General features: G+C 37.2%; 2 pseudogenes; both read right to left on the reverse strand.

Moving 5' to 3' along the window:
- Positions 1 to 16006: 16006 nt before the first annotated feature.
- On the reverse strand, positions 16007 to 17567 carry LOC106007924 (endogenous retrovirus group K member 10 Gag polyprotein-like; annotated as a pseudogene).
- A 7061-nt stretch (positions 17568 to 24628) lies between these two features.
- On the reverse strand, positions 24629 to 29153 carry LOC101713686 (polyribonucleotide nucleotidyltransferase 1, mitochondrial-like; annotated as a pseudogene).
- Between the last annotated feature and the right edge of the window lie 42936 nt (positions 29154 to 72089).

A 72089-nucleotide genomic window follows, 5' to 3' on the forward strand; every position in this document is an offset into this window, starting at 1 on the left:
TACATAGCACATTGGGTATTATTTGACATAATTACCTTGGGTGTATATAATTTGACAGCATTTTTAGGTTTACGACATGAGGCATGTCCCCAATACATGATGGAAATTTACATCAACATTTAGATAGAATTCAGACAAATTAAGCGAGTTTGCCAATTGAATCCATACATTTTTTGTGTGATCTAGTCCTCTTGGGGGCAATACTGCCAGTGTCCCAGAGAATATTATCATGAAGACGAAACATCTCCAACCCGCTCCAATCTTAGCTTTTAGTCACCTAGTTGGCTGATAACCTTCCATTTGTCCTTTTTGACGTCCACGGGAGGTCCTGCTTTCAGATGGTTGCAATGTATCCAGGCAGAATGTCCAGCCACCTTTACCGCCAAGGGAGTTGACAGGACAGCAGGAACTGGTCCCTTCCAATGAGGTTCCAGGGTCTTGGAATCAAACCTGCGAATAAAAACCAAATCTCCCAGCCTATACGGTAAAGGTTGTAGAGGTTTTTCATTTGGACTAGTCATTTTCTTTTGTAATGTCTCATGTAGCTCTGACTGAAGCTGATGAACTGCTTTTAAGGATTTAAGGAGGTGAAGGTGGGAAAACTTTTCCTTTAATTCTACATCTATTAATGGAATGATTGGGGGAGATCACCCATAAACAATCTGGAAGGGGGACAAATTGAGGGGAGGCTTGGGAGTGCACCTCGTTCGGAGGAGGGCAAAAGGGAGAAGCTCTACCCAACCTAGTTCAGTCTCCAAGCATAATTTAGTCAGAATCTCCTTTAAAGTTCGATTTGTTCTTTCTACCTGTCTTGAACTTTGAGGCCTATAGGCGCTGTGTAGATTCCACTTTATTCCAAGGATATTACTAATTAATTTAGATATCTTAGCCGTAAAGGCTGGACCATTGTCAGACCCCAGAGCTAAGGGCAAACCAAAACAGGGAACTATTTCTGTCAGGAGCTTTTTAACTGTTACTTCAGCTGTCTCCCTCTGAGTGGGGTATGCTTCTACCCATCCTGAAAATGTATCCACAAAAACTAGCAGGTATTTGTACCCATACATGCCAGGCTTCATTTCACTAAAGTCCAATTCCCAATGTTCTCCTGGAGTTAGTCCTCTGTGTCGGACCCCAGGGGGCCCGGTTACCCGATTTGCATTTACCTTGAGGCAGGTGGGGCATCATCTCACCATGTCCTGGGCCTTTTGGGCTAATCCCTCGCTGAGGAAATGAGGTTGCAGGGCAGCCATCATCCTTTTCTCGCCTAAGTGGGTGGACTCATGTAGTTCTTGCAGCAACATATCTGCTACAGCGGCTGGGAGCACCACCTTTCCATCCTTAGTCATCCACCATCCATGTTTTTCTCGAGTCCAGCCTCTCCTGTTCATTTCCACTACTTCTTTATCTGTGTATTCAGGTTTTTCTGGGAGTACCAGCGTGGGAAGCAGAACCATTTGTTTCCCCACTGATTTTTGGGCAGCTTGTTTTGCTGCCTGGTCAGCAGCATTATTACCAATCATCTCGGGGCTAAGCCCCTTCTGGCACCCACGGCAATGGATGATGGCGACCTCTCGAGGCAACCAGATGGCTTGTAGCAGGGCCAATATCTCAGTCTTATTTTTGATTTCCTTCCTTCAGAGGTCAACAGTCCTCTATTTTGATAAATTTCCCCATGTTCATGGGTGGTGGCAAAAGCATAATGGCTATCAGTGAATATATTTATCCTTTTTCCTTTTCCCAATTCCAGAGCCTTGGTCAAGGCAATCAGCTCAGCTCTCTGAGCTGAGGTCCCTTGAGGTAGCCCCTGCTCCCATTTCACCTGTTGGTCCTGGTTGGCCACTGCTGCTCCAGCATGCCATACACCATCTCGAACGAAACTGCACCCATCAGTATAGAAAGTTATCTCTGCGTGGGGGAGAGCCTGGTCTGTCAAGTCCGGACGTCCTCCCCTCAAGTTTTCAAGAGTCTCGAGACAATCATGGATGGGCATTTGTTCATCAGATTCTGGGAGTAGAGTAGCCGGATTGAGGGTAGCGGTGGTGGCAAAACTTAATGCATGGCTGTTCTAATAGGAGTCCTTGATACTGTAACAGTCTGGCATTAGACAGCCATTTGCTAGGTGAGCTATTCAACAAGGGCTCATTGGCATGGGGAATAATCAAAGTCAAATCCTGTCCAAAGGTCAATTTGTCAGCCTCTTGGGTTAAAGCAGCTGCTGCTGCTACTGTCCTCAAACAAGTAGGCCACCCTCAGGCCACTGGGTCGAGCTTCTTTGAGAGGTATGCCACAGGCCGCTTCCATGGCCCAAAAGCTGAGTAATCACTCCTTTAGCTACCCCATTTTTCTCGCCACATACAGGGTAAAGGGCTTGTTTAAGTCTGGCAGTGCCAGAGCTGGTGCCGATGCAAGTGCAGTCTTAAGCAATTGAAATGCCTGCTGGCAAGCCTCAGTCCATTCGAGGGGTGTATTTCCTCCCACAGTGGCCTCGTGCAGGGGTTTGGCAATCTCAGCAAAGCCAGGAATCCAAATCCTGCAATAACCAACTGGCCCTAGAAACTCTCGCACCTGTTTCTTTGAGCCTGGCTTTGGAATCTGGAGAATTGCAGATACTCTTGATTCTGCCAGCCTCCTCTTTCCCTTTTCAAGAATATAGCCCAAGTAGGTTACCTTGGTCCAGCAGAACTGAGCTTTCTTCCAAGACACCTGATATCCCAGGTCTTGGAGGGCTTTCAGGAGGCCCTCAGTGGCTGCAATGCATTCTTTATTGGTTGAAGTTGCCACCAGGAGGTCATTGACACACTGAAGAATAGTCGCCTGGGGAAACACTTTTCTTACCTCTTGTAAATCTCTGCTGAGAGCTTCCCCAAACAGAGTGGGGGAGTTTTTGAATCCCTGCGGCAGCCGGATCCATGTCAGCTGTCTGGTAGTCCCGGTGTCTGGGTCAGTCCATTCGAAGGCAAAGAGGTGCTGGCTTGCAGGTGCTAGAGGCAGGCTGAAAAATGCATCTTTGAGGTCTAATACTGAGTACCACACATGAGCAGGAGGGATGAGACTCAACAGAGTATAGGGGTTTGGTACTGTTGGGTGAACGGTTTCCACCCTGCTGTTTACTTCCTGCAAATCCTGTACCGGTCTGAAGTCTGAGGTGCTGGGCTTCCTTACAGGAAGCAGGAGTGTATTCCAGGCTGACTGGCAAGGGATCAAGATGCCGGCTTCCTGTAGTCGGTGGATGTGTTTGGAGATCCCCACTTCGGCCTCATCGATCTTTTTTATCTATTGGAAGAACTCCATCTCTTTCTTTCTTAGTCTCCGTCTCTCTCTTTCTTTTCAACTTCTCACAATCCCTTTTATAATGGCCCTTCTCTTTGCAATATGCACATTGATCCTTCTCTAACAAGGGCCGTACTTTACTTTTACCCTCTTTTTAATTTTTTTTTTCTTTCCTTTTGGACAAAACCTCCATCTGTCAAGGCAGCAATGTTTGCTTTTTCTATTTTTTTTAGCCATTCTGTCATCAAAAGGAACCCTGTTATTAAACACCTTCATTGCCACGCTCATCAATTTTTCCCTATTTTCTCCCTCAAATCCCTCCATCCGCTGCAATTTCTTCCTAATATCTGGGGCCGGCTGAGTGACAAAAGCCAAATTAATTGCCTGTCAGTTTGCAGGGGCATCTTCCAACAGACACTCCAGAAAGGCAGAAGGGGATTCCTCAGGTCCTTGAAGGACCTCACTTACCCTGCTCAAATTGGTAGGCTTTTGAGTGGCTCCCCTCAAGCCGGCTAGGAGATGCTTACGGTAGTTGTGGAGAGCTTCTCTCCAGCCTGAGGAATTAGCTTGCCACGGGGGATGGGTGGATGGAAGTTGCGCCTCAATACGGGCCTGCTGTTGTTCATCGAGTGGGCCCTCCGTTCCTCCTAACACCAACTTTATGGCTTGCCCTCAGATCCTTTCTCTTTCCTCGGAGGTAAAAAGGGCTTGGAGAAGTTGTTGACAATCATCCCAGGTTGGGTCATGGGTATGAAAAACAGATTCTAGGAGGGAGATCAAAGCCTGGGGTTTTTCTGAAAAAGGGGGATTTTGATGTTTCCAATTATACAAATCACTGGTAGAGAAAGGGATATAGACATAATGACCCTGTTCTATTTCCCTAAGAGGCAGAAGAGGAACTGAACTAGTCCCTTCAGTGGGAGCCCCGCTGGGACCATAAGCGGCCCCTGTTTGCGTGTGGGAAGGGGAGGTTACAGAATCTGGAGATTTTTCTTCTTCGGGAAGAGGAGGGTAGAAAGGGTTTTGAGATCGGGGGCCGGTTTTATCAGAGGAGGAGGATGGGTCCACACAGGGTGGAGGTCTTACAAAGGGGTCTAAGGGATCAGGATCTTGTGAGAGCACTGGCTTGGGAGCCTTGGCTTTGACCTCTCAGGGTTCCCTTGGGGCCATAACCAAAATGCGAGAGTTTGTTCACAAGGAACAATGCTGCAACCAAGCCGGAGGCTCTTGACAAGCCTGAACCCAGATATTTATATATGAAAACTGATCAGGATGGCTAGGGTGCCTGGTGACCCTTTTCCGTACTGCCCGGCAGAGGCTTGGGTCAAAAGAGCCCTCAGCTGGCCATTCAACTCCAAAGGCCAGCCATTCCAGTTGACACAGGGCGCGAAGTTTTCTATGAGAAAATTTAACCTCATATTCGTCCTCCTATTCGGGGGAAAAAGCCAATTTAAAATTAGTGAGGAAACAGTCCAACGGGGTAGTCCTTGGAGCAGGATCCTCCCATCTCTGTCCTTGATGGTTTGGAAAGAAATTTAAAATTAAACACACAAGGGATGGAAAGAAATTCAAAATTAAACACACAAAGGATGGAAAGAAATTCAAAATTAAACACACAACGGATGGAAAGAAATTCAAAATTAAACACACAACGGATAGGACACTAACATATAAATGACAAGACGAACAGGCGCCACAACAAAAGCAAAACTAAATCTTCCCTTGTTCCTCGTCAGGAACCTTGGGGTCAGGGGAGGCTTACCGGCCCATCAGCCACCTCACTCCTGACAACAAACGGTTGCAACCGGCCAAAAACTACCTCCGGAGGTTTTCTGAGGTCTGTGCCTGAGAGTCTCCTGCTGGATCCCACCAGAGTCTTGGCTGAACCGGGGTTCCTGCCCAGGGATCTTGCTGGGGCCTCCAAAATGTAAGACCGAGGGCCTTTCCAAATGCTCCGAGGAGCTGACTGCAGTGAAGCACACCTGGGGATCCCAGTGGTGCCTCCAAGATGTAAGACCAAGGGCCTTACCAAATGCTCTGAGGAGCTGACTGCAGAGAAGAACACCCGGGAAGGAACACACCGGACAAGTTGGAAAGTAAAACAGACCTTAGTCTAGCCAGACGGCACTCCCAAAGCAAAGTAGCTTAGAGAGGCAATCAGTCCAGAGTCCGAGGCTCTTTTTATAGGGGGTTGCAGGGAAGTTAACAGGCGAAATTTACAGAAGAGGGAACAAAGGTTAGTGGTCTTACATTTGTATGTTAATTAGCCTGACAGGTACTGATGGTCAGCAGATGTTTTATAGATTGTTCTATAGATAGAGGTGTCTGGAACATCAGTTTTCGAACAAAGAGCTGAATAATTATGGCTGATACAGATCTTATCTAGTGTCCTGGAACTAACAAGCATCTTTATCCATTTACTCACATTCAATCACAGTTGGGGCTAGGGAAGTTTTATGATTACAGAGTTATGCAGTCCTACATTGGCAGAAACACTGAGCTAAATCCCTGGTCCCATGTCTTTATTTTTAAAGTAGATTTCTTACAGACAACTTGTTGTTAGGTCCTTTCTTATCTAGTGCATATTTTAATTGATGTGTTTGGACCCCGTGGCATTTAAAGTGACTATTGATAACATTGGATTAGTATCTAACATTTGTTGCTCTCCAATTTATTTCCCTTTTCCTTTGTTCATATTTATCAATTATATTTTTTAACCCTTTGTAATGGCTGCCTTGGAGCTTCAATGTACAACTATTACAAGTTCACTCAAGTAATATTGTACCACTTTATGGGCCAAGTACCTTACATTAACAAAATATTTCTAATTATTTCCTCTTGTCCCTTACTGCTCATTCATTTCACTTATACAAAAACTACAATCATCAAATACATTGTGATTTTTTTTTGAACAAACTGCCAACTGTGTGATTAATTACAATAAGCTTAAGTTTTTGTTTACCTTCACTTATTCCTTCTCTGACGCTTGTCCTGTATGTAGATATGAGTTTTTATTCTCTGTGAGCTTATTTATTTATTTATTTATTTATTTTGGTACCAGGGATCGAACCTGCGTCCTTGTGCTTGCACAGCAGGCGGCAAACCCACTGAGCTAAATCCCCAGCCCTCTGTGAGCTTATTTTAACATTTCTTTTATGTCAGGGCTACCAGCAACAAATTCTGTCAATTTTTATCTGAGAAAGTTTTGAACACTAATTCTTTAGGGCATATATTTGTAGGTTAGTATTTTTTTCTTCTGCACACTAATTTCACCCTGCTTTTTTCTTGCTGCATGTTTTCTGAGAAGTCAGATATGATTGTTACCTTTGCTTCTCTGTGAATAATGTGCCCTCTACTGTTTTTTTTCTGTTATCTTCAGTCTTCTGAAATTGAATATGCTATATACCTAGATATAGTTTTTATTGGCATTTAAATTGCTTGGGGTTCTCTCAGCTTCCTAGATTTGTAGTTTGGTGTCTGATGTTAATTTGGGGGCATTTCATTATTATGGCTTCGAATACTGCTTCTGTTCCTTTATTTCTCCTCTTTCTAGTTTTTCTTTTTTTTTTTTTTTGGTACTGGGGATCGAACTCAGGTCCTTGCACTTGCACAGCAGGCGCCAGAACCACTGAGCTAAATCCCCGGCCTCTTTCTAGTTTTTCCATTACATGTATGTTATAATCTTTATGGCTGTTAAAACATTTCCTTAGTTTTCTGTTCTGTTTTTGTGTGTGTGTGTGTGTGTGTGTGTGTTAGCTGGTTTTGTTGATACACTATATCCTCAAGTTTAGAGATTGTTTCCTCAGCTTACTGAGTTCATCAAAGGCATTCTTTTTTTTTTAGTGTTTTTGATTATTAGTATTTCTCTTAGATTCCTTAGAATTTCCATCTGTTTGCTTTCATTACATGTGTTTTTTACATGTTGTCTTTTTTTTGTTAGAGCATGTAGAATGTTAAACAGTTACTATAATTTTTAGTTCAAGTCCCAGGGTGTGGCTCAGTTGTAGAGCATCATCAGCTCTGTAAAACAAAGATCTCAGTCTGATACTTCCAACCCTTCAAACTGTATCTTTTGTCTTTTAAAATTCCTTGCAATTTCTCTTTTTTGATATTCAGGCATGATGTAATGAGTAAGGGGAACTTTTACTAAATAGCCCTTTAGTAATGTGTAGTAAGTAGTAAGGTGTGTGGAGAGGGAGGAAGTGTCCTATATTCCTCTGATTGGTTCTCAGTCTTTTAGTAATCTGGTGCTGATTACTGATTGCTACTGAGCTGTGAACTTCACAATTGTTTCTTAAGCCACTCCCCTCCCCTCCAGTGGGATATGATGGTTTAAAGGGGCTGATTTGGTTATTTCCCTTATCCCATGGGCAAAGACAGTGCAGGCTGGAGTTTCGTACTGTACTTCCTTTCCTCCTGTCCTGTAGTCTCTAATAACTAGTTCATTTTGAGTGGAGGCCTTAAGAGCAGAATGCTCTGATGTATTCCAAAATGGTTACTTTTCATATACAGTATTTTAAAATGGTTACATGTGCTTCCTCTGCCTGAAGCATGTGGGATTCCCCCCCCCCCCGACCGCCCCATACTGTGAGAATCTGGTAGTGATTCTGGAAGTAACAGTCATAAAAATTTGGGGGCTCTCCCTGTCATTGCCCTCCTCTGGAGTTTATAATTCCCAATTTGTCCACCTCAAGCCTTGAGCAGCTAGGTATTCATTAATCACAGTTCAGCTTTTCCTGTACCAGTACTTACTCCCATAGAACTTTCTGTTTGTGATTTTCTGCAGTAATAAAGTCATTTTATTCACCTGTATCTCTAGCTTTTGGTAGTGGTTTATATACCAGCCTCACATTTTGAGAATCTAAGAATTGTTGATATTTTAGTTTGTTTAGGTTTTACATGTTTTAGGAAGGAGTGACATCTTCCAAGCTCTGTATATCAGAAGTCCTATGTAAATTTTTGGTGGAGCTAATTAATTTCTACATAATTACTGTTAGTTTATTGGGATGACAGAATCTGTAGGTCAGTTTGAGGAATATAAAATACTATTTACATTTAAGTGTTTACAGTATTTTCAGCATATGAAAGCTGAATATATTTTATTAGTTTATATTAAGTTTTTCAGGGGCCGGGGATTTAGCTCAGTGGTTCTGCTGCCTGCCTCGAAAGCCCAAGGTCCTGAGTTCAATTCACAGTGCCAAAAAAAAAAGTTTTTCACATTTTTGCTGATACTAAAAACGAGACTTTCTAAAATTTTAATTTATAGTGGTTTGTTTGCTAGCATATGTTAACACATTGATTTTTTATATATATTAATGGGCTTCCTTTGGCAGATTTGTACATACACATAACATACTTTGATTGTTTTCACCCTCAGTGAACACTCTTTCCTTTCTTCTCCCCCAATTTCCCATATTTTTGAGGGGAGTCAATGTGTATCTTTTGCTTGTATTGTCCCCTCATTACCCACACTTTCACCCCCCTCCCTCCTTCTTATTCTTCCTGTACATAATAGTCTCCCTTTACTTTCTTTCTTTGGTTTGTTTTTAGTTTTTATTAGTATGTGTTTGTAGTACATAATGATTACAATCATTGTAGGAAGTTGGTATATGTGCATAACACATGTAATTTTTTCCCTTCTTCTGTACCTCCATTTAAAATTAAAAAAAAAAATTTTATTCTGTTGGCCAGCATCAAATGTATTTACTTTATGAGTATTTATCAAGTTAATTATCATAAATACAGATTAACAGACTAACTGGCCAAAAGACATGTAAAACACATAAGACAATTAAACTAAATCAAGGTACACTTTTAGATACATTGGCCATGCTGGATTACAATAACTTTTTCTCTCTATTTTTTCCCATTGTCTGACTTTTATTTTGCACTTTATTTATATATTGGCTGTCTCATATGAGAAAAACCATATGATAGTTAAGCTTGTGTGTCTGATTTACTTATCATTAAGATCTTAAGGTACGCTCACTTTCCTATGACTCTTAATTTATCCTTTATGGCATAGTAATATTCCATTGTGTATAATGCCACATTTCATTTATCCATTTATTTGTTGATGGACATATAGGCTGCTTCAAGATTTAGCTATTATGAATTGTGCTGTTATAAACATGAGTATGCATGTACTGCTGTAATATGACATCTTTAATTCTTTCAGGAAAACACCTAGAAGGGGAATAACTGGGTCAAATGGAATTTCTATTTTTAGTTTTTTGAGGATTCTCCATATTGATATCCACAGTGGTTGTACCAGTTTGCACTCCTACTCACAATGAAGGGTTGTCACCCCCATCTCCAACATTTGTTACTGTTTGATTTCTTGATCGTGGCCATTCTCTCTGGAGTGGGTGAATCTTAGTGTTGTTTTATTTGCCTTTCTTGAATGGCCAGTGATGTTGAACATTTTTTTTTGTATCTCTTGGCTGTTTGTGCCTTTTCACCTCAGAAGAATCTATTCATTTCAGATGCCCATTTTTAAAATTTAGTGTTTAAATTGGGGGTCCAATTTTTTGAGTTATTTATATATTCTAGATATTAATCCCTCGTCTGAGAAATAGCGGGCAATTTTTTTTTTAAATTTTGTAGGTTGTCTCTTCACATTGTTGGTGGTTTCATTTGCTGTGCTGAAGCTTTTTAATTTGATATGATCCCCTTTGTTGATTCTTGGCATCATTTCTGGTGCAAATTTGTTCAGAAAGTCTTTGGCATTGCATATGTCTTTAAGAGTTTTATCTATTTTGTCTTCCAGAAGATTGTTTCTGGTTCAATATTTAGATTTTTGACCATTTTTATTTTAGTTTGGTGCATGGTGAGAGATATAGATCTAGGTTCAATCTTTGGCATATGGCTAGCACCATTTGTTAAAGAGGCTGTCTTTTTTTTTTTTTTTTTTTGTACTGGGTATTGAACTCAGGACCTTGTGCTTGTGAGGCAAGTGGCAGCACCACTGAGCTAAATCCCCAGCTGAGGCTGTCTTTCTTTCAGTGAAAGTATTTGGCCCCCTTTTCAAAGATAAGGTAGCTGAGAGTACCTAGAGTTGTTTCTGCATCCTCTATTTTGTTCCATATATCCACAAGTCTTTATTTTTTTTTCCACAAATATCATCCTGTTTTTATCATTGTAGCTTTGTAGTGTAACTTGAGGTCCAGGAATGTGATGCCCCATGCTTTGCCCTTGTTTCCCAGAATCACTTTTACTATTCTAGGTCTTTTCTGGTTCCATATGAATTTTAGGATTATGATGGAGCCAGCCATCACTAGACGAACAGTACCTGAGGAGAGGGGTGAGGATTAAGAAAGAAAAACACCAATTTGAGAGAAAAGAAAAGGAGAGGAGAGGAGAGCCCTCTCCTTCCCACTTTATTGACCCTTTTATATCCTTCCTCCTCACCCACAGCCTCCCTCCCTTCCTCCCCTCATGATCTGGTGACTAATTATTTTTACAGAGAAAAGGTCAAGTGTATCTTTACAATTCCGGGAATGTTACTTCTTTGTCTAGCAGACATTCAGATTCTTTCTATATTTATTGCTCTCTTTAAAAGTCAACATCCTTGTTTTTGTGCCCGTTTCATATCCTGGTTCATTATGTTCTCATCTGACTCAAGAGGCTCAGGAGTCTTTCCAGGGTTGTTTCAACCCTTCACTCTCCACAACTCCCCCTTTTTTATTTATTAGACGACCGTGCCTGTCTTAGGTGAGATCTCAGGACAAAATCCCACCTTACCTGTCATTGGGAAGAGAACCTTCCCTGCCTTAGGTTGGTAAGAGATTCTCCTGGTCTCAAACCCATCATTGACTAACTGGCCTCTTACCTAGGGTGATCAATTTTTGATGATGTAATTGAACAGCCATTGTTGAGAACATGGATTGAACACACTGACTGAATATGACAAAAAAAGAAACATAAACAGAAATCCGCCTGCCAGTAGCTCAAGGCCTGTCACTATCTGTTTGGCAAAAATTGAGGAAGGCACCAATGTTTTCAAATGATCATAAAGGGACTGTGCCACCTGTGTAGGTGACAGGCTTGTTCTTCCTGTTTGTTGAATGCTCAATATCTGCTGATGGAGCTTTAATAGGTCAGAGGTTTCATTGCCATGTGACCATGCCCCTTTTAGATGGTCCTGGACCATCTGCCAGTTATAATCTGTCATATTATAAGCTAGTGAAGTGACACAGATCCAACGATATTCTGCATGGCACTGTAAATGGTTTCTATGTTTGAGAGCCTCAAGGGAGCGTCCCAAATATATCACCGTGTCAAAAAGAGCATTTAACTTCTCTTCCATTTTTACATCAATGTCTTCTTGCAACTCTAAGGCTTGTGATACATTCATTGAAAGATTATCTACCAAAGCTGCTGTTTGCACAGACTGAGACAAAGCAACCGTGGCAGTAGATAAGCTAATCAAAAATGCTATAAAGGTAACAATTCCGGCTACAATCACGCCGGACACCCTTTTTTCTCTTTTTAACAAACCATTTAGACTCTCCAATATTTGAAGTCCCTTTTCTGCATACCATGGTTCTGAAAGATTAACTGGCAACATTACAAAAGAGGGCTGATGAATTATTAAAACATTTTGATACCCGAATTTCACACAATTTGACAATGTACAATTATCACATGTTACATTAAATTGATGAGTTCCATTTTCATAATCTCAAAACCTTCCAATAACAGTAAGTAGGGCTGGGGCACACAAGCCGTGATGTTTCCCTCCAACCCGGACTCTGGTCCCACACCAACCCTTTTTATTCCCCCCATGGCAACCATAAGTTTCCATATCATGGGCTGAAAAGGGCCGGAAGGCACTCGCCAAAGTCCCACAGTCAACTGGTGTTCTGTGTTCGCTCCACCTTGACAATTGTCCAATTGGGCACTCCAATCCTGTAGCACTTCTTGTTGATCGGTGAAGTTATAGATGGCCGGCTGGTCCACTCTACATCTGGCCCATGGTATGGTCCTGTTATTGGTGAGTGTCTTATTCATACATTGGGGGTAGTCTTGGGGAGGATCATCTATCTCTAGAGAGCCTCCACAACCTGGCCATGGCATTCGAATATTGTGTCTCTTGTTGCCATACAGAGACCCTCCATTGAAAGCATCCCATGTAAAATTTAAACAACCCTTTATGGTACCATTTTGTGAAAAACATATAGGGATTCCCCATCCTTTCCCTGAATAATTAAAACCTTTTATCTCTTTTATATGACTGAGAGAGGGGGGGCAGCTATTGCAGTATTATTCACATATACTGAAACTGGTGAATCTTCCCAGGTGACGGGATGCAAAAAAGGGGGGTCAGGGACATAGGCCCAAAACATCTCACACCTAATCATTGTGACCATCACCGTGAGGAGGAGGAGAATCTGCTGAAGAGACATCCACCTGATGCACGAGCCGCTCTGGTAACCACCGCACATTATCTTCATTCTGTGGGAAAACACAGACATGCCCTCGTCCCCAGATTAGTACAGGGTCAGGACCATTCCATCGGCCCGTAAGGGGGTCTTTCCATTTTACTTGTGCATAGGATGTTTTTGTATTTGGATGCCATAATCGATCAGCAGGTGTTAATTTTTGTGCATACAAGGTAAGAAAATTTAAAATGAAAAGGGTATGGTTTAGAAGATTCTGAGGAGACAAGGGGTATAACTCCCCCTTTTTTATTTTCTGAAGCTGATGTTTAAGGGTATTATGAGCTCGTTTAACAATCCCCTGTCCCTGGAGATTACAGGGTATGCCAGTTTTATGCGAAATTTGTAGACGCATGTAGAATTGAGAAAACTGTTTACTGGCATATCCAGAGCCATTATCTGTTTTAATGATTTGGGGTAGACCGATCATGGAAAAACAATGTAAACAGTGGGAGATAACATGTCTTGTAGCTTCACCTATGAGAGCGGTAGACATAATGAAGCCTGAAAAAGTATCAGTGCTGACATGAACATATTTCTGTTTTCCAAACTGAGAAATATGAGTGACGTCCATCTGCCATAATTGATTAGGTTTAAGACCTTGGGGATTAACTCCATAATGGGGGATGGTAGTAAGAAGTGGACATTGAGCACATTGTTTAACAATTTGCCTAGCAGCCTCATGCGTAAGGCCGAATTGGTAGCGCAAGCTATGACTATTTTGATGATGAATAGCATGGTGCTGTTGTGCCAATTGCAGTTGTGCAGGGGCGACAATTTTGGTGGCCTGATCTGCAAGACAATTTCCCACTGATATAGCACCAGGGAGATTAGAATGAGCACGTACATGACCGATATAGCATGGCTCCGTACGAGAATGCAAAGACTGTTGAATCTGTGCAAAAAGAGATTGGATAGGGGTGGTGGCAGAAGCAATAAAAGATACCGTTTCCAATAAGGGAATGGCCTTTGCAATATATGGGCTATCTGTATACAAATTAAAAGATTTATTATGAAAGAGATCAAAAACTACAGCAACGGCTCGAAGCTCTATCACTTGTGTGGAAGAGGGAGTGAAAGAAAAAGTATGAACATCGTCTCCCACAACATACACTGCACGTCCGTTGGCTGAACCATCAGTGAAAATAGACTTAGCTTGAGGGATGGGAGATTGATGAATAATTTTTGGGAAAACAAACGAATGAATGTTAGCGAATTGAAGTAATTTATGTGGAGGGAGGTGATTACCAGTGGAACCTTTAAAGTGGGCAAAGGCGAGGGCCCAAGAATCAACATTATGAAAAAGCCAATCAATCTGTTGTTGTGTAAAAGGGACCTGTATTAAAGAAGGCTCAACACCAAAATACTTACGTGATTCCTCACGTATGAGCTGTACAAGCTGGGCTACAGATTCATAGTAAGGAGATAAAACATTAGCAGAGGAAACAGGCAAATGTAACCAAAGTAGTGGGCCATCCTGCCAAAGAACAGTAGTAGGCATATGCTGCATGGCCAGAACATAAGCAGCCCAAGGGTGGCTATAATCAAAATAGTGGACAGTCTGGTCTTGAATAGCTGACTCGACCCTATGGAGCGCTTTTCTGGCCTGTTCAGAGAGTTGTCGAGGCGAAGACGGGTCGGGATCCCCTTTTAAAACATCAAAAAGGGGCTTCAAATCTCCCGTGGACAATTGCCGGAGCTACAAACTTTTGACACAAGGTGGGGCTATTGGCCATACCCTGCAGCAAGACCTTCCACTGAAAGCGTTGTATGGGTCTTTTAAAATTTACAGAGGATACACTGAAAGCAAAACGTCTACAATCTTGTGGGGCAAGAGGAATTGTATAAAAGCAATCTTTTAAATCTACAATTATCTTGAAAGTTTGTGCTGGGACAGCTGACAGTATCGGAAGCCCAGGCTGTAGAGCCCCCATGATTTCCATGGTTTTGTTAACCGCCCTCAAATCCTGTAAAAGTCGCCACTTTCCTGATTTTTTCTTAATTACGAAAATAGGAGAATTCCATGGGGAATTAGAAGATTCAATATGTCCAGCGCAGAGCTGTTCCTGCACCAACTGCTCTGCAGCGAGAATTTTTTCTTGGGTTAAGGGCCATTGATCCACCCACACAGGGTCATTAGTTTTCCATGTGATGGGATCTGCGTGGGGCACAGGGAGGTCAACAGCCCCCATCAAAAATATCCTATCCCTGTTCTATCTAATTTTTGTTCAATCTGCAAAGGGGAAGAGGGGCCCTGATTGTGTACTCCAAGTCCTTGATAAGGAAGTAGACCTTGATCAAATAATTGTTGCATAACTTGTGGGTTAGATGAATGTAAATAAACTCCCATATCTTTCATCACATCCCTTCCCCACAAATTTATAGGCAATCCAGGGACGATGAATGGACGGAAATGTCCGTGATGGCCCTCATGATCCTGCCATTGTAAAAGATCACTGCTCTGTTTGGTACTTTTACTTTGCCCAATCCCTTGTAGGTGCGTCATAGTAGCTTGTTTGGGCCATTTAGCGGGCCACTGTTCAGCAGTTAATACTGAAACATCAGCACCAGTATCAAGGAGACCTGAAAAGAGTTTTCCATTGATTTTTAAATGAATCTCAGGTCGATAGGCTCCTATAGGCTGTACCCAGTAGGCATCTGAAGAGCCGAATCCCCTTTTGCCTCTATGAGTGTTTTTAACTTTTCCTTCCTTTTTTACTAAAGGTATCAAAAGTAGCTGAGCTATGCGCTGTCCAGCTGGTATAGTAGATATAGTAGTAGTGGAATGGACCATAATTTTGATTTCTCCTTCATAATCCTGATCTATGACTCCAGGGGCAACGAAAATTCCCTTAAGGGTCGTGCTGCTTTGACCCAGGAGTAAACCTAGGGTGCCTTCAGGTAAGGGCCCATAGACCCCCTTGGGGAGGGCCTGGACCCCCATTTCAGGAGTTAGTACTGTGAAGGCGGTGGAACTGAGGTCCAGTCCTGCGCTGCCTGGGGTGGCTCTAAAGAGGTCTTGAATGGATTGTTTTGTTGAGGAATGAAGGACTGGAGTGCCCCATAACATTGTTTCAGGGCCTGGGGCCAGCCCCGCCTGGAGTTTCCCTGCTCCAGTGCATTACCCAAATGATCCCTTTTTGACTTACATTCATTTGCCCAATGGTTCACTCTTTTACATTTTGGGCATAATCCTGGCTCTCGGGGAGGACGAAGCAGTTTTTGCTGGGGCCTTTCTCTCTGGGCATTGTTTAACTCTATGCCCAATCTTTCCATACCCATAACAGCTTCCTGGGGGCCCAGCAACTCACGTCCGGGACCCTTTACACACTTGTTGAAAAAGAACCTCTCTTACGGTCTTTCCTTGCAAAGCTGCAGCCATGGCCAGCCCTTGAGTATAGGCAGGTCCAATGTCCACACATAACCTTATATAATCACCCAGGTCCCCTTTTTTTCTAAAAGGGCGGATAGCAGCTTGGCAGGGGGAGTTAGCATTTTCATAAGCAAGCTGTTTAACCAGCAGTAATCCGGCATCAGAGTCTTCTCACAGGCGTGAAGCAGTCTGTAAAAGACAGGCAACAAATTCCTGAAAACGCTCGTCAGGACCTTGCCTGATCTTAAGTCCTCAGAAGCTCGTCCCGTCATGGGCAGCTTTTGCCAGGCTTGTTTCACCGCTGTATTAATTTGGGCATATGCTCCCCCAGGAAACAACAATTGATTTGCTATATCAGCATACTGTCCTTCCCCTGCTAACATATCATAAGTAATGTTGTTACCGGTGGCATGGTTGAGTTCAGCCGTTTTTTGGCATTGTTCCGTGAACTCTGTCTTCCACAATAGATAATCTCCACCAGAGAGGCAAGCTCTAGGTATTTGTTTCCAGTCCCCAGGAGGGAGAGCACCCGAGCTTAAAGACTCGAGCATGGCCTGGGTAAAAGGGGCCGTAGGGCCATACTGAGCACAAGCAACTTTTAGCTCCTTAAGTTGTTTAAAAGGAAGAGGTCTATGAACGTGGACCATTTGCCCTTGTTGATCTGGTTCCTCAAAAACAGGACAGACCATTTGGAACCCATCCAGATCCTCCCCTCTCTCGGCCGCCTGTAAAGTAGCCTGCAGGGCTAAGAGAGGGCGAGGTGCTGGGGATGAGAGTTGTGGGACAGGAGGGGAATCTAGCTGAAGATCGGGGTGGGCAACCTCAGGAAAAGGGTCGAGCCCTGCCAGGATGCTGGGCCGAAGTGGCCGTTCCTTCAGCAGTGCTTGTTCCTTTTGTTTCCATTTCCAATTAAACCATAACATATCCAAAGGATTTGAGGGATGTGTATTTTCAGATTTATCCTTTTTATCTTTCACTTTCATTTTTTCGGTAAGAGCTATCAGAGAGAAGGGAGGCCATTCCTCATTATTATACTTAGCCGCCTCCTCCTCCAGATCCATGGCATCGGAGGGGTTGAGGGGTTCATCTAAACCTTCCACAAGAGGGGGGGCTGAAGAAGGGCGCTCAGTTTTTCTATCTATGCACGAAATGTCCTCCGGACTAGAGGCAACCGCATCTCTTTGTGAGTTACCCACTGAAGTCCCCTGACAAGGATCCAAGCTCTCCTTGATAAGACCCCAAAGGCTAAACACATCAACAGGAAATTTAGAAGGCCCTTCCTGATTGTAGCGATCTTGTAACTGTTTTCCTACTTTATTCCAAAGTTCCAAATCAATTGATCCCTCTTCGGGGAACCATGGGCAGACTTTCTCTACAAATTCCAAAAAGTGACACAGTTGCTGTTGCCCAACCTTAGCTCCCCGATTACGGAGCATCTTTTTTAATATCTGAGCGAACAGCATCCGACTACTAGTAGTCCCCATATTTTATATCGCTGCTCCGTACTTACTTGTCCAAGCTCACAATCCAGCGGCGTCCTTCACCTTGTCCTCAGTTCTCAGGTCCCTGTTTGGGCGCCACTTGTGACGGGGGCAGCCGTCACTAGACAAACAGTACCTGAGAAGAGGGGTGAGGATTAAGAAAGAAAAACACCAATTCGAGAGAAAAGGAGAGGAGAGCCCTCTCCTTCCCACTTTATTGACCCTTTTACATCCTTCCTCCTCACCCACAGCCTCCCTCCCTTCCTCCCCTCATGATCTGGTGACTAATTATTTTTACAGAGAAAAGGCCAAGTGTATCTTTACAATTCCGGGAATGTTACTTCTTTGTCTAGCAGACATTCAGATTCTTTCTATATTTATTGCTCTCTTTAAAAGTCAACATCCTTGTTTTTGTGCCAGTTTCATATCCTGGTTCATTATGTTCTCATCTGACTCAAGAGGCTCAGGAGCCTTTCAGGGTTGTTTCAACCCTTCGCTCTCCACAGGATTGTTTCTGTAATTCCATGAGGAATGCTGTTGGTATTTTGATTGAGACTGTGCTAAATCTGTGTAATAGTTTTGGAAGTGGGCCGGGGATTTAACTCAGTGGTTTCACCACCTACCTCACAAGGGGAAGGTCCCGAGTTCGATCCCTGGTAGCAAAAAAAAAACAGTTTTGGAAGTATGGCCATTTTGATTATATTAGTTTTGCCTATATAGGAACAGGGGCTATCTTTCCATTTTCTGATGTCCTCTTCTATCATCTTTTTCAGAGTACATCATTGTAAAGGTCTTTCACTTCCTTGGTTTGGTAAATTCCTAAGTATTTCATTTTCCTTGATGCTATTGTGAAAGGTGTTGTTTTCCTAAGTTCTCTCTTGGTTACTTTATTATTTGTGTACAGGAAAGGTATTGATTTTTGACTGTTGACTTTGTATCTTGGTATGCCACTGAATTTGATTATTAATTCTAGGCATCCTTTGGAGTTTTTGTGGCCTTATAAGTAGAAGATCATGTCATCTGCAATAATGATAATTTAAGTTCCTTTTCTATCCACATCCCTTTTATTTCTTTCTCTTATCTAATTGCTCTGGCTAATGTTTCAAGCAGTGTATTCAGCAGTAGTGGTGGTAGTGGCCATCCTTGTCTTGTTCCTGATTTTAGAGGGAAAGCCTTCAGTCTTCTACATTTAATATGCTGTTGGACATTGATTTACCACAAATGGCTTTTATCAGATTTAGATAAAGACCTTCTATACCTATTTTCTTCGGTTTTTTAAAATCATGAATTGCTATTGGATTCTGTAAAATGCATTTTCTGCATCTATTGAGATGATCCTGTGGTTTTTGTCCTTGTGTCTGTTTATGTGGTTTATTACATTAATTGATTTCTGTATGTTGAACCATCCCTGTAATGAATCATTCTTGGTCATGATTTATTATCTTTTTGATGATCTGCTGCATTCTGCTTGCCAGAATCTTATTGAGGACTTTTGCATCTATGTTCATTAAACTGTTAATGAGTTCATTACGGAGTAGTTCTGTCTTTTGGTTGTGTAATTTTCTGGTTTTGGAATCAGAATAATGCTTTCTTCCAGGAATGACTTTGGAAGTACTGTTTTGTCCTTGGTCTCTCTTGAGGGAGACCTGGAACCCCGGAAAGCACCGACTTTTAAAGAAAGAAAAGGAGACAGCCTGGGGGACGAACAGCAGTTTAATTCCTCTGGCACTATTCGACAATCACAAAGGAAAGAAGCAAGGCTTTTATACGTGTAGGAAAGCAGCTTAGTTATTCTGGCTATTGTTTTTCTGATTTTCACCTCTGATGATAACTAGTGACTTTAAGTGACTCATAAAAGCTACAGGAGAATTCACAAGTCCCGTTTCCATTCACCAATCCCATACATCAAAGAGCACACCACAACCCTCTTCTTATCAGATAGTATCAAGAGAGCAGGAGGACTTTAGCCAAAAATCAAGCCCACCGGCCCACCATAAACAGCACAGATTTGCATAGTGAGGCGTATCTCTCTTACCACCCATAGAGTCATTGGGTCACGGTCCTCTGATCCCGGAAAATGGTAAATAAGAAAACTAGGAAAACCTGTTTTTCTCCTGTGAGACTTATACAAGGTCTCAAAATTTTCTGGCATTCTTTTAACAAACAGACTTGTGGTATTTCCCAGAAATGACTTAATTCTCTTAGTTAACAAACTTCTTGTGATCTATTCTTACAACTAGATAGCTGAATTCTACCATTTCCCACACTTTCCCTTTTGATTTCATTAAAGAGTTTGAGGAATATTGGCATTAGATCTTCTTTAAAGGTCTTATAGAATTTTACAGTGAATCTGTGGGGACATGGGCTTTTCTTTTTTTTTTTTGGTACTGGGGATCAAACTCAGGACTTTGTGCTTTCAAGGCACACAGCGGAACCACTGAGCCAAATCCCTGGCCCATATGGGCTTTTCTTAGTTGATTTTTTTTTTTATTTCATCTTCATTTTCACTGACTATTGGATTATTCAGGATTTTTTTTTTTTTTTTTTGGTACAGGGACCCAACTCAGGTCCTTGGGCTTGTGAGGTAGACGGCAGAACCATTGAGCTAAATCCCTGGCCCTAGGATTTTTATATCTTCTCTCAGCTGTGATAGTTTGTAAGTATCTAGGAGTCTATTCATGTTTTTGGGATTTTTATTTTTACTAGAGTACAGGTTCTCAAAGTGATTACCAATGATCCTCTGGATTTTGCCAGAATCCATAGTGATTTCACCTGTTTCACTTCTAATTGCATGGATTTGGGTCTTCCTTTTGGTAAGATGAGTGTCTTAGTTACTTTTCTTTTGTTGCTGAGACAAAATACCCAACAACCGAGGTTACAGGAGTAAGGTTTATTTAGCTCACAGTTTGTACAGATTTCAGTCCATAATCAACTGGATCCAAGGCGGAGTGGCACATGGCAGAGGAACAACAGTTCATGATGACAGAAGACAGCAAAAGCAACAAGGAGCCTTAACAGCGTCTTTCTGCCCCTTTCTTCTCATCCAGAGTACCTGAATTGGGGTGGTGCCATACCAATCACTCATGTGGTTTAGTCATCATGCTCCCTTAATCCCAGCATCACATACTCTAGATTCAGCCAGCTCAGAAAAAGCATGAGGCTTTGGGGCGACACCTAAACACAAGCCATAACATTCCACACCAGGCTCCCCAAAGACTCATGCATATCCCTATATGTAAAAAACCATTTAGTTCATCTCCAAGCATTGCCAAAGTTGCAACAGTTTCAGCATTGCTGAAAAGTCCAAGTCTAAAATCTCCTCTGTGATTTAAGGAAAACTCTTAGCTGCAAGCCTCTGTACAAATGAAGAGAAGGTTAAACACTTCCAACATTCAGTCGTACAAGATAAACATTTCCATTCCAAAAGTTACAAATGGGGATACAAATGGACTTGCTTTGGTCCTATTCAAAATCCAGCGGGCAAACGTTAAATCCCACAGTTCCACTTCCAGCATCCTCAGCAATCTGTACCAAGTGGTGAACTCCAAAAAGCTTGTGAGGCTCCGCCCCTATGGCACTGTAGGTGGTTGTAGCTCCCACAGCTTCTCTCTTGGGCCAGTTCTGCCTACTCCTTGCAGCTCTCCTCAGAAGATCCACACTCCTGGCTTCTCCAAACTTCTGGTGTCTCCACTGCATCTTTGGCTTCACATTCATAGCTTCACACATTGCCGCCCCCTCTGGGGCACACTGCCTGATCCCACAACTCTTAAAACAAGCACCACGTGCATGATGATACCACAGTCTGCAGCCAGCTGTAGCAGTAGCCAGGCTTCCCTCTCTCTTGGCTGTAGGGGTTGAGTGCCTGGATTGCTGAGCACTCTGAATCCAATTCTGAGGAACAAATTTTCTAGGCTACTGCCATTCTGGAACATGGTGCTCTGGGGGCTCTCTTCTCAAAGCAGTCTTTCACTTTTGCAATTTTCAGGCTACAAAAGGTGGAATCCTGCTGCTTGTTGTGATAACCTCAGGCCATCTTTCCTATTCTCTGGTTCCTTCTCAGCAATCAAGATCTCCTCTGCTCTATCTTTGCAGGCCACAACTACTGGAGGTTCCTCTCTGGCCAAATTAAAAATGTATTTAATCATCCTGTTGTGATCTTTGCTCTTGATTTGACATAAATCTGGCTAAAAGCCCCCAACAGTAGCTGTGCCACCACCTCAATGTTAGACTGCCTTGAAATTTCTTCTGCCAGACCATTTAGTCTGCCATCCTTAATCTAAGTCTCAGGTGAAGCCTCTGGACATGAGCAAAATGCAGACAAACTTCCTGCCAAGATATAACACACATTGTCTGGAGTCCAACAGCCTGGTCCTCACCGACTTTCTGAGCTCTGACCAGAATCTCCCATACAGAACAGCCTAAGGCATTCCAGCTCTATTTCTTCTTCTCCTCTTCCTCCTCCTCCTCTTTCTCTTCCTCCTCCTCCTCCCCCACCCCTCCTTGCCTTGCATGCCAGGCAAGCGTGGCACCACTGAGCTACATCCCCAGCCCCCAGCTCTATTTCTTCTGCCAGCATCTCTGAAACTTAACTTCCCCTTCCCACAAGCCAATTCCAAAAGCTCTTGAGTCATATGGCCAGGTAATGTCATAAAAACAACCCCACTTCTCTGGTACCAAATTTCTGTGTTAGTTACTTTTCACTTGTTGCTGAGATAAATAATACTTAACACCCCTTAAGGGGAGATGGTTCATTTAGCTTACAGTTCATAGAGGTTTCAGTCCATAATTGGATGGCTCCAAGACAGGTTTAGTAGGTGGCAATAGTTCATGGAGATGGAAGACAGCGAAAGAAGCAAGGGGCCTTAACGTCTTTCTGCCCCTTTTATCCAGACTACCTGGATTAGGGCGGTGCCAAACCCAATCACTCAAGTGGTTAGTCATCATGCGCCCTTAATCTCAGCATCACACACTGTAGATTCAGCCACCTCAGAAAAAGCATGAAGCTTTGGGGGGACACCTAAACACAAGCCATAACAATGAGCTAAGGATTTGTCTTATTTTTATTCGTCATAGAGCTTACTCTTCATTAATTCATTGTTTTTGGGTACCGGGGATTGAACTCGGGTCCTTGTGCTTGCGAAGCAGGTGGCGAAACCACTGAGCTAAATCCCCGGCCCCAATTCATTGTTTTTTTAGTCTTTCATTAATTTCTGCCCTGATCCTCCTTGTACTAACTTTGGATTTCAATTTTTTTTTTGTTTTCTAAGACATTGAGTTGCATCATTAGGTTATTTATTTGAGTTTACTCTCTATCTGTTGTAGAATTCACCTCTATAAACTTTTCTCTTAGGCTGCTTTTTTGTGTCCCATGGATTCCTGGTGTGTCATACTGGCATTATCATTTGATCATAGGATAATTAATTTCATCTATGACCCATTATTGAAGAGGGTATTATTTAATTTTCATGTATTTGCATAGTTTCTGTGGTATCTTTTGCCATTGACTTCTAGTTTCATTGCACTGTAATTTGATAATATGCAAGGGATATTTTCAGTTCTTTTGCATTTATTTAAGTGTGCTTTATGGTCTAGCACGTGGTCTGTTTTGGAGAAAGTCCCGTGTGCTGCTGAAAAGAATGTATATTCTCTTGTTTTGGGATGGAACACTTTGTAGATAGCTATTAAGTCCATTTTTTTGAAGATTTGCTTCAAATCTGATTTCTTTGGTGGTTGATTTTTATATTTAGTTGATGTATCCATTTCTGACAGTGAAGTATTGGGGTCTGCCATTACAACTGTACTGGTGCTTATCTAATTTTTCATGTCCATTAGGGTTTGTTTTATGAAGTTGTGTATGGTGGCATTTGGTACGTATATGTTTATGATTATTGTTTCTTCCTGTTGGATTGTTCCCTTATTCAATATGTGGTGACCTTCTTTTGTCTCTTCTGATCAGTATTGGCTTGAAATTCATTTTCTCTGAAATTAGAGTAGCTGCTCCTGCTCTTTTCCTGTTTTCTGTTGCATGGAATGTTTTTTTTTTTTTTAATTTCAAACATTTATTAACTGAAAATCATGATTCCTCTAGCTCTTATCCCAGAAATATCCATATGTTGGAAATATACACACTGAAAAAATGATCTAGTTGGGCCGGGGATTTAGCTTAGTGGTTCTGGTGCCTGCCTCCCAAGCACAAGGACCCGAGTTTGATCCCCGGTACCAAAAAAAAAAATGATCTAGTTCTTTTTGATGAGTAAATGATTTTTCTATATCTTTAGGTAAATTCAAAAAATGTAGGACCAGAGCTTTAGCTCAGTGGTGCCGCTGCCTGCCTTGCAAATGCAAGTTTCTGATTTCAATCCCTGGTACCAAAAAAGAAAAGTATTACCTCATTCCACTGAGAATTCCATTTGTAAGACTTACTCTATTGTGTTTATGGTTTTGTAACCAATTAAAGGCATTGTATTATTAAAAATGGGTGAGATTACCTGCCTCAATTTCTTAATATATACTGGTAATTACTCTGTAGATATATACCCTGGCTTTGAAAATGGCAAGTTACAGTATGTAAAATTGTTATAAGCAAGAAAAATTGTTGAGCAAAGAGGTAAGCCATAAATAAGATGACTAAAGGAAAACTATATAAAGAAGAAAAATGAGATGTAGGAAGAGATTTAGTGTATCATATGTAATCTATTCTTTCTTATTTTTTATGTGTGTGATGTTAGGGATTGAATGAACCCAGGCCCTTACATATGCTAGACAGTTTTCTAGACATTTAGTTACATCCCCTGATCTATTATTTTTAAGGTTTTTGGGTGTTTCAGAACCAAAGAAAAAGGTAACCTTTCCTAAGATGTATAAATGGTTTACTTTTAATAAATATTTATTGATTTACAATGTAAATAAGAATAAACAAATATAGATTATTCTTGCAATTTTAAAAATGGCACATGTAAATGAGTACTCTGATACAAATAATTTGAAAATATTTATACTATATATAATTCTCCATCTTAGGATTTTGCTACAGAATATCACCCTAGAATTCTATTTTTCTTTAATCACCCAGAAGAATTAGATGATTGTGAAATAGGTTCTCCCATCATAATACTGTTTCTGTCACTTAGAGTTTTGACAGCATATGTAGCTGGAGACTGAAGCACTTTATGAGAAAGCCTCATTCTTCCATCAGCTGGATCACATACGAAGTATTTCACCTGAATTTCTTGGCCAACTTCTAATCCTAGGGCAGTGGGATGTTTAATCTTTCATTGATCAAGTTGTGTGTTATGAAGTAGTACTGCAGTCATATTTGGGTATAGTTTTACCATTACTCCAGAGTCTCTGATTGCAGTTATTGTGGCAGTATAAACAGCTCCAAATTATAATTGGTGTTCTTGGTCATCTTTATGGATTTCAGTGATGAATTTTCTTGCCTCATGCATTGCACTGGGTGTTGGTGCAAACACAGAATATGTTTCTTCATCCACTTGACTAATAGTTACACCTGTTTCAGCTTGAAGTCTTTTTAAATGATATCCACCTGGTCCAACAAATTTTGCTCATTTTGATAATGGAACCTCAACAGTTTCTACAACAGGCCCATTTTCTTTTCTGGATGCTCAAAGTTTTGAAGTTGTTTTGTTCATAATCTGTAATATTTCCCTTTGCCACTGATGCTTGCTGAATAGTCTCCATTACAATTTTTATTGGTATCCCTGGTAATTTAATATCAGCCTGTAATGCAATTATTTCCTTATTGGTACCAGCTATTTTGAAATCCATGTCACCGTTGTAATCTTCAATTCCCAGAATATCTGTCAGCAAACAATAATCTTCTATTTCACCTTTCTCAGGATTGATTTTGGTAATCAATCCTATTGCTACACCTGCAAGAGCAGATGCCATAGAAGAGGACCCATTTGACTCTAGGACTTCAGATGTAACTCTTACAGTGAAAGGAAAATCTTTGGGAATAACAGGATACAAAGCTTTCTCTGCAAAAGCACCATACCCAAGTTCTCTCCTATTTATTACAGTGACTTTACTGGTTTCATTAGTTGCATAAGGAGGAAACTCATAGTGCAGCATGAAATTTTTTTCTTTTATCCCATTTATAGCTGTTATAATTTAATCTGATTTTATGCTGAATTCTAATGAATCAAATGTAACAGTACAAAGCACCTGTGTTTGTCCCCTCTGAAATAATGCTGATCCATGAAGAGTTTTAAACATATCTACCTCACAACTTATATTCCTAAGTGAAGTTAAATCATGTCCATCACATCTTTTGTATTCATTCAAAATAATACTTCTAAAAACCTCCTTTGAAACAACTTTGAAGGACTCCATTATTTCATATGGATCAGCCTCTGGAAACTTTTCTTTTAGTTGTTCTTCTGTATCTAGTCTTATCTTGTTAACAGCCTTATCTCTGGAAACTTTATCATGGTCATAATCTGTAAAAACTGTGTAAAGTTTCTCCATGGCAAGGTTATGAGCATGTTTCACAATGTCTGGTAGAGGGGTAAATATCTTCTGAGATGTCCTCTTGGCAACTCCAATTTCTTTTACTAATTGCTGCATCCCTTGAATTATTTGTTGGGTATATTTTACTCCCACTTTGATAGCATGGCAAAAGTCTTGCTGTAAAATATTCTCTGCAGAGGCTTCCAACATGACAATCTGACTTTTAGGGCTCCACTAAATTTAAAGTACTAGAGACATTTCTTTTCTTGTTGGGTTAACAATACCTTCTCCATCAATCATTCCTATTCGTACTGCCCCAACAGGTCCATTCCAAGGAATATCTGATAGTGAGAGGGCTACTGAAGCACCATTAATTGCTAGGACATCAAGTTCATTGATATCGTCTACTGCTAACAGATTACAAAGGACCTGTGTATCATAAAAGTAGCCAACTGGAAAGAGGTCTAATTGATCAATCAGTTATTCGACTTCTAAGAATTTCTCTATCAGAAGAACCAATTTCTCTTCTAAGGTAGTTTCTGGGAATTCTACCTTCTACAGCAGCCTTCTGTCTATAGTCAACCACCAAAGGCATGAACTGTGAAGGTGAAGGTTTTATTTTGCTGACTGCTGTGACCATTTCTGCAGTACCACCTGACTGTACTACAGCAGAGCCATCTGCAAATCTGGCCAGTTTTCCAGAAGATACTTGTAATTTTCTTTAAGTATAGACGCAAAAAGATTGTGCACATCATTTAACTCGTGTTCAACAAAACTGATGTTTCCCTTCCTTTCCTACCCTGGGTTACACTGGCCACACTTTTTTTTGTTGCATGGAATATTGTTTTGCATCTTTTTTATTTTTGTGGGGGCGGTACCAGGGATGGAACTCTGGACCTTGCACTTGCGAGGCAGGCGCGGTGCCACTGAGCTAAATCCCTGGCCTGTGTTTTGCATCTTTTAATTTTTAATCTGTGAATTTCTGCTTGAACTAAATGTATATTCTATATTGTTAGATTTTGTTTCTTTATTCTGCCAATCTGTGTCTTGATTGGAGAATTGAAAGCATTTACATTGGGAATTATTACTGAGAAGTATTGACATTCCTGTCATTGCATTATCTTCCTATTGCTGATTTCCTATATTTTTTCTTTTCCTTAGACTATCATCACTTAGGTGTATTCATTAATTTTCACTTATTGGCATTGTTGACTTCATTGTCTCTCTTCAGGATGTCCTTGAGAATTTTTGTAATGCTGGTTCAGTGGTCATGAATTTCTTAATGTGTTCCTTGTCATGGAAATACTTTATTTCCTGTGTCAATTTTGAAGGAAGTTTTTATAGGATTTTCCACAGTGTTATACTTTTGATACATTTGAGTTTCTCATAGGTGTCCTTGTTCATGTACATCTAAATGCTAAGTAATACTGTGTTTTAAGGTTTTCCTGCAAGAACAAATGGAGTAACTTGAATTGTACTACAAGAAAAAGAAAATAAAAGAAATCAAAAGAAGTTAGTTAAAATATGCCCCATATTAATGGCTTGGAAGACTCATTGTTGGGAAGATGTTAATTTTCCCTCAAGTGATCTGCAGATTCACTGTATTTATAATAAAAATCCTACAATGAATCTTTTGGGTAAAAAACTGCAAGTAACCCCCAAAATTTATATGGAAATAAAAATATTAACACCAAAAACAGTTTTGAAAAAGAAAACCAAAGTTAAGTCACAGACAGAGAGGAGTAGTGGCATTGGTGCAGTGCAGAGCACTGGATGGCAAGGCCACCTCTGTGCATTACCTGCCAAAGGGTCATGGTAGCAGAACCAGGGCATGCATTAGTTCATGCATGGGGTAGCTAGGGTGGCAGTGATAATGGCAGTGGTGGCTGCACAAGAGGACCATGTACCACAAGGTGTAGAAGCTGATGCAGCATGAGTAGTTAGATGCCTGTTTGCCACTCCATTGGCCTAGTGCAATCCCAGTGGCTCCCCACAGGAGTTGGCTGCAGCAGTCACTGGGCCAGGGAACTGCACCTTGAATGTGGCAAGGTGGGCAGTGGTAGCAGTACAGGGTAGCAGATCACCATGGAGGTGGCCCAGAGGTTTCTAAGCAGGCTTTGTGCACCAGGGGGCAGCCCACATAGGTGCAGCACAGGCTTTGCCATGTAGCTGTTGCCCTGGATTCCAGGGTCTGGCAGCCTCAACTGCTAGGGCTGTATGTGAAAGCAGCCAACCCAGAGGTAGTAGCAGCAGGCTAAGGAATGCTGGAAGTGGGGGACAGCGGTATGGAACTTGGCCTCCATGCTATTTTCTACAAGAATGTCAATGAGGCACAGCTGGAACCATTGCCACTGCCACAGCTGGGTGCACATAGATATGCATATGCGGCAGCCTGTACACAGTGGCACACCTGCATACAGCAGCACACCTGCACCCTTTTGAGGGTGGTAGCAGCTCATCGGTGGATGAGTATTCAGAAGAGGATGTGCTCAGGCTGGAGCAGTTCAACAAAGAGTTTAAGCAGTGTTCAAGGTGGACCTCACACTGGCAGAGCTAGAACTGGTGCTGGTGCTGGACAGACTGTAAGGTTAAATAATGTGTTTTTGAAAACCAACATCTGAGGTCCTGTGGCAGAGCTTCAAGAATGTGCAAACTCAAGCCTCTGTTCAACAAGTAGCTGGGAGACAGTCCAGTGGCAGTCCTACCAAGCTGGAAAAGATCACAAGCACAAGAAGTACAAGTATTTAAGTTGAGGTTCAAAGGCATACTCCAGAGCCACTTCTTCAAATGTCTAAAACCTTTGGGACATGAAATACAGGCCTGGCCTCTCCATTAGCAAGGGAAGGAGGTGGTGCAACACTGGCACTATACCACTACCACTATCACACTTTGCCTGGCTCGATGCATTGTCTTTGTGGCCAGGGTCCCCACCGGCACAGGCTGCTGGAGTCTTTTCATTTGGTTGCTTTGGATTTTACCAAAAGCCCAGAAACTTTTGTAGAAAACCAAACACCCAGAGGTCCCTTCCCTAAGAACAGCAAAGACGGATTATATGTTGTGTCACCAAGCCACAGAAGAGAGAGGTGAAGATCTGGAGGTACCAACTTACCTGGGCATCCTACCTGCCCCTTGCTCCCTGCCCCTATCCTTTGTTCCTACCCCCTAGCTGTTTAGCCTCCTGTGCCTTCTTCAAGTTTTTCTTTATTGTTGTGAAATTTTCATCATAGAGGCTTTCAACTCTTGACCTAAATTGATCCTTAAGCTATTTTATTTGAAGTATTTGTGAATGGAATTATTTTCCTGATTTCTTTGTCAGCTAGTCCATTTTTGGTTTATGATAAAGCTGTTGTTTTATAATGTCGATTTTATATCCTGCCATATTGCTGACTTCATTTATCAGGTCTAAAAGTCTTCCCATAGTGTCATTAGGGTCTTGTAACTAGAAGATCATATCATCTGCAAAAAAGGACTTCTTCCTTTCCTATTTGTATCCCTTTCATTTTTTTTTTCTCTCTTGCCTATTGGCTTTAGCTGAAATTTCAAAAACTATATTGAATATGAGTGGAGAAAGTGGACTTTTAATTTTTCTTAGTCAGTTATTTTTCAAAATATTTAATTAAAATGAATTCATTTACCATTTCTGATGATCGTCTTTCCTGTATATAGATTTCCTATTTCAAACTTCTATCAATCATTTCCTTCTGCCTGAAGAATTTTCTTTACTATATCTTGAATCTGGTGGTGATAAAGTATTTCAACTTTTATATGCCTTTATTTCACCTTCACTTTTGAATGATATTTACATTAAGCATAGAATTTTTGCTGGCAGCTGTTTTTTTTTTTGTATTAAATTCTTTTATTGGTACATTGTAGGTATACAACACAATTACATGTCTCATTGGGAATTGTACCTTTACGTAATGCATCTTGGTTCTTATTTTTTCCCCATTCCTAGCCCTCCCTTCACACCCTTCACCCTTCCCTATTTACAAAGACTTTATTTCCATTTTTTCCATTTCTCATCATTTTTCCTTTCCCTTCTTTCCTTTCCCCCACCCTTCCCACTACCCCTACCCCTTTGGACCTTTTCTTCCTATTTTGCTTATCGGTTATTCATTCTAATCATTGGTACATTTTAGGTATACAATATAATGACATTCATCATTGGAAATTTGCACCTTTACATAGTCTCTCTTGGTTCTTATTTTTCACCCTTGCCCAGCCCTCCCTTCAACCCCTCCATTCCTCCCTATTTACAAAGATTTTGTTCCTATTTTTCCATTTTCTCATATTAATCCCATTCCCTTCTATCCTTTCCCCTAGCCCTCCCACTTCCTTCCCCTTTGCCCCTTTTCTTCCTATTTCACATTACCTATTATACATTTAGTCCTTATTTACACTTGTGAATGTTCTTTGTGTCACAGAATATGTATTCTGTTGTTATTGCTTAGGGTGTTCTGTAATTATATCAAGGTGTTCTCTAATGTTGTTCGAGCCTTCTCTACTTGTTCTGATTTTGTTTGTGTTATTAATGTCTGAGAGAGCAGTGTCAAAACTTACTAATTTTGGATTTGCCTACTTGTCATTCATATCTTTTACTGTCTTATGCATTTTCAAAACCTCTTAAGTGCATATACATATAACATTTTGTCTTGGGGAAATCACGCCATTATCTTTTCATAAGGTTCCTTTTATCCTGATAGCTATTTTGATTCAATTAATACAAAGTTTCAGTCTTTTGCTTTGATTAGTAGTTTATATTGTCTTTCTCTATGCCTATACTATTAATCTTTGAACGTGTGTGTGTGTGTGTGTGTGTGTTATTTCACAATAAGTAGGTAGGTGGTTGGGTTTAAATAGGGTAAGTAGACAGATGGATTGATTTGTGCATTATCTCATATAATGATGTCCCTTTTTATTGATTAGACTATTAAAAATTTTTTAGTTTTTTATTAGTACATGTTTGCAGTCCATAATGAATATATTTATTCTGGGGAGTTGGTACATATACACAGTATATCCTAGTCCCTTTTATCTCCCCCTCCCTTCCCCTCTTTCCTTTTATCCCTTTCCCATCTACCTCCCTGTTTCCTATCATCTATTAGACCATTATAATTTTATTCAGGTAGTATTTATGTATTATATAATTTACTCATTTGAAATATACAATTCTTACAAAATTTAATGAGTTCTGTAATGTTATAATCTAGATTTATGCAATTTTCATCATTCCAGTAACATTCCTTGTACTGCTTTAGTTTTAAACTCTGTTCCCATCTTAAGTCCTATGCAGTCATTAGTGTACTTTTGTCCTTTTTTTCTGCCTTTTGATATAATTAGAATCACATTCATTTATTTTTATTTGTGAATAATATTCAGTTGCATCAATATGTCGTTTTCTTTCTGAAACACTTGATGGGAATTTGGGTTGTTTTTGGTTAGACTTTTGGGGTGTTTTTTTTTTGTAGCCCAGGCTGGCCTCAAACTCGCAGTGATCCTCTTGCTTCAGCCTCCTGAGTGCTAGGATTACAGGCCTGTGCTACCATGCATGGCTTTGGTTAGTCTTTCATGAATTACGATTCTGTGAATATTCAAGTGCAAATCTGTGAATATTCAAGTACAAATCTTTTGTGTGGACCTGCTTTCATTCTTCTTAGAAATTCCCCATGTACTTTTCTACATTCTGGTAGAAGTAAAATTGTTTCTCATTGTGTTTTTTGTTTTTTTACTTAGATTCTTTTATTGGTACGTTTTAGGTATATAATATATTTATATTTATCTTTGGGTGCTTGTACCTGTACATGATGTATCTTGGTTCTTATTATTTCCCCATTACCTGTGCGCTCTTCACCCCTCCACCCTTCCCTGTTTACATACTTCATTTCCTTTTTTTTTTCTTTTCTCATAATTTTTCCTTTCCATTCTTTCCTTTCCCCATCCCCTCCTACCATCCCTACCCCTTTGGACCTTTTCCTATTTCAAAGTTTCATAAAATTCTTACTTGTGGCCAGGGATGTAGCTCAGTGGCACAGTGCCTGCCTGGCAAGCGTGAGAACCTGAGTTTGATTCCTGATACAAAAAACAAATTCTTATTTGCATTCTTGTATTTTCTTTGATAAAATGTCTATTTAAATCTTTTGCCCAATTTTTTAAATGGAGTGTTGACCTTATTACTAGGTTAAAAATTCTTGTTATGTATGTCCTGAATAATACAGTAGTTTCTTGACAGATATGTGATTTACAGATATTCTCTTCTAGTACATGTCTTGTTTTTCATTTTCTAAATATTTCCTTATAAAGCAAAATGTTTTGACTTTTTTTATTAAATGTAATTTTCAGTTCTTTTAGGGTTCATCTTTTTAGTAACATTTAGCCAACCTTTCCCTTAAGGATTTATTCTCTGCCTTCCTTTCTTCCCCCTACCTTCTTTCTCTTCTTTCTTTCATAAAAATATCTTGGGCCGGGGATTTAGATTAGTGGTTCTGCCACCTGCCTTGCAAGCACAAGTTCCCAAGTTTGATCCCCAGTACAAAAAAAAAAAATTCTTGTTCCTTATCAAAACATCCTCCTGGATTTAGAATCATTCATTACTCTTTGTCTGGCACATTCTTTACCATAGTTACTTTGGAAGTCTAGTACTCCCTCCAGATTTACTAGTTAGATCTCATCATAATACTGTAAGCACAAAGCCTCCACTCTCCATGATTTATTTACTTGTTATCACGAAGAACTAAAATCCCTGGCTTTTTGCAATGGTTTCTTATTAATTATTTTTTTATTCAATATTCTAGAATTGGTCAGTGGAAGCCACTTCACACTGTTTCTTATAACTTTGTGATATCCTTCCAGCATTTGAGTACTTTCATACTTTCTGTCATAAGACGTTACACACCTCATTTTAATAATTCTCCTTTTTCACTAAAATATCTATTTCATTTAGTGGGGGAGTTGTATTTATAAATCAAGATTCTATTTGTAGAAGCTTTTTGTTCTGGTACTGGGGATTGAACTCAGGACCTTGTGCTTGTGAGGCAGGCAGCAGAACCACTGAGCTAAATCCCGGGGAAGACTGTGTTTGTAAATTAAGTTGCTCATTGCTCCTAGGAAATCTTTCTTGGACTATTCAATGTATTGAACCAAGAATGCATTTATATATAGAGGTACACAAATATATATGTACACAGACTTTTTTTGGTACCGGGGATCGAACTTGGGTCCTTGTGCTTGCAAGGCAGGTGGCGGAACCACTGAGCTAATCCCTGGCCCTACATATACATATTTTTAAAAAGTAGGCAGTTAATACTATATCTCTGGGTCCAAGCCATCTTTACAATATTGTTTCTTTTCCTCATTCTATAATTCTGTGTCCCTTCTAAGTGATACAGGGGGGATAGGTGTAACTCTCAAACTTGCTAGATATCTGAAATGCAAGTTCTGTAAAATCAAAGAATGAATTTTGGGAACAACAGAGGTTAAGAGAAGGAAAAATTTACTGAGAGAAAAATACCTTCTGTCTACAAGAGACAGAAGGGGGACCAGAAAATAGGTTGCCCAGGTACACTGTTTTGCAGGGGATTTTTACAGAGCAAAGCCACGAGGTGATGCGGGTATAAAGTGGGACAAAACTATAGTCAACTACAAGATTACAAGTACAGTTGCTTAGGTAATATTGGTCCAATGGGAAACCTCAAAGTGGGACAAAACTATGATCAACCAATAAGATTATGACAGATATAGTCACTTAGGTAATATTGACTAAATGGGGATCAAACAGGGAAGCAAGTCACATAGCAAGCATACAGGGAATGAGCAAGGATTTTTCATAAGGGATTGGTCAGGGACAGGGATCTTCCTGGGAAGATCTTGGTCCCCCCACCCTGGTGTTGATATCTATTTAGAATATCAGTCACTGGTATTCATCCCTAGGGGAAGCCCACTGGTTTAGTAGTTTCTCTTCATTTACAATGCTGGCCTTCAGTGAATGTGTCTCTTTTGTCCTCCTCCATGTTGGCTCCTCAGGGCCCGCCCTGTCTTACTGTCTACAAGATAGCTAATTAAATAACCTATCTACATTATAAGTACCTTGAGGAAACTGGCTCCCAACATCTAAAAACCTTTACTCAAAAAAAGTTTACACCATAGTGCAATCTTATTTTACATCTAAAATAGTTTCAAAATCCCTTTACCAAAGAAGCAATAAATCTATTCAAAATAACTGAAGAGGCCCCCAGCACCGAGGATGCAAACTGCCCCCAGAATGGAGGAGGTGAGCTGCACAGGCGCCAACAGCACACCCCAATGCCCCCCCTCGAAATGAGAAGACACATAAACAAGTATCAAAACCAAACTTCCAGATCACCTAAAGCAACCCCAAAGGGAAGTGAGATGGAACAATCTGATACTCAACCACCTGGACCTCCTAAACTGGCAACAAAAGAGGATCTGGAAAAAATGAAATCAGAAATAATTTCTCACAAAACAGCAAAGATTGTGCCCATAGTGCAAGACATGGTTAATAAATCTAGAGGAGACACAGATAAAAAATAGAGGAGCTGAGTAACATGATGGAATCCCAACATAGGAAACAAATGACATCCATAAAACAGATACAAACATTTCCAGGAGATTAAAAACTCCATTGAAAGTGTATGTAGCAGAATGAGCCAATGTGAGGACAGAATTTTAGATATAGAAGATAAGATTGCAATTAGTGACCAGAAAAAGAAAAAATGCTTTAAATTGTAAGGGATCATGAGAAATCAATCCAGCAGCTGCTAGACAATGCAAAGAAGAATAACATATGACTGAGTGGAGTCAATGAAGAAACAGGAGAGAGTGCAGACAACATAAAAAAACTGTTCACAGAAGTAATGGCAGAAAACTTGGCAAGCAGAGGAAAAGAACTTGACATACAGATAAGTGAGGCATATAGGACTCCAACTAGCCATGATAAAAAAAAATCTGCACATAGGCATATAATAGTTAAGATTCTAGAAACCCAACAGAACAACAAAATTCTACAAGCAGTGAGAGAAAAGAAACAAATCACATACAGAGGAAAGCCCATCAGAATCACAGCAGACTTCTCAACACAAACCCTCAAGGCAAGAAGAGCTTGGAGTGAAGTATTTCAAGCCCTAAATGAAAACAGCTTCCACCCAGATTGATGTACCGTGCAAAACTACCTTTCAAAATGGATGGAGAAATAAGATACTTTCATAACAAAGAGCACTTTAGGAACTTCATGAATACAAAACCAGCACTCCAAAAAACTTTAGACAATACCCTAGTAAAAGACAACAGGGATCACAACCCCAAGAAGCCCAGCAGAATGAATCCATAGGGCATGACAAGAAATTAAATTCAAATGGGGAGAATCCAACAAAAAGAAAAAGACATGACTGGGCCAGGGATTTAGCTCAGTGGTTACGATGCCTGTCTCAAAAGTGCAAGGACCGAGTTCGATCCCTGGTACAAAAAAAAAAAAAAAAAGGAAAAGACATAACAATGATAAGTCAATATGTATCAGTTATAACCATCAATGTTAATGGTCTCAATTCACCAATCAAAAGAAATAGACTGCCAGAATGGGCCAAAAAGCAAGATCCAACAATATGCTACATACAAGAAACACACTGAATTAAAAAAGAAACTCATAGACTGAAAGTTAAAGGGTGGAAAACAATACTCCATGTGACAGGAACCCAAAAAAATGCAGGAGTAACTATCCTCTTTGAGATCAAGTGGATTTCAAACCAAATCTGAAACACTTCTGGTTCCAAGAATTTCAGATAAGGGATAGTCAACTTGTATGTACAAATCTATTGTGAACATGTGTTTTTATTTCTCAAGTAAAAACTTAAGAACAGAACTGTTGGTTCTTAACAGTAATACAAGAAATTTCTATATTGTTTTCCAAAATGGTTTTATCATTTTTCATTCACATCATATTAGCAAGTTCTAACTGGTTCACACCTAAGCTGACATTTGTTCTTTTAAAACTTTTAACTTAATCTCTCTAATGAGTGTATAATATGATCTTGTTATTGTACTGATTAGTAGTAGTTTTCTGATTCTAGTGTTGCACACCTTTCCTTGTGCTGTACTGGCTGTTTATCATCTTCTTGTGTCTACTTTTTAATTGGGTTGTCTATTACTGAGCTGGAAGAGTTCTTTATATATTCTGATCATAGGTTATATGTATTATAAATATGTTCTGGTTAAGGACTACTTTTCATTTTCTTAACCATGTCTTAAATTTCGAAATTTTGGTGGAATTTCATTTATCAATTTTTTTCTTTTATATATCACGGTTTTTTGTATCCTAGGAAATTCTTGCCTACCCTAAATTCATGAACATTTTCCCTTATAATTTATTATTAAAGTTTTATAGTTTTAGTCTTTCATATTTTGGTTCATAGATCCTTTCAAGTTATTTTTATGTATAGAAATAAAGGGTTGAGGTGAATTTTTTACATATGGATACCAGGTGTTCTAGTACCATTTGTTGAAAATATCATCTTTTCCTCTGGCCTTGAGTTGAGTTTATGTTCCATAAAATGTTAATTTCAAATAATCTTTCAAAACTCAGTGGACCATATATGTGTGGTTCTATTTCTAGATTCTCTGTTTTATTCAGTTGATCTATATGTTTTTTCTTATGCCAACATTGCCTTGATTACTGTAGCTTTAGGGGAAGTCTTAAAATTAGGTAATGAATGTCTTCTAACACTGTTATTTTTTTTTCTTTTTACTTTTCTGGGTCCTCTGTACTCCTACATAACTTTTAAATTTCAATATCCAATTCTTCATTTATAGCAAGTATACACAGACCTGAATTTTTATATATACCTTGTGTTTTCTAATCCTGCTAAATTCAAATACAAGTTCTAGGGTCTCCTAGGCATTTCTTAGTATTTTCTCTGTAGATGATCATTTCATGTACATATAAAGATTTTACTTCTACCTTGCCAATCCTATGCTATTTGTTTCTTCTTATTGCCAGACTATTTTGGTTTGGGCCTATGTTTCAAAGTTTAATGGACAGATGAAGAGTAGGCATATCTGCCCTTGTTCCCCATCATAGGGAGAAAGCATTGTATCTTTTCCATTCATATAAGGCATTTTTGCTTGAAGTATAGAGTACATGTCTTTTATCTGTTGAGAAGATTCTGTTCTACTTGTAGTCTTCTGATAGCTTTTACCATGAACAGCTGTAGAATTTAGTCCAGTACTTTTTCTGCAACTACTGATAGGATCATTTGGCTTTTTCCTTGCCTCCATTAAAATGATGACTTATGGGGGTGGACCTTCCAATGCTGAACCAACACTGCCATCCTTATAATAAAACCACTTTCTACATACTGCCAGATCTGACTTCTAATAGTTTGTTTTGTTAAACACATTTTTATTTATGTTCATACTTTCCTCTGCTATTATCTTTATCCAGTTTTAGTATTAGCACCATGTTGATTTCCTAAAATGAGGGCTGAAGTGTTCCTTCTTTTTTCTGCTTTAAATGTTTGATATAATTCATCAGTTAAAATGTATATGAGCCTGTTGTTATATAGGTAGGTTTTTAAGCTAGGAATATACTTTCTTTAATAGGTGCTATTCAAATTTTATATTTCTTCCAGAGTCAGTTTCATTAATTTGTTTTCCAAGGTACTTCATAAAAGTTGTGAAATTTATCTCAAAAAATATTTTTGTAATATGCTTTCTATATCCTTTTAAATTCTGTAAAATCTGTGGTAATGTCTTCTAAAAAAAGGAGTAGGGGAAATGGAAGGGGTAGGGGAAAGGAAAGAAGGGAAAAGGAAAAATATGAGAAAAGGAAAAAAATGGAAACAAAGTCTTTGTAAATAGGGAAGGGTGGAGGGGGTGAAGGGAGGGCAGGGGAGGGGGAAAAAAATAAGAACCAAGATATGTCATGTAAAGGTACAGTATCCCAGTGATGAATGTAACTGTATTTTATACCTAAAATGTACCAATAACCTTAATGGAAAAAAAAAATCTTCCAAAATAACTAAAGATTTTTTTGCTTCTCTACTTTTCCTTACCACACACTTTGCTGCCCCTTTCCCCAACTAATTTATAAGATACTTTGAAACAAGCAGGATTGCCTGTCTGCCTTTTTTCTTTCCGTTTCTTTATTTAGTTTTCTTTATTTAGTTATTTTCTTTTCTTTTCTTTCTTTCTTTATTCTTTCCATTTCTTTCTTTATTTTCTTTCTTTCTTTCTTTTCTTTATTATTCTCTGTCTCTTCATTTTTCTCTATCTTTACCTTTGGCGTTTACCTGTTATGGTATAAATGAAAAATATAAGTAGGTTCAATTGTTTAGTTTTTTCTTTTCCACTCATCTTATTCTCAATAACAAAGCTAGTTTTTGAATATTTTAGATATTAACATTATTTTAAAAAGTGAAAAGTGTACAAAAACCATACACTCACAGAAGTGTCACACTTTCCTATATCTCCTCTACCTCATTCACTTCCCAACCCCTTGTAGGTAACCAACTTCATAGTTTTCTACTTTTCTCATTTATCAGATATTTTGTATTTTCTCTTCTTACGTAAGAGTCCACTATATATCTGTAACACTTGCTTTTTCCACTTTGTATCTCTCCATATAAGCTTATAATACTGTCTTGTTATCCTTTAAATGTATAAGGCGTCTATTTATAACAATTTCCCTTATTTAATTCTGGATAATTAGAAATTAGTGTTTTTTCCTCTTTTCTACCTACAAATTTGTTTGCTTTATTAAAATTTCCTTCATTTATTTTCTCTACTTATCTGTTTCATTGATTTTGATCTTTATAATTTCATTCCTTTTTGCTTTGAGTTTAATTTGTCTAAGCAAATTATTTTTAATGTAGATCAGGTGTAGACAAATCAGTGATAAAAGGGCAACATAGTAAATATTTTAGCTTTATAGACTGTATGATCTTATACAACTGTTTAACTCTGCCATTGTAGCTAAATAGTCATAGAAAATAAGTACATAAATAGATGTGACTGTGTTTCAATAAAACATAGAATGCAGTCCAGGGGTCGGGGATTTAGCTCAGTGGTTTCGCCACCTGCTGCACAAGTGCAAGGATCTGAGTTCAATCCCCGGTACCAAAAAAAAGATTAATTAGAATGCAGTCCAGGAAGTTGTATTTTGGTCACCTGTGGTTTAGATCTTGATTTGAGTCCTTTCTTTTCTCAAATACAGGTTTAAACTTGCACATTTGTCTTTTTAGCTGCATCCCACATTTTATCATTTGATTTCATTGTAATTTAGTTTAAAATATTACCTGTTTTCTGTGAATATTTTTAATGGACCTGATATTATTTAAGAGTATATTGTTCAATTTCCAAATATTTGGTTTTGTTTCTATTTCAGTTCTATTAGGGTTAGAGAACATAGTCTTATGATCTAAGTATTTTCAGTTATATTAAGCATCTTTATGGTTTAGAATATTGTTGTCTATCCTGGTAAACTTCTCTTGTGAAATTGAGAAAAATAGATATATTGTACCTTTTTTGTTGTTACATCTTTAAAAAATAGTGTCTATGTTGTTGATAATGTCATTTCAAGTCATTTTATCTTTCTGAAATTTTATTGTTTTATCACTTGCTGTGAGATGGCTTTAAAATACCTAGCCATGGTTAATTGTTAATGGACTATTTTTGCGTTTAACTTTGTTAATTTTTATCTCACAAATTTTGATACTTGGTTTTGTTTTGTTTTTGTGTTGCTAAGAATCAAACCTAGGGCCTTGTACAGTCTAAGGAATTGCTCTATCACTAAACTGCATCCCCTAGCCTAATAATTGGTTTTTTAATACCTCTCCATTTTTATTGTAGGTTTTGTTGAATCAGTTTTTATTATCATTAGTAGGAGTTCCTGATTTCTAGTACTGTTTTGTTTTGAAATGTTTTATTTGTTACTGGTACAGCCATTTCAGTCTTACACCTTTTCTTTGTTGATTTTCAACCTAACTGTGCCTTTATATTTTAAACTCATTTCTTAGAATTGGCAAATCATTTATCTTTTATCCTTTTAATCAGTTCTTGTAAGGTCTAACTTAATTGTAGCATTTATTCTATTAATATTTAATATAATTACTGATGAATTTTTGTTGAGGTTTACCATTTTATTGTTTTTTCTATCTTTGTTATTAGTTCCCCTGTTCCTTGTTGTTTTGCTTTCATGAGGATCAGTTGAATATTTTAGAACCCTATTTTTAGTTTTCATGTTTGCTATTTAGCTATTTTTTCATTGTAATATAGTGTATTTTACATTATTCTATCATTATACTGATAGAATAAGTATAACCCTATGATTATTACTCTTAACTGTACAGTCATGACTTGGGAAGAATAAACAAAATGCTAATATTTGCTCTAAAGAAAAGAAAATTTAATTTTGGCCCTAACATTAACCAAATGCAAGAGTTTGCCAGTGAGGAGTTTTAACTATTCTCAGTGAAATAAAATACCATAATTTCAGTGTATGATACTGCATTAACAGGAAAAGTTACTCTCAATTGAGAAATCCTAAACATGAAAATAAAACAATTGGAAATTCTGGAAATGAACAGTAGTTTCTGAAATGAAAAGCTTAGTGGATGAACTTGGCTTCTGTATAATGTATAAATTTGACAAAGGGAAAAGTAAAGGAAATGTGAAGGTAGAATGTAACCATCTTTAGGTGGAGAATAAAGTGGAAAAAAATTGGAAGAAACTGAACTGAGCCTCAAGAACCTATTGGCTTATACCAGTCATAATTATGTATATTGGGAATTTCAAGAGGAGATGATAGACAAAATAGGGAAAAACTTTTTTTGAGTAATGTAAATTGAATATTTAAAACATTTCCCAAACTCAGTGAAACATGAAATATAAAAATTTGCAGATGCAGAATGTTAAATGCCAAGCATTGTAAAGATAGGAAAGCACATCTTGGGTACATCATAATTAAAGTGTATAAAGCAAAAGAAACATCACTAAATCTTGAAATCATCAGTAGTAACCTATTCTATGTATAGTGTGATAATTTCTTACTTTTCTCGTTGCTGAGACAAAATACCCGACACTCAAAGTTAAAGGAGGAAAGGTTTATTGTAGCTCACAGTTTGTCGAGGTTTCAGTCCATAGTTGGCTGGCCTCAAGGAAGAATACCATGGCAGAGGGGCATTGCCGAAGAGACTGTTCATGACAGGCTGAAGGCAGTGAAGTAGCAGCAAGCATCAGCAGCCTTCTTTCTGTCCCTTATATTCCATCCAGGCTACTTACCTACACCCAGGGTGGGGTATATTTAATCCCAGCATCACATCCTTAATCCTAGTGTTACACACCCTAGATCCAGCCACCTCTGAAAAGCCCCAGTTAGGAAAACATGAGACATTGGGGGGAAATCTAGATACAAGATATAACACTTGACGTGTGAACTGGTGTTTTATGTAACATTTATGGAAACCAGAAAACCTAAACCCTTGGTAGATCCACAGAAGTAAAAGACAGATTCAGAGCATATGGCTACAGAAAATCAAGTCAGAAAGGCAAACAAACACAGATGAAGTATATACAAGTCAACCCAAAATCAGTACAATGATAGTAACAAATTTTTACTTTCTCATAATTACTTTGAATGTAAATAGATTAAAATTTCCAAGCAAAAGCCATTGAGTGGATGAGTAAGTGAAAAGATTTCTAAATGGTGCTTACAACACCTAATTTTTACAGACACACATAGAGTTATAGTGAACTGATGTAAATAGATATTACATGCAAATGCAAACCAAAGGAGAGCACAGGTACATATATTAGATAAAATATTATGTGAGTTAAAAACCATAAAAAGCAAAATGTAGTCATTACACAGTAATAAAAGGATCAGTTCATTAAGAGGATCATAACATATGTAAATGTATATGTATTCAACCTCTTATTACCCAAATATATAAAACAAATGTTAAGAGATTTGAAGGGAAAGACTGTCTGTAATAGAAAGATGGCAAAGAATTTTAATACTTCACTTAGTTCAATTGTAAGAATAGCCACACAGAATATCAATAAGGAAACATTGGGTTTTAGCTACATGTTACACCAAGTGGGTCTGATAGTTATAAAGCCTTTCATCCTACAACCAGTGAAGTAATATTTTTCTCACGTGTATACGGAATTTCTTCCAGAGTACATCATATATTAGGTCATAAAACAAATCTTAATGAATTTTAAAAGACTGAAATCATATCAAGTTCCTTTCTAATCACAATTATTAGAAATTGGATATTATAAGAGGAATTTTGGGAAATTTAAAAATACATGGAAATTAAATGTTACTGATTAATCACTGGGTCAAATAAAAATTTATGTCAATAAATTAACATTGGAACCACAGTGTGATAAAACTTAGCAATATGCTGTAGTAGGAAAATAACAATAAAGGTCTACATAAAAAATGATACCAAATTTTTAAAAAATTACTATGAATCAAACTACAACTAATGTAATTACAAACTTAACACAAATTTATATTAGAGACAAATAGATACTAGAAAAATACTAGAAAGTTTGATGAGTAGATAAATCAAACACACAAACTTAAAAGATTGATTAAAGGAAACCAAGAGGTAGATCTTTTGCAAAAGGGAAGGTGACCAAGAAACTAAGAGTGGGAGAAGAGGGTAGAGGAAGGGAAGGTAAAAAGATTTAAGATGTGTCATCTATATACCAACTATACCCAATGAATATAATCTTTTTATGTTGCAAACATGAACTAAAATAATAATAATAAAATGAGTAAGGGATATCTAGAGATAGAGGAAGGGAGGTTCGTGGGAAGGTGGAGGGGAACACAAATAATCAAGGTATTTGAAATATATGTAACTACTCCCTAAAAGAATGTGCTCTAAATGTGTACTAAATAAAAAGACAAAATACTCAAAACGTATTAGAAAGTTACAGTAGTTTTTTGAAAAGATAAAATTGACAGATCTTTATGTAGCTCAATACTTCAGCAATAAAAATCTCAAAATCAAAACTAAAAGAATGGGTATGGGGATATAGTTCAGTGGTAGAGCAATTGCCTTGCATGCTTGAAGTCCCAAGTTCAATTCCCAAGAAGCATGTTTAAAAAAGGGGACACTACAACTGATGCCACCAAGGTACAATGGATCATAAGGTAATGCTTTATCTATTTATTTTATTTTTTTTTGGTACCAGAGATCGAACTCAGGACCTTGTGTTTGTGGGGCAGGCGTAGTGCCACTGAGCTAAATCCCGAGACAGCTATATTTATTTATTAACAAATTATATAGCCCAGAAAAAATTGGATCACTTGTTAGGAACACATTCTAAGTCATGAAGGAATAGAAGACTTGAACACACTAGCAATAAGATTGAATCACTAAATTTCTCCTTGCTGCTAAATTCTATGAAACATTTACTAACTATTCTCAAAATCATAAAAAAAAATTGAAGTGGAGTTTATACTTCCAAACTTACTTTATATGGCTTGCATTATCTTGATACTAAATTCAGGTGAATACAATAAAAATAGACCAGTATCCCTGATGAACATAGATACAGAAATGGAGATGTTGGCACCCGAAATTTAATGGGACACACTAAATGGATCATTCACTGTTACAGAATGGGATTTATTCTGGAAACGGAAGCATAGTTCAAAATACAGCAATAAATGAGATACATCATATCCACAGAGTGAAAAAAACTGAAACTAAATCTTAATAGATGCAGAAAATAACATTTGACAAAATTCTGTATTTTTTCAGGTTAAAGACTACAAATTAGGCACAGAAGGAATGTACCTCACCACAATAAAGGCCATATATGACTAACCTATAGCTAATTTTATAATCAATATTAAAGAGTTGAAGAATTTCTTTTTTCTCTTACAGTCATTGGTCTTCTCTTTAGTATAGTGTTGAGAACTTATCCAGAAAAATTAAGCATGAGAAAGAAGACATCTAAATAGGATAAGAAGTTTTGAAATGTCTATTGGTGACATGATCTTATATTTAACATAACCTAATGTATCTGAAAAACAACTGCTGGAAATAATAAATGAATTTAGTAAAGTGCAGAATACCCAATCAGCAGATGATCCTGTACTTTTCTGTTCACTATCAGTGAGCTCTCTAGAAATAAAAAAAAACAGTCCTATATATAACAGCTACATAATTTAACCAAGCATTTAAAAACTAAATTGAAAACCAATTAACAGTGATGTGAAGAATTGTAAAGAACAGAAAGGGAATGAATTCCCATGTCCATATACTGGAAGAATTAGTATTGTTAGATGTCTGTTAGAGTTTAGATCTGAAATGTCCCCCCAAAAGCTCATGTGTTAGATAGGGAATTTTGTAAGGTGATTAGATTGTGGAGGTGTTATACTCATTAGTGAATTAATCCATTGATAGGATAATAACTGAATATGCTGTTAGGAGATGAGACCTGGTCAGAAGAGGTGGATCACTGCATGTTTGTTTTTGTTTTGTTTTTTTGTGTGGTGCCGGGGATTGAACTCAGGACCTTGCACTTGCAAGCCAGGTGCGGTATCACTGAGCTAAATCCCCAGCCCGATCACTGCATGTTTGACCTGTAAACGCACATTCTTTTCCCCAGCTCTTCCCTCCTCTGTCTCTGTTCAATATGGGTAAACACTCCTCTGCCATGTCCCTCTGCCATGATTGAGCCTTGGATCCAGCTGACCATGGACTTAATCCTCTAAGACCATGAGCCAAATAAACCTCTCTTTGTTTAATTTGCAGGTGCCAGATACTTTGTTCCAGCAATCTGAAAGTGACTAATTGTCTATACTGTGCAAAGTAAACTATAGATTCAATACAGTCTGTATCAGAATTTTCTTTTTAGAAAAAGAAAAAAATCCTACTAAAGTTTGTATGGAATTGAAACATTAACACAGTCTCTTTCAACAAGTCTGTCACACTGATTGATTCAAAATATATTGTAATGCTATTGTAATAATGCAATCTGACACTGGCATAAAAACAGTGGGTAGTGAACTGTCTTTGATTGTTTTGGGGCAACTGAATACCCACATATAGAAAAATTAATTTGGACTCTTATCTCACCATATACAAAAGTGTATTAAAGTCTTAAATGTAAGACGTGAAACTATAAAACTAGTAGAAAACATAGGAAGAGAGATCCATGACATTGTTCTGAATTATAATTTCTTGGGTAGGTCCCCAAAGTACAGGCAGCAAAAGAAACATAGATGGTATTACAATAAAGGATACAGTTAACAATCAATAAACAACTCATGGATTTTGAGAAAAAATCTGCAAATTATAAAGCTGATGAGGGGCTAAACTACAAAATGTGTAAGGAACTAAAATGACTCAACACAAAAAAACATAATTATAATATGGGCAGAGGACCTAAACTGACATTTCTCAAAGGAAAACACATTGATCCAAAGATTAATGAAAAAATATTCATCTCTAATCACTAGCAAAATCTAAATTTAAAAAACCATAATGAGTGGTAATTTAACACGTTAGAATGGCTGTTATAAAAATGGTAAAAGATAAGTTTTGTCAAGGATGTGGAGAAGAGGGAACCCAATCATATTCTTATTCTTGTTCTTTTTTTTTTTTTTTAAAGCAAGCATGGGTAGCAGTTTTATTTTCAAGTTTATTATTATTATTATTATTTACTTTTTTGTGGTACTGGGGATCAAACTCAGGACCTTGTGCTTGCGAGGTAGGTGCAGTGCCACTGAATAAATCCCCAGCCCCCCAATCATATTCTTCTTGGTAGAAATGTAAATTAATAGAACCATTTTCAAAATAAAGAAATTTTTGCAGAGAAACTAAAAATACAATTACCATATCATCTAGGAATCCAATTCTGTATATACATATTGAAGTGCATTGGAATTAGTATGTTGAAGAGATCCTGTAATCCGACATTCATTTAAGCATTATTGACAGTAGCCAAGATATATAATCAACAGATGAATGGATAAAGAAAATGTGGTGTGTATATACAAAATGTAATAATATGCAGCCTTGAAAAAGAACATTCAAGGGCTGGGGAGTTAGCTCAGTGGTGCTCTGCCTGCCTCACCAGCACAGGGTCCTGAGTTCGATCCCTGGTACCACACAAAAAAAGAAAGAATATTCAATCATTTTCAACAACATAAATGAACTGGTGTTCATTATGTTAAAGAAATCAGCCTCGGACACTAGGAAAAATAATGATCCTACATTTGTGTACTCTAACAAAGACTAATTCATAGAATCATTAGATTGATGGTTGCGAGACAATGAGTTTTAGGAAGGATGGGTAAGTGAGAGATAGTACTGAAAGTGTACAATGTTTTTAGGAGGAGGATTAAACATCTGAAATCCAGTATACACTATGGTTACCATAGTTGATGGTAATGATTGAAAAACTTCAGTGGCTTCATATTAAATATATTCACTGAATAATAGATGAGGTGATGGATATGCTAAACAGGTTAATTTAATGATTATGCCATGTTTAGTTGTGTCAAAATATTACATTGTATCCTGTAAATATATGTGATTGTTGTTTTTCAATAAAATAAATTACTTGAGCAAATACTAAGGCAATATTCATAGGAGATATAAGAAAAACTATCAAAATATGAAAGTGTTACTATAGAATCTTATTTAAAAGAAAAAGTAATATAAAAGCAATACAGAAAATAATATAGACATAAAGTAAAAAATGTATAATAGAAAAATTCAGTCCAAGTGTATTGATTAAGCAATCCAAAACAAAATCTGAGATATAGAATGGATTAAAATCAAGCCAAAAAAAAAATCAAGCTATAAGTTGGTGTAGGCAATATGTCAGATTTTAAGATACAGGGTTGTTGGAAGTAAAAGGATAGAAATAGCCAATCTATAACCATAAAAAAGCTGGAATGTGTGTACTTGCATCACACAAAATACTCTTTAAAAGAAACCTCCCCATGTTGGGGATTTAGCTCAGTGGTTTCGGCACCTGCCTTGCAAGCACAAGGTCCCGAGTTCGATCCCTGGTACCAAAAAATTTTTAAAAATAACAAAAGAAACCTCCCAAAATGTTAAAAGTATTGAAATCATATACAATATCTTAAACTAAAATAGAATAAAATTAGAAGAAAGTAACAGGAATATTGTTCACTTACAAATTTGTTTCAATTAACATCTCTATTAACCAATGAGAGAAGGGATAAACATAACAAAACTAGGAAATACTTCAAGATGAATTGAAACTGCAAACCAAACACTTTAAGATGCTCCAAAGTAGAGTTTAGGGTGAAATGAATAACTTTTAACATCCATAGTAAAACTGAAAAGATCTCAAATTGTACTAAGCTTTCAACTTTAGAAGTTGACAAGAGTGGATTTAATCCAGTGTATTAAGGAGCAACATAATAAAGATTAGTGTGGAACTAAGTTAAGCAGAGTAGAACAACTAAAAATGTGCTTCCTTGTTTAAAAAGCATAGTCAGTATGTTGTATGGAGAAACACAAGCACAAAATATTTTACTAAAATGAAAAACATAAAAGGCAATGTTCCTGATTACGTTTTGACACGTAAATAGTCTTGCCAACTCTACGGTAATAAATATTTTAGATAATAGAGAAATTCCTAGAAAAACACAAAGTAATTTAATTGAACAAGAAATAGAAAAATATGTACACCTATGAAATAAATGTACATTTATAATTTAAAGATTCTCCTCACTTAATTCCCACATCCAGTTGGTTTCTCTCATATATTAAAAAATTTGCCAATTTTTAAACAATATTTTCCATAAGACTGAATAGGATGGAATATTTTTATATTCATTCTGTGTGGTCATTTATAACTAGATACCAAAGCTAAACTTAGCATATCACAAAGGGAAAATGCCCTACAAAACAATATTTGTTATAAATTGAGATGCAAAAATCCTCCAGAAAATTTGGGCCAATGAAATTGTGCAACGGTAAATTGTAATATACACTGTTATGCTGTGGAATGTGTTTCTGAATTGCAAAATCATTTCATCTAGGGCCAGAGATTTAGCTCAGTGGTTCTGCCACCTGCCTTGCAAGCGTAAGGACCCAAGTTTGATTCCCGGTACCAAAAAAAAAAAAAAAATTTCATCTAAAAACATTTAATATGAGTCAAATGAAGGACATCAAAATGATCATCACAAGATTGGTGAAACCGTATTTGAGAAATTTAAGAAGTGAATCTCAATTTTAAAATGGCACATATATATATAAAACCTCACAATTAATGTTACTGTTAGTTATGAAACAATTTCCTAGTGTAAAATTCAAAACAATACAAAGAAGAAAACTTACCACATTACTGGAGGTTATACTGGAGCAATTGCAAAAGGAAATATTTTTATAAATTGATAATAAAGCCCAGTGTGATGGCATATGCCTGTAATCCCAGAACTCAATAGACTGAGGCAGGAGGGTCACTGTGCATTTGAGGCCTGCCTGTTCTACATAGTGAGTTCAAGATCAGCCTGAACTACATAGTGATTAATTTTTTAGTAAGAAAAGAATTATAGTTAAATTTGCAGTTGACATGGTTTTATATATAGGCAACCAAATGAGTCCACTAGAAATACTATAATAAGCCTATTCAGGTGTTTTGTGGTTTAAGTTTATAGTCCAAAAATAATTTTATTGTTCTTTAGTGTCATGTAATTCAAAATAAATTACTGAAACTTCTTTATTTGCAATAACAAGACATAATATGAAATATGTAAAATGAAATTCAACACTTGTACTTTGAATACCACAAAATATTGTGAAAAATTACATGTGTTGATGAACATGTCATGTTAATTGATTAAAAGACTTAAAAATTTTCATAATAGTGTTAAGATGAAAATTTAGCACACATTGAACTAAAAATTCATTGTAGTTCCAATATTCCAAGTGATTGAACTTTTTTTCTTTATAGTAACTGATAATCTGATCCTAAGTTTATATTTAAATGAAAGGGTAGTAGGGTCAGTTCATTTGCCACATGGATGCTACAAAAATTTAATCCACGAGGGCCTGGGATTTAGCTCAGTGGCACCATGACTGCCTCGCAAGCACAAGGTTCTAAGTTCGATCCCTGGTACCACCAATAAATAAAATACAAATTTAATCCATGAAAAAATAGTCATTTCAACAAATAATTTTCAGACAGCTGGATATTCACACACATAGAAATGTGGTATCCCTATGACACACCTTATATAAAAATGATTCAAATATCTAAATGTAAATAAAACTGTAAGTCTCTTAGAAACAAATATACATGAAAATACCATGACCATCAATGAGGCAATTGTGGCTTAAATACTACAACACGTATATGTAACAAATAGAAAATTAACCACTTGTCTTCATTAAATTTAAAATATTTTTGCACAATATTTTATATTTCATGAGACACTATGTAGAGTGTGAAAATGCAACCACAAATTGAGACAAGTCAGTTGCTAATCCATCTTAGACTCATGCCTATGATATATAATAAATATCACCTTAATTAAAAAGTAATTAAACTGGGGATGTAGCTCATTGGCACTGTGCCTGCCTGGCAAGTACAAGGTCCTGAGTTCTATTCCCAGTGCCACCCACCAAAAAAAGGTAATTAAAACCTAGGTATGAAATGACTGTGATTCTGAACATTATCTTCAAGAAAAAATGACTAGTAAACAGAGTAAAATAATACATTAATTGTCAGTAAAATGCAAATTAATGTTATAAATGATACAATTATGGACCAACTAGGATGAATATAATCACAAAAATACATTAATTTTGACAAGACTAGGGAAATTTTAACCTTGTTACACTGCTTGTGGGGATGGTGCAACCCCTATAGAAAACAGTGACTGATGCCTGATGCTGCAATTCTATTTATAGGTATATATCCAAGAGAATTGAAAACATGTCTTCACACAAACCCGGTGACACAGTGTTTTTGTAATAGCCAAAGAATGTATATGATTCAGGGTGTCTATAAGTAGATGAGTGGATCAATAGATCGATGCATAAACAGATTAATGGATTGAGAAATTTATGCTATGAAACATTTAACAAAAAAGATAAATATATAATATAGATGACCCTTTTAAGCATTATTCAAAATAAAAGATAATATTGAAAAAAGAGCACATGCTGTATGATTTATATGAAATGACCACAATAGGTAAATAGATGGAGGCCCAAAGAAAGTTAGTGCTGGCTTGCTACTTTGGAAATACCTGGTGAGTTTGACATTCTATGTATCTAACGGACAAATGGTGCTGTACCCAATTCTTATCCATGTAGAAAGAAAATATTCCAAACTCCACATCATAAATTCTTTTGTTACATATAGAATAAAAACAATGTGAAATTTATTTCTTAAAACTTATTACAAAACATTCAATACAGTCATATCAAACAATGTTTATGACCTCAATGAAAATAATTTTCTAATATTCAAAGACCATAAACTAGATTGAATATTTTGACATATTTTAAGATTACATTGTACTGAAAAGATCATAAACAGGTAACAATAATGCAAAAATTGGCAGAATGTATTGTATCTCCTAAGAAATAAAGTATTAGTATGAAGAATTTCTTTTCAAAATCTGTAGACCAGCAATAATTTATTTGACTAGAGTAGTTTAAAAATTTTAGAACTTGTTAAAATTAAGAAATAGTAATGAGAACTTTTAAATGTATTTTCAGAATCACCAATTGCTGTTGTATAAGTTAAATGTAACAAGTCAAAAAGTTTTGACAGCACATTTTGAATATACAAATATTTATAAATCACTGCTGATAACTCAAATGTGTATAAGTACTGTGTGAAGTAGTTTTTCAGTAACATGCAAAGTTTGTTATGACCTTGAACTTCTATGTGTTATAGAAAATCTTAAATATAAACTAGGAGATTTACAATACATGAAAAGTAACGCTAGCCAGCTTGAGGACTGTAAATTAGTTTTAAAGAATTCATTTTGCCTGCACTTGTTAGTATTCATAAACTTGAGGTGTATTATTTAGTGAAAAGTGGGGTTTGTTGGTTTGTTTTTTTTTTGGTACTAGAAGTCAAACTTGGGACCTTGTGCTTGCAAAGCAGGCAGCGGAACCACTGAGCTAAATCCCCGGCCCAAGTGAGAGTTAAGTTGCAAAATATGTACTATAACATGCCATTTAATTAAACTTTATTGGTAAATATGTTCATGGGAGCATACATGTATTATAAACTTGAAACAACATGTCTCAATATGAAGCTTGAATGTATAGATGCTTACTAATTATTAACCTTATCCCTATTTTTAAGGTAAAAATCTAATCATTTCAACATATAACAACTCATCAACTATTCTTTGGAGTGTAATTGCACACATATCTAGGTAAGTAAAAAGATAGTGATATTTCTTACAACCTTTTTGTTTGCAACCTATTGCAAGTATCTTAATACATATTAGAAGAATTATCAATTGTAAAAATTAGGCAATGATTGCCATCTTCATGTTCTGTAAGCATTGTACTGCACATTCTAGAAAATGTAGTACAACAAAAACATTTCATCCTATAGTGTTAAAAAATTTCAGAACTAGGCATATTATCTTGAAGACATTACAAGTGAGAACTCTGGACCAAAAGAGAGAAAGAACCTGAAATTTCTGAAAATTTGACAGCAGCATGCATATTGAGTAGGCAAGTCTATATTTTGAACTTGAATAGTGGCTGCTTAGATAGATGTTCATTCTTCTGACCTTAATCAGGAGCTATTCCTACTACTAAGCAGTTGGTGAGCTTGGGCACCAAAAACTTAGTGCCACCTGTGAGGTGAATATTGTAGGTAGAATTTTTTTTAAACTGGCTTTTCCTTAAAACAGCTGCAGTTTTGGAGTTGCTAATATGAGCACTTTAGTCCACAATAAAGAATTCTTTTTCTAAGTGGATAATGTAAACGTTGATTTTTTTGAATAGAAGACTTCATAGAATCCCTATTATTGTCCGTTTTTTCTTACTCATTTTGTCAAATGGTAACTAGCCTCAGTCATGTAAATCTTTTTTTTTTTTTTTTTTTTGATACCGGGGATCAAACTCCGGTTCTTGTGCTTGTGCAGCAGGCAGCAAAACCACTGAGCTAAATTCCCGGCCCTAGTCATGTAAATCTTTATAGCAGCATAGCTGCCTTAAAGTCATGAGGAGCCATTTTATATTTCATCTATACACAGTGAATAAGTCTATTCTGTTAAGTGGAGATTGGAAAACAATATTAAAGGAACAGAGCTTTTAATTTTCATATGAACTAACCGAATCCCTATGTGTACTTCCAAGCTCAGCATGGAGCAGATAGTCTGAGAGCCTACAGTGTTTCTTAAAATCATTAGAAAATTAGAAGTTCTCAGCTTACAAAACAACTATTGTAAAACAAAAACTATCCCTTGGAATTATTGAGCTGAAAAGAGCAGCATATGAAATTCCAAAGACATCAATGCAGTTACAAATGAAAGTAGTAAAATCACAACCCTCATTGCCAATATCAAAAACATTAACACCTACTTCCCAAAGTTGTTTGGTGAATTCAGAAGAAATGGGTAGATTCCTATATGCATATAAATTAACAAAACTTCACCAAGAAGATTTTTTAAGCCCCAAATAATTCCAGTAACCAGTGAAATTGAAGCAGTAATTTAAAAACCTACCAACAAAGAATAGCCCAGGTCCAGAAGGGTTTAGTGCCAAATTCTACAACTTCAGGGAAGTTCTAACACCAATTCTCAAGATTTTTAATGAAATTGAAAGGGAATGAGTAGTCCCAAAGTCATTTCTGGAATCTTAACATTACCCTGATTCCAAAACCAGATAAGGATACAACCAAAAAGGAACTGTAAGCCAGTCTCTAGTGAATATAAATGCAACAATCCTCAATAAGATATAAGCAAACAAGATGCAAGGATGCTTGAAAGTACACAAATCAATAAATGTATTATATAACGTAAACCGAACCAAGGACAAAAATCACAGGATTTGCCTCAGCTGACACAGAAAACGGCTTTGAGAAAATCTAGCATCCCATGAAGATAAAAATACTGAAGAAAATAGATATAGTAGGTCTTTATTTCAATCTTATATAAGATATGACAAACTTATTACCACCATACTAAATTGGGAAAAACAATACTTTCTGTCTCAAATCGGGAATAAGAAATTATCATCACTCCTGTTCAACATAGTAATTTAAATAATACCATGAGCAATTTGGCAATAAAACAAAAGTGGGTACATATAGAAAAGGAAGAAGTCAAATAATTGTTTATAGATGACATGATCCTCTATGTAGATGACCCAAAGCATCACTTAAACACTAGAATCAATCAAATTCAGTAATGTACCATGATACAAAATCACCACAAAAATCAATACCATTCCTGTACACTAATAATGAGCCCAGTGGAAAAAAAATTAGAAAAATATACCATTCATAATAGTATAAAGAAAAAGAAAGAAACACTTAGAAATTAATCTCCAGAAGTGAAAGTGCTCTACAAGAAAAACTACAGCCCTAAAAGAATAAATCAAAGAGGACATCAGAAAATAGATATCTTCAGTTCCTGGCTGCTAGAATCAATATAGTCAACATGACCATATTTCCAAAAATGATGTACAGATTTTATGCAGTCCCAATCAAAACCCCAATAATATTTTTAATAGAAATGGGGAAAACGATCTTAAAATTCACCTGGAACCTGGAAACATGGAGAATAGGAAAGCAATGCTGGGTGAAAAGAACAAAGGGAGAGGTATCACATTTTTGGATTTGGAGTTAAATTACAAAGCTATTGGGATAAAAACAGTATGGTACTGGTAAAAAACCCACACACTAGGAACAGTGAAACAGAATAGAGGATAGAGAACCAATCCCAAGCACATGCAAATTTTTATTTAATCTTTGACAAAGGGGCCAAAAACATGAAAAGATACCCTCTTTAATAAATGATGCTGGAGAAACTTGCTATCCACATAAAAAGATTGAATGAATCAAATGGGTAAATGAACTACATGTTAAAACAATCTGCTGGAAGACAAAATAGATAAAAATCTTGAAGTCATTTGCATAGGCAAATACTCTGAAAACCCTGCTTGCACAGGAAGTACTATGAAAAACAAACTGGATTAAGGGCCTAGGATTTAGCTCAGTGGTTCCACTGCCCACCTCACAAACACAAGATCCTAAATTCAATCCCTGGTACCAAAAAATAACAAAAACAAACAGTATTATATCAAATTAAAAAGCATTGGCACAGCAAAAGAAACAACTAACATAGTGAAGAGAAATTCTATAAACTTCTACATATCTTAGGCCTCTGTTCAAGGAATACTTGGGAAGAAAATTTTGACATGGCATAGCATCAGTGATCTTGAGAAATGTTAGCTACATATCTTTAACATTGCAGCAATGTGTTAGTATGCATTGGAGACATTTTCAATAAATGGTTCTGTGGAAATTGGATATCTATATGCAGACGAAAAATATAACTGTTACCATTCACCTATTAAAAAGCTGAAATCAAAATTAAAGACTTGGGCCGGGGATTTAGCTCAGTAGTTTTGCCGCCTGCTGCACAAGCGCAAGGACCTGAGTTTGATCCCCGGTACCAAAAAAAAACCAAACAAAAAAAAAAACAAAATTAAAGACTAATGGAAGACCTATAACTGCAATTCCTAGAAGAAAATGGAGATAAAAGACTTCAGGATTTTGGGATGTGCAAGGAGTTTTGAATAACTTGAAAGCACAGGAAACAAACCTGCACAAAATATGAATACATAAAAATAAAAAGTTCCTGAACAACAAAGGAAAACAACAGTTAAGAGATAACTTACAGGACAGAAGAAAATATTTACAAAGTATACTTCCCTCAAGTAGTTAGTATGTCAAATATATAAGGAATCTATTAGTGAGAAGATAAACTAATTTACAAAATTAAATGTTTTGTTTAGAAGTTTCTCAAAAGAAAACAAATTCCTAATAGGTGCATGAAAAAACTCCATAGCTCAAATGCCTCTTTGAGGTCATGCACAAACTGGAGAGGCTGTATTGAGTTCCCTTTGGTATTTGCTACAGATACCAATTACTACACTGAATTGTTTGAAGAGAACTGTGAAGTATACTTCACAGAACACTAGAACATTGTATTTAATGCTGGGTTAAATTCCTTTTTATATATGTCCCATAGGAACAGTGTCATATAGTAATGAAAAATGCATTCCAATGGTACTATGTGCACCATGGTAATTTGTGTCTCATGACACAAAAACTTTGCTTTGCACTTTTGGGCTGGTGAGAATAACAATTCCATTGCACATTATGTAGTTCCTTGGTTGTCCAAAACAAGGTTACTTGTATTGATGTAATCAGTTTGTTTCTGTGACACTTGAGCAGTTTTCCTGCAGTGTGAGCAATGTTATGAAATGTGAGATTTGGAGCCAGGTGTGGTGGCATATGTCTGTAATCCCAGCACTTAGGATGCTGGTGGTAGAGGATTGCTGCAAATTTTAGGTCAGTCTGGTCTTCTTAGTTCAACGCCAGCTGGAACTAAATAGCAAGACCTTGTCGTTAAAAACAAATACATGAAATTTGGCAACATTAGGTGACCTGATCAGTGATACCACCTTGTCCTTACAGTGTATTCAGGTCACCAACAAGTCATCAGTATGTATTACAGATGATACCAATTTCTCAGAACTCCAACTTTTGGGCAGCATCCAGACCTTTAAAATCACTGATAAAACAGGACTAGTGGAAAAGTTGATATTGAATTTTAAAGAGAAGCCATCTGATTTGCTTATGTAGCTGTCTCTAATTATGGTACAGGGTTGAGGTCAGTACCTTAAGTTGGCCTCATCCTGCTCCATGAGTCTTACTGATTAAGTGTTATGTAAGATATTAAACTCTTATATACCAGATAATCAGAATGGCCAAAAGATGAGCAGGTTCATAGCAATTTTCCAGTAGCTGAGATAGTGTAAATGGATAAATATTACCAACAGAGACTTCTCTATGAAACTCCTGTTCATCCATATCTTCTGATCTGAACAACTATCTTTTGATAGCTTCGAAATATAGTGTTTCCCTCTGAAAAACAGGGCTGATTTGTTTACTGTTGTATAAAATAATGTTTCCATCTGAAGGAAAATTTAGTCAGATTTTTCATAGCTTAATATGAAAGATCCTGTCTCTCTAAGCTTAGGATCTGTTACTTATGTGCAAAGTCACTTAATATACAACATACAGCCATGTTTATTTCTCATTTCCATCTTGAGATGTCAAGTGATTTCAAGAGCCAAAACTTTATGAACTTCTTGTCAAGATGACCATGCTATTTGTTGTACCATAAATTATGAACTAAATTAACATTCTTGCATGTTCCACAAAAATTCCTGAAATTGTGGTGTGTTACCTTGCAAATATAACAGAAGCAGACATTTCACAGCCTATTACCCTTGACGTGGTATTCAGGGCTATGGACGTTACAGTAGTAATATATTAGATAGATAAATGTCAGATATATATATATATTATAATCCTACAACAAAAATCCCTTAAAATTGTATTGAGGAGATAGAGTAAAAATGTTAATTATATTGGGATTTATTTTAAAAATACAAATGTTTTCACAGAGTAGAGTAAGGGAGAAGTGGTGTTACCAAAAAAAACAGGGTTGGATGCAATTCAACACACCTGTAATTTCCAATGCCTCAAGAAGCTAAAACAGGAAGATAACAGGACTGAGCCCAGTATAGACAGTGAAACTCTGCCTGCAAATTAAAAATTAATAAATAAAAATAAACTGACAGTATAGCTTAGTTCAAATGCCCCAGGAGTATTTTCCAGTACCACAACAACATTAGGGAGCATATACAAATACAAGTGGACTTTATTAATCAACTTATCACTGAGACGAAATACCTGAAACCTACAACTTTAACAGAGGACAGGTTTGTTTAGATCACAGTTTCAACTCGCTTTAATCAAAAGTTGCCTGGCTACGGGGCACAAATAGCATGTTACAAGAACCTAAAGTGGTTTAATATGGCAGCAAACAATGGCAGTAAAATAGCCTGTCTGTGAATGGAGATACCTACAAAGCAAAAACTGAGGGGAAAAAAACATAGATCTCCTGGGAATCAAGAGCGAGCAGACAGAAAAACTAAAAATTGCAAAAAAAAAAAAAAAAAAAAAAAAAAAGGTAGAGAAATGGAACTAAATGCAGAGGAAAAAAAATAATCAGTGGAAAATTGAGTGTAGCTCCTGGGGATAGAGACATGCCTTTTCTAATACAATGTAAGCCTAGAGATAGCAGCTCCTGAGTGAAATAACACACTGAGCTGGTAGGCTAGCTTCTAGAAAACCCAGTTACTGTAAATGCTAAAACTACAAGGGGTTTTACTTTGTAAATAATTACTTCCATATGGAATTAGGAGCCATTTTGGAAAGGGGATAATTTGTTAAGACTGAGATGCAAAACAATTATAGAACATCTATACTTCAGGGTCTCTGGTGTTATTCCATCACAGTGACTGGGTGGGAAATGTCTGCAAGTGACAGTTGCAGAGAGAATATAGGCTAGACATGAACCACCAGAGAAGTCTGACCTCAGTCCAGGAAGCACATGGGGATCAGGACTTCCTTATGAGAAACCAGGCTGTTCATGTGCTGATTAGGTAGAGCAGAATTCAGTATTCATACACTGAGACATGATGGTAAACAAAATACATCTTAGTAGTGACTATTCCTCAGCCATATTTGGATTAACACTAAGTGAAAAACATGGAGTGTTTTTTTTGGGGGGGGGTGCTCATTTCCCTTCATTGGCCTTTTTTTTTTTTTTGGATACCAGGGATCAAACTTGGGACCTTGCACCCTCGTTGGCTTTTTTAAATTTTCAATTTTTAAAAATTTCTCAATTTTACTCTTTTTCTTGTTCTTTGCATATTGTCATCTAATTCTGTCACTTTTCTTTTATATGCTCCTTTATCTCATTTACCTTTACTACTTCTCATTTTTCTTCCTTTTTTCAAAGTCACTTTCTCATTCCTTGCCCTTTCCACCTTTAGTAGTATTACTATTAAGCTTTATTAATGTCTAGATATTTAATTAACTAGTGTATTGCATTTTGTGATGTATAGCTGGTGAATTTAGATATTTTCTGTATGTTGATATACTCTTTGTATTGATTCTGTATCATACAGATCTCTTTTCTATTATTAAAGGTGGTACACTGGTTTTTATGGTATGATGATAACCACTTTTTCCATAGTTGTTACTATTGATTTTTACTTTATGTTATCTGGTTTGTCTTTCTCTTGTCAACAATACTGTTCATTTCCATAGGTCTGTTTCCTGAGCCCATTACACTGCACCCTCTTACCCCCCAAATTAACAGTTGTAGTTGGATTGTGGAAAACAAGAAAAGTGCTAGTAAGCTATACCCAGAGCACATTACTGGAAAGCTGATACTAACTAAAGTGATCTCCATTCTAGCAGCAAAGTCTTTCCACTACAATCAACACACAACCCTCAGCACATGCAAGCATACCTGTACACACACACACAAAAATAGAAAACAAGGCAACAGCATGCTGCAAAAACTCCCAACTCCCCCAAAGCTAATTCATGGGGAATTAATAGTGGCAAAATCAAAAGTTAGATAAGTGAATTATATAAGAGAAGACAAAACAGCAGTTCATGCTAAGCAAACTCAAACAAGTTATCAGTGAACAGGTAATGGACTTCATAAAACAACTGACCTTAGAGAAGATACTCATAAAAAGCTACCTGAGCTGAACACAGTGATACAACATATAAATAACCAGTGTAGCAAAAAAGTAGTTTGTGAAAAGGAACCAAAACAAATCCAGGGGAATAAAAATTCGATTCAATGTATGGGCAGCACAAGTAATTACTTTGAGAACAGTGTGTCAGAAGTAGAAGATAGGCCTGGTATAGGCGACTATATGAAAAGATCCCTTAAAAACAATAAGCGAATATGAAAGATGGATTTGAGAGCTGCTGGATGATGCACAGAAGACTAATATTAACTGGAATTACTGAACAATTAAAAGCATAAAATATTTTTGCAATAATAGTGCATTTTCAAAGTGATGGGAAAGAATTAAACATACAGCTGAGTGAGTTATGTAGAACCCAAATAGTCAAGATTAGAGAAGTTCCCTAAGAACAGTTATAATCTCAGATGTATTTCAACACTAAGAAACATTAACAGAGAATCACTTGTAATTACAGGCCCATTACAATTATAGCAGATTTCTCCATATAAACTTTAATAGCCTGAAGAGTTTGGAGTGAAGTGTATCAAGCCCTAAAACAAAACTTTGAACACACACTAATGTATTCTGCAAAACTAACAAAATTGATTGAGAAATAAGGTCTTTACATGACAAAGACCTCTGAGAAATTCATCACCATGTAATCAGCACTGAAAAATTCTGAAGGATATGCTAGAAAAGTTAAAATGATGCCAACAATGCAAAGAAGTCTAATGAAGAAAATATTTGGCAGGTGAGCAGGAATGCAAAAGTGAATAAAAAGTAATGAGCAGCAAAAAAATTACATGGCAATAATAATTCTATACTTTTCAGTAATAATTGAATGTGAATGATCTCAAGTCAACAATCAAAAGACAGAAATTGGGCAGATTTGATTAAAAAAACAAAATGGTAAGTACAAGAAACAATCCAAACAAATTCATAGACTAAATATCAAGGTATGGAAAACGATTTTCCATGCAACAAGAACCCAGAGAAAAGCAGGACTAACTATTGTGTTTTGAAAGTGGGCTTCTACCAAAAAACCCAAAAAAACAAACAACAACTATGACAAAGCGCCCTCTGCCTTGTAAGCACAAGGTCCCAAGTTCGATCCCTGGTAACAAAATACCAAAAAAAGGGGGGGGGGCTTCAAAACAGATCCTTAAAGTGCAATCAGGCCACTACATACTGGTTAAAGGAGCAATTCAGCATGTTTAGATAACAATTTTAAACATGCATCCAACTTAATTGAAAAAAAACACTGCTATAAAAGATCAATTACACATCAAGAGAATTATAGTGGAGAGTTCAATACTATAATCTCAAAAATAGGTCAACTAGACAAAGATAAAAAAAAATCAGAGTTGAAACATCCTTTGTACAAATGGACTATATAGATATTTCCACAATGTGCCACACAATAGAGTACAATTTCAGCAGCCCATGGAACTAGCCTGAAGAGCATTATTAAATAAATTTACAAGAATCCAAATTATCTTATGCATATGTTCAGATCATTGTGCATTGCAAGTAGAAATCAATAGCAAAAGAAACCACATCAATTATGCAAGTATACCTATGGTACTGAAGAACATTGAAAATAACACATTCTTGAATAATTGCTAGGTTACAAGAAATGAAGGAGTAAATTACATCCTACAGTCAAAATAATAATGTCAGTAGCACACACTAGAACTTCTGAGACATAATATAGGCACTCCTAAGATGGAAATTTATGGCTGTGAATGCCCACATCAGAAAAACAAAAAAAAAAAACCAAATAAGCTGATGATGCACCCTAAAGATTTTAAAAATTGTAACAATCTAGATGTACAGCTAGTGTGATATAAATCATAAAGAACAGCAAAAATTAATATCACAAAAATGAATCAAGGTCTGGCTTCTTGAAAAGATGAAGAAAAATACTCAATCATAATAAAGGAAATTAAACATGCAAATCAATTCAATTAAAATTAAAAAGTTAACATCATGTTACAAGGATTTAGTATCCTCCTTTGTTCCTCTTAATCAGTGTTGGTTGGAAATCCACTTGATCTCCAAATTAGATAGCTACTCCTGCAATTTTTCAGGTTCCTGTTGTATGGAGTATTGCTTTCCATCCCTTAACTTTCAGTCTTGAGTTTCTTTTTGAATTACCTGTGTTTCTTGTATGCACCATATTGGATCTTGCTGCTTAACCCATTCTCCCAGCCTATTTCTTTTGATTGGTGAATTGAGACCAATAACATTGATGGTCATAACTGATATGTATTGAGGTATTGTCATGAATTTTTGTTGGATTCTCCCCCTTTGCATTTAATTTCTTGTCATGCCTGGTGGATTCATTCAGTTGACCTTCATGGGGTTGTGATCCTTATTGTCTTTTCCTAGGATAGTGTCTAAAATTTTTTGGAGTGCTGGTTTGGAATTCATGAAGTTTTGCAGGTGTTCTTTGTCATGGAAGTATCTTATTTTTCCATCAATTTTGAATGATAGTTTTACAGGGTGTGAAAAAGTAGAAGCAGTAAATAAACATGAAAAAATACCTCACATCACTAGTCATTCGAAAAATGCAAAACAATTCTGAGACACCATCTCACTCCAGAAAGAATGGTCAGTATCAAGAAATCAACCAACAGGCTGCCATTCCATGCTCCTAGGGCAGAGAACGTGAGCCAGTCCCAGCACCCGGAAGGAAGCTCCTCCGCTGCCATTCCATGCTCCTAGGGCAGAGAAGGTGAGCCATGGGGTCGCCAAAAACACCCCCTCACACCGGTGAAAATAAACAGGCATGTAAATAAGCCTCAAAAACAGACTTCCACACCACCTACAGCAACCCCAAAGGGAAACAAGATGGAAGAATCTCATACTCAACCACCTGGACTCCCAGAACTGGCAACAAAAGCTCTGGGAAAAATGAAATCAGAAATAATTTCTCAGATAACAGCAAAGATTATGCTCATAGTGCAAGACACGATTAATGAATCAAGAGAGGACACAGATAAAAAGAATAGAGGATCTGGGGAACATGATGGATTCCCAGCATAGGAAACAAATAGAATCCATAAAACAGATGCAAACAGATTTCCAGGAGATTAAAAACTGCATCTAAAGTCTGTGCAGCAGAATGAACCAATGTGAGGATAGAATTTCACATATAGAAGATAAGATTGCAATTAGTGGCCAGGAAAAGAAATATTGCTCTACAATTGTAAGGGAACATGAGAAATCAATCCAGCAGCTGCTAGATGATGCAAAGAAGAATAACATAAGACTGATTGGAGTCAATGAAGAAAGAGGAGAGAGTGCAGATGACATAAAAAAAACTTCACAGAAGTGATGGCAGAATACTTCCCAAGCAGGGGAAAAGAAATTGACATACTGATATGTGAGGCATATAAGACTCCAGCTAATATTGATCAAAAAATATCTACACATAGGCATGTAATAGGATTACAGAAACCCAACAGAAGAACAAAATTCTGCAAGCAGTGGGAGAAAAACAAATCACAAAGGAAAGCCCATCAGAATCACAGCAGACTTCTCAATGCAAACCCTCAAGGCAAGAAGAGCTTGGAGTGATGTATTTCAAGCCCTAAAGGAAAACAGCCTCCAACCCAGATTGATGTACCCTGCAAAACTATCTTTCAAAATTGATGGAGAAATAAGATACTTTCATGATAAAGAGCACCTCAGGAACTTCATGAATACCAAACCGGCACTCCAAAAAATTTTAGACATTATCATAGGAAATGACAATGAGGATCACAACCCCAGGAAACCCAGCAGAATGATTCCATTGGGCGTGACAAATTAAACGCAAAGGGGGAGAATCCAACAAAAAGGAAAAGTCATGACAAGGCTTTTAAAACTTTTAACTTCATCTCCCTAATGAGTGTAGAATTCAATCTTGTAATTGTACTAATCAGTATTTTTCTGATTCTAGAGTTGCACACCTTTCCTTGTTCTGTACTGGCTATTTATCATCTTATGTCTACTTTTTAATTGGGTTGTCTATTAATGAGCTGTAAGAGTTCTTTATATATTCTGGTCATAGATTATATGCATTGTAATATGGTCTGTTTAAGGACTTTTCATTTTTATGATGTCATTTAAAGTTCTAGATTTTGATGGAATCTCATCAATTTTTTTCTTTTGTACATCATCTTTTTTGTATTCTATGTAATTCTTGCCTACCCTAAATTCATAAACATTTTCCCTTGTAATTTCTTCTTAAAGTTTTATACTTTTAGGCTTTCATATTTAGGTTCATAAATCCCTTCAAGTTATTTTTATGTATGGAAGTAAAGGATTGAGGTTAATTTTTTAAATAAGGATACCAGGTGTTCTAGTGCCATTTGCTGAAAACACTCTTTTCTTCAGCTCTTGAATTGAGTTTATATTCTATAAAATATTAATGTTAAATAATCTTTCAAACCTCAGTGGACCATATATGTGTGGTTCTATTTCTAGATTCTCTGTTTTATTCCAATGATCTATATGTCTTTCCTTACACCAACACTGCCTTGATTACTATAGCTTTAGAAGAAGTCTTAAAATTAGGTACTAAATGTCTTCAAACACTGTTTTGGTTTTTTTTGGGGGGGGGTTACTTTTCTAGGTCCTTTGTACTCCTACTTAACTTTTAAATTTCAATATCCAATTCTTCATTTATAGAAAATGCACATAGACTTGAATTTTTATATATACCTTGTGTTTTCTAATCCTGCTAAATTCAAATACAAGTTCTAGGGGCTCCTGGAGATTTCTTAGTTTTTTCTCTGTAGATGATCATTTCCTCTATGTGTAAAGATTTAGCTTCTACCTTGCCAATTCTATCCTAATTGTGTCATTTTATTGCCAGACTATTTTGATTTAGGTCCATGTTTCAAGTTTAATGGACAGATGAAGAGTAGGCATATCTGCCCTTGTTCCCCACCTTAGGGAGAAAACATTGTATCTTCTCCATTCATATAAGGCACTTTTGCTGGAAGTATGGGGTACATGTCTTTAATCTCTTGAGAAGGTTCTGTTCTAGTCTCCTGATAGCTTTTACCATGAACAGCTGTAGAATTTAGTCTGATACTTTTTCTCCAACTAGTGACAGGATCATATGCCTTTTTCCTTTCCTCTGTTAAAATGATGACTTTTAGGGGTGGATCTTCCAATGCTGTACCAACACTGCCATCCCTATAATAAAACCACTTACTACATATTGCCAAATCTGACTTCTAATAGTTTGTTTTGTTAAACAAATTTCTATCTATGTTCATAATTTTTCTTCTATTATCTTTCTCCAGTTTTCGGATTAGCACAATGTTGAGTTCCTAAAATGAGGGGACAAGTGTTCCCTCTTTTTTCTGCTTTAAATGCTATAATTTATCAGTTAAAATGTATATGAGCCTGTTGTTGTCATATAGGTAGGTTTTCAAGCTAGGAATATACTTTCTTTAATAGGTGCTATTCAAATTTTATATTTCCTCCAGAGTTAGTGTCATTAATTTGTCTCCAAGGTACTTCTTAGAAGTTGTCAAATTTATTTCAAAACAGATTTTTGAAATATGCTTTCTGTATCTTTTTAAATTCTGTAAAATCTGTGGTAATGTCTCCTAGGTCTTCATATTTTAACTTTAAAAATGTGTAATTGATATTGTGTAATAGGAAGTAAAGGTCTAAAGGAGCAGGGGAAGTGCGAGAGATAGGGGAAAGGAAAGACGGGAAAAGAAAAATATGAGAAAAGGAAAAAAATGGAAACAAAATCTTTGCAAATAGTGAAGGGTGGAGGGGGTGAAGGGAGGGCAGGGGAAGGGGAAAAAATGAGAAACAAGATACTCATGTAATGGTACAAGATCCCAATGATATATGTAAATGTATTTTATACCTAAAATGTACCAATAAACTTAATGGGTGTGTGGGGAAATCAACCAATAACAAATCCTGGCAGAACTGTGGGGAGAAAGGAACCCTTCTCCACTATTGGTGGGAGTGTAGACTGGTGCAAGCAATGTGGAAATCAGTATGGAGATGCCTCAAAGAACTAGGACTAGAGGTCCCCTTTGTCCTAGCTCTTCCCCTGCTGGGTAACTTTCCAAAAGTAGTAAAAGTATACCACTTCGATGTGCCACAGCTCCCAGTGCAGAGGACGCTTCTGGGTCAATGTGCCACAGCTCGCAGTGCAATGTAGGAGATTTCCAGGCCAACCTACCACCCCTACCAGCACAGAAGAGGTGAGCTGTGCAGGCGCCAGCAGCAAACTCCCACCTCCCGTCGAAATGAGAAGACACCTAAACAAGTCTCAAAACGAGACTTCCAGATCACCTACAGCAACCCCAAAGGGAAATGAGATGAAACACTGATACTCAACCTCCTAGACTCCCTGAACTGGTAATGAAAGAGGATCTGGAAAAAATGAAAAAAGTAATAATTTCTCACCTAGCAGAGATGCTGCTGATAGTGCCAGACATGATTAATAAATCTAGAAAGGACACAGATAAAAAAATGGAGGATCTAAGGAACATGATGTAATTCCAACATAGGAAACAAATGGCATCCATAAAACAGATACAAACAGATTTCCAAGAGATTAAAAACTCCATTGAAAGTCTGTGCAGGAGAATGAACCAATATGAGGATAGAATTTCACATATAGAAGATAAGATTGCAATTAGTGACCAGAAAAAGAAAAATTGCTCTACAATTGTAAGGGAACACGAGAAATCAGTCCAACAGCTGCTAGACGATGCAAAGAATAACATAAGACTGATTGGTGTCAATGAAGAAAGAGGAGAGAGTGCAGATGACATAAAAAATCTGTTCACAGAAGTGTTGGCAGAAAACTTCCCAAGCAGGGGAAAAGAAATTGACATACTGATATGTGAGGCATATAAGACTCCAGCTAATATTGATCAAAAAATATCTACACATAGGCATGTAATAGGATTACAGAAACCCAACAGAAGAACAAAATTCTGCAAGCAGTGGGAGAAAAGAAACAAATCACAAAGGAAAGCCCATCAGAATCACAGCAGACTTCTCAATGCAAACCCTCAAGGCAAGAAGAGCTTGGAGTGATGTATTTCAAGCCCTAAAGGAAAACAGCCTCCAACCCAGATTGATGTACCCTGCAAAACTATCTTTCAAAATTGATGGAGAAATAAGATACTTTCATGATAAAGAGCACCTCAGGAACTTCATGAATACCAAACCGGCACTCCAAAAAATTTTAGACATTATCATAGGAAATGACAATGAGGATCACAACCCCAGGAAACCCAGCAGAATGAATCCATTGGGTGTGACAAATTAAACACAAAGGGGGAGAATCCAACAAAAAGGAAAAGTCATGACAAGGCTTTTAAAACTTTTGACTTCATCTCCCTGAGTGTATAATTCAATCTTATTATTATACTGATTAGTATTTTTCTGATTCTAGAGTTGCACACCTTTCCTTGTGCTATACTGGCTATTTATCATCTTATTTCTGCATTTTAATTGGGTTGTCTATTAATGAGCTCTAAGAATTCTTTATATATTCTGCTCATAGGTTATATGCATTGTAAATATGGTCTGTTTAAGGACTATTCATTTTAATGATGTTATTTAAAGTTCTAAATTTTGATGGAATCTCATCAATTTTTTTCTTTTATACATCATGTTTTTTGTATCCTAGGTAGTTCTTGCCTACCCTGAATTCGTAAATATTTTCCCTTATAATTTCTTAAACTTTTATACTTTAAGGCTTTCTTATTTAGGTTCATAGATCCCTTCAAGTTATTTCATGTATGGAAAAAAAGGGTTGAGGATACTTTTTTATATACAGATACCAGGTGTTCTAGTGCCATTTGCTGAAAACATTATCTCTTCCTCGGCTCTTGAATCGAGTTTATATTCTATAAAATGCTAATGTTAAATAATCTTTCAAAACTCAATGGACCATATATGTGTGGTTCTATTTCTAGATTCTGTTTTATTCAAATGATCTATATGTCTTTCCTTACACCAACACTGCCTTGATTACTGTAGCTTTAGAAGTCAAAATTAGGTTCTAAATGTCTTCCAACAATGTTTTGTTTTTTGGTTTTTTTTTAAACTTTTTAGGTCCTTTGTACTCCTATATAACTTTTTAAGTTCAATATCCAGTTCTTCATTTATAGCAAGTATACACATACCTGAATTTTTATACATACTTTGTGTTTTCTAATCCTGCTAAATTCAAGTACAAGTTCTAGGGGCTCCTAGAGATTTCTTAGTGTTTTCTCTGTAGATGATCATTTCATCTACATATAAAGATTTTGCTTCTGCTGTGCCAATCCTATCCTAGTTGTGTCATTTTATTGCCAGACTATTTTGATGGGGACTAGGTTTCAAAGTTCAATAGGCAGATAAAGAGTAAGTATATCTGCCCTTGCTCGCCACCTTAAGGAGAAAGCATTGTATCTTCTCCATTCATATAAGGCACTTTGCCTGGAAGTATGGAGCACATGTCTTTAATCTCTTGAGAAGGTTCTGTTCTGCTTCTAGTCTCCTGATAGCTTTTACCATGAACAGCTGTAGAATTTAGTCCAATACTTTTTCTCCAACTAGTGACAGGATCATATGGCTTTTTCCTTTCCTCTGTTTAAATGATGACTTTTGGGGGTGGATCTTCCAAAGCTGAACCAACACTGTCATCCCTGTAAGAAAACCACTTTCTACGTACTGCCACATCTGACTTCTAATAGTTTGTTTTGTTAAACAAATTTCTATGTTCATACTTTTTTCTTCTATTATCTTTCTCCAGTTTTAGGATTAGCACAATGTTGATTTTCTAAAATGAGGGGACAAGTGTTCCTTCTTTTTTCTCTTTTAATTGTTTGATATAATTTATCAGTTAAAATGTTTATGAGCCTGTTGTCATATAGGTAGGTTTTCAAGCTAGGAATATACTTTCTTTAATAGGTGCTATTCAAATTTTATATTTCCTCCAGAGTTTCATTAATTTGTCTTCTAAGTTACTTCTTAAAAGTTGTCAAATTTATTTCAAAAAAGATTTTTGTAATATACTTTTTATATCCTTTTAAATTCTGTAAAACCTGTGGTAATATCTCCTAGATCTTGATATTGTAATTTAAAAAATGTATAACTGATATTGTGTAACAGAAAGAAAAGGTCTAAAAGAGCAGGGGAATTGGGAGGGGTAGGGGAGGGGGAAAAGAGAAAGGAAATTATATGAGAAGAGGAAAAAGAATGGAAACAAGGTCTTTGCAAGTAGGGAAGGGTGGAAGGGGTGAAGGGAGGGCAAGGAAAGGGGAAAAAATATAAGAACCCAGAGACTCATGTAATGGTACAAGATCCCAATGATGAATGTAACTATTGTATACCGAAAATGTACCAGTAAACTTAATGGGGAGAAAAAAAATTCAAAGGAAAGGGAGAGAATCCAACAAAAAGAAAAAGTCATGACAATGATAACTCAGTATATATCACTTGTAACCATCAATGTTAATGTTGTCAGCTCACCAATGAAAAGAAATAGACTGGCACAGTGGGTCCAGAAGCAAGATCCAACAATATGCTGCATACAAGAAACACATGCAAGGGCCAGGGATTTAGCTATAGTTTCGCTGCCTGCTTCACAAGCTCAAAGACCAAGTTCGATCCCGGGTAACAACAACAACAAAAAAAGAACTAAAGACACTTAATTCAAAACAAAACTCAAACTGAAAGTTAAAGGGTGGACAACAATACTCCATGTGACAGGAACCCACAGAAAAACAGGAGTAGCTATCCTCTGCAGACCAGGTCGATTTCAAACCCACACTGATTAAGAGAGACAAAGAAGGACACTACATCCTTGTAAAGGGAACAATCCAACAGGAAGCAATGACAGTCATACATATCTATGCACCAAACACTCGTGCACCCAACTATATAAAATAAATACTAATGTTTGTGAAAAATCATACAAGTACTAATACAATAGTAGTGCAGACCTCAATACCCCATTGTCAAATAGATCAACTAGACAAAAAACAAACAACAAAATAGTAGAACTCAATCAAACACTTGAACAAATGAAGTTTACAGGTTTTTACATAGTGTTCTGCCCCACAAAATTGGAATACCCATTCTTTTCAGTTGCACATGGGTCATTCTCTAAAATAGACCACATACTTGCTCATAGAACATGTTTAAGTAAGTGAAAAGGAATTGAAGTTATCCCCTGTATATTGTCAGACCATTGTGCCATGAAATTGGAGATCAATTGCAAAAGAATCCACAAAAATTTCATAAACACATGGAAATTGAACAACACACTTCTGAATAACCAGTGAGTCACAGAGGAAATTGAGAAATCAGACAGTTCCTTCAATTAAATGATAATGACAATACAACATATCGGAATCTATGGAACACAATGAAAGCAGGCTTACAAGGGAAATTCATAAAACTGAATACTCATTAGGAAAACACAGCGAGCCCAATTTTAAAAACCAGATGCTGAATCTCAAGCTTCAAGAAAAAGAAAAGCACAACAAACCCATAGCCAACAGAATTAGGAACTTATAAAGATCAGCACAGAAATCAATGCAATGGAGACTAGGAAAACAGTACAAAATTCAATGGAGCCAAGAGTTGCTTCTTCAAAAGAATAAACAAAATTGACCAACCCTTAGCCAACCTTATCAGAAAAAGGAAAAAGGTCCAAATCCATGCAATTATGAATGAAAAGGGTGAAATTGCAACAGATCCAACAGAAATGCAGAGTATCATCTATACCTACTTCGAGAGTCTATACGCCAATAAGAATGAAAACAGAAGAAATGGACAGATTCCTGTATACATATGAATTACCAAAGTTGAACTAAGAAGACCTAAAAATTCTAAACAACCCAATATCAATCAATGAAATTGAAAACATAATTAAAAACTTACCAACTAAGAAAAGCCTGGGTCCTGATCACTTCACCACTGAATTCTACAAGACATTTAGAGAGGAACTACTGCCACTACTATTTAAACTCTTCAATAAAATTGAAAGCAATACTCCCAAATTCATTCCTGAAAGCAAGTATCACTTTGATCCACAAAGCAGAGAAACACCCTTCCGATAAAGCCAACAATAGGCCAATCTCACTAATGAACATAGATGCAAAAATCCTTAATGAGATATTGAAAACAGAATGCAGAAGATCATCAAGATCATACACCCTGATGCCCTACCGAGGTCCTGAGTCAAACAGAATAGGCCGAATCAGCCTGCTGCAGACAGGCAGGTCTGTGCACGACCTACCGAGGTCCTGAATCACGCGGAAGATGCCGAATCACCCCGCTGCAGACAGGCAGGTCTGGCCACACCCTACCGAGGTTCCCAGTCGCTCTGAACACATGCCATATCAGCCCGCTGCAGACAGGCAGGTCTGTGCACGCCCTAACGAGGTCCTGAGTCATGAGGAAGACACCGAATCACCCTGCTGCAGACAGGCAGCCACCTGATTCCACACTACAAAGACGCAGAGGACACCAGACCACCAGACAAAGGTACTGAGTCCCACTATTCCTGGCCCAGAGGTAGGGGCTTCTGAGCCACTATCCCACTGCTCCTGGTCCAGAGGAAGGGGCTTCCCAGTCACCATCCCTCCTGCTGCTCCTAGCCCAGAAATTGAAAGGGAAGCAATACTCCCAAATTCATTCCTGGAAACAAGCATCACCTTGATCCCCAAAGCAGAGAAAGACCCAACTGAAAAAGAGAACTTCAGTCCAATCTCACTAATGAACATAGATGCAAAAATCCTTAATAAGATACTGGCAAACAGAATGGAGAAGATCATCAAGAAGATCATACACCCTGATCAAGTGGGATTCATCCCAGGGATGCAGGGATGGTTCAATATATGCAAATCAATTAATGTAATACACTATATCAATAGAGCCAAGGACAGAAACCATATGATTATCTCCATAGACGCAGAAAAAGCATTCGACAAAATCAAACATGCATTTATGGTAAAAACCCTACAAAAAATTGGAATAGATGGTCTTTACCTCAAACTGATAGAAGCCATCTATGAAAAACCAACAGCCAATATCATACTAAATGGTCAAAAACTGAAATCCTTCACACTAAAATCAGGAACAAGACAAGGATGCCCACTATCACCACTCTTGTTCAGTATAGTTGTGGAAACAGCCACGGCAATTAGACAAGAGACAGAAATAAAAGGAATAAAGATAGGTAATGAAGAAGTCAAATTGTCATTATTTGCAGATGACATGATACTCTATATAGAAGACCCCAAGAACTCCACCAAAAGTCTTCTAGACTTAATAACCACATTCAGTCAAGTAGCTGGTTACAAGGTCAACACACAAAAATCAATAGCTTTCCTCTCCACCAATGACAGACTCACTGAGAGAGAAATAGGGCAAATAATTCCTTTCACAATAGCATCCAAAAAACTGAAATACCTAGGAATCATCCTAACGAAAGAAATCAAAGACCTCTTCTCTGAAAACTATGGCACTCTGAAAAGAGAGATTGAACATGATATCAGAACATGGACAGACATCCCCTGCTCCTGGGTAGGAAGGATTCATATAGTGAAAATGGCCATACTTCCAAAACTGCTATATAGATTCAATGCAATTCCAATTGAGATCCCAGCAGCATACTTCATAGACCTCGAGAAAACAATCCAAAAATTCATTTGGAGCAAGAAGAGACCCAGAATAGCAAAAGCAATTCTAGGTAACAGAGACATGGCAGGGGGTATCACAATCCCCAACCTGCAACTCTACTACAAAGCTACTGTGATAAAAACAGCATGGTACTGGCAAAGAAACAGACTTGAGGACCAGTGGAACAGATTAGAAGATGCAGAAACAACTCCAGACACACTCAGCCATCTCATCTTTGACAAAGGAGCCAAACACCCTCACTGGAGGAATGATAGCCTCTTTAATAAATATGGTTGGCAAGATTGGGTTTCAACTTGCCAAAGACTAAAACGACCTATATCTGTCACCATGCACTAAACTAAAAACAAAATGGATCTAAATATGCAAACAGAAAATAAATTGGTGGAAGAGTTTAGGAAGAACTCTTGAAGACGTTGGTGTTGGAAAAGATTTTATGAACAAAACCTCAGTTGTCCATGAACTAGCACAAACAATCAACAGGTGGGATCTCTTCTTATTAAAAAGCTTCTGCACAGCAAGAGAAACC

The sequence above is a fragment of the Heterocephalus glaber genome, unplaced genomic scaffold (assembly GCF_053883595.1).
Source record: "Heterocephalus glaber isolate CG9 unplaced genomic scaffold, H.glaber_assembly_v1.0 deba00001613, whole genome shotgun sequence".
NCBI classification, from domain to species: Eukaryota; Metazoa; Chordata; class Mammalia; order Rodentia; family Bathyergidae; genus Heterocephalus; species Heterocephalus glaber.